General features: G+C 37.1%; 4 protein-coding genes and 7 pseudogenes across 6 annotated transcripts; 4 read left to right on the top strand and 7 right to left on the bottom strand.

The window, feature by feature from the left end:
* Positions 1-13,044: 13,044 nt before the first annotated feature.
* LOC107612883 (uncharacterized) lies at positions 13,045-18,210 on the bottom strand. The gene is made up of 11 exons (XM_088496823.1): positions 18,026-18,210; positions 17,583-17,751; positions 17,380-17,436; positions 16,396-16,454; positions 16,125-16,233; positions 15,170-15,272; positions 14,917-14,975; positions 14,646-14,754; positions 14,125-14,183; positions 13,854-13,962; positions 13,045-13,218 (listed from the first exon to the last, which is right to left on the bottom strand). Exons 7-11 carry the CDS (start codon positions 14,940-14,942, stop codon positions 13,201-13,203), a joined length of 321 nt encoding a protein of 106 aa, XP_088352949.1. The 5' UTR covers positions 14,943-14,975; positions 15,170-15,272; positions 16,125-16,233; positions 16,396-16,454; positions 17,380-17,436; positions 17,583-17,751; positions 18,026-18,210; the 3' UTR covers positions 13,045-13,200.
* A 138-nt stretch (positions 18,211-18,348) lies between these two features.
* On the bottom strand, positions 18,349-23,813 carry LOC148547290 (uncharacterized). Of its 3 annotated transcripts, XR_015896396.1 has the most exons (7): positions 23,510-23,813; positions 21,607-21,725; positions 21,332-21,436; positions 19,816-21,250; positions 19,487-19,662; positions 19,170-19,255; positions 18,349-19,054 (listed from the first exon to the last, which is right to left on the bottom strand). XR_015896396.1 is itself a non-coding variant. In XM_088496822.1 (3 exons), exon 3 carries the CDS (start codon positions 21,346-21,348, stop codon positions 19,732-19,734), a length of 1,617 nt encoding a protein of 538 aa, XP_088352948.1. In that variant the 5' UTR covers positions 21,349-21,436; positions 21,607-21,725; positions 23,510-23,813; the 3' UTR covers positions 19,653-19,731. The 3 variants fall into 3 exon arrangements, 1 of the variants encoding a protein (XP_088352948.1); XR_015896395.1 differs by having other exon boundaries at positions 19,816-21,436; XM_088496822.1 differs by lacking the exons at positions 18,349-19,054; positions 19,170-19,255 and having other exon boundaries at positions 19,653-21,436.
* A 3,255-nt stretch (positions 23,814-27,068) lies between these two features.
* LOC107610545 (uncharacterized) lies at positions 27,069-28,685 on the top strand (annotated as a pseudogene).
* A 514-nt stretch (positions 28,686-29,199) lies between these two features.
* LOC107610544 (UDP-glycosyltransferase 73C12 pseudogene) lies at positions 29,200-29,898 on the bottom strand (annotated as a pseudogene).
* Positions 29,899-30,917: 1,019 nt separating this feature from the next.
* LOC107613882 (UDP-glycosyltransferase 73C6 pseudogene) lies at positions 30,918-43,525 on the bottom strand (annotated as a pseudogene).
* Positions 33,878-34,483, top strand: LOC148547289 (uncharacterized). The gene is made up of 2 exons (XM_088497188.1): positions 33,878-33,967; positions 34,043-34,483. Exons 1-2 carry the CDS (start codon positions 33,878-33,880, stop codon positions 34,481-34,483), a joined length of 531 nt encoding a protein of 176 aa, XP_088353314.1.
* Positions 43,526-45,838: 2,313 nt separating the features above from the next.
* On the top strand, positions 45,839-50,419 carry LOC148547288 (uncharacterized; annotated as a pseudogene).
* A 444-nt stretch (positions 50,420-50,863) lies between these two features.
* LOC148547287 (uncharacterized) lies at positions 50,864-51,581 on the top strand (annotated as a pseudogene).
* Positions 51,582-53,264: 1,683 nt separating this feature from the next.
* On the bottom strand, positions 53,265-54,966 carry LOC148547286 (uncharacterized; annotated as a pseudogene).
* A 1,591-nt stretch (positions 54,967-56,557) lies between these two features.
* Positions 56,558-58,165, bottom strand: LOC107610543 (uncharacterized; annotated as a pseudogene).
* A 9,945-nt stretch (positions 58,166-68,110) lies between these two features.
* Positions 68,111-69,152, bottom strand: LOC148547285 (uncharacterized). Its single transcript, XM_088495372.1, has 3 exons — positions 68,766-69,152; positions 68,388-68,611; positions 68,111-68,336 (listed from the first exon to the last, which is right to left on the bottom strand). Exons 1-3 carry the CDS (start codon positions 69,150-69,152, stop codon positions 68,111-68,113), a joined length of 837 nt encoding a protein of 278 aa, XP_088351498.1.
* Positions 69,153-71,786: the final 2,634 nt, after the last annotated feature.

Raw genomic sequence — 71,786 nt, 5'->3', positions numbered from 1 at the left:
GATTGACATGGAGGGAGATATCCTCATTAATGAGGACAAGCCCATCACCAAGAAGAAGATGGAGCAACCAAAAGAAGCTCATCATCAAGAAATCCCTGAGATGCCTCAAGGGATGCACTTTCCTCCACAGAACTATTGGGAGCAAATCAATACCTCCCTAGGAGAACTGAGTTCCAACATGGGACAATTAAGGGTGGAACATCAAGAGCACTCCATCATCCTTCATGAAATAAGAGAAGATCAAAAAGCAATGAAGGAGGAGCAACAAAGACAAGGAAGAGACATAGAAGAGCTCAAGGACATCATTGGTTCCTCAAGAAGGAAACGTCATCATCACTAAGGTGGACTCATTCCTTGTTCTTATTCTCTGTTTTTCGTTTTCTCTATGTTAAGTGCTTATCTATGTTTGTGTCTTATTACATGATCATTAGTGTTTAGTAACTTTGTCTTAAAGTTATGAATGTCCTATGAATCCATCACCTCTCTTAAATAAAAATTGTTTTAATTCAAAAGAACAAGAAGTACATGAGTTTCGAATTTATCCTTGAACTTAGTTTAATTATATTGATGTGGTGACAATGCTTCTTGTTTTCTGAATGTATGCTTGAACAGTGCATATGTCTTTTGAAGTTGTTGTTTAAGAATGTTAAATATGTTGGCTCTTGAAAGAATGATGACTAGGAGACATGTTATTTGATAATCTGAAAAATCATAAAAATGATTCTTGAAGCAAGAAAAAGCAGCAAAGAACAAAGCTTGCAGAAAAAATGGCGAAAAAAAAAGAGAAAAAGCAAGCAGAAAAAGCCAATAGCTCTTAAAACCAAGAGGCAAGAGCAAAAAGCCAATAACCCTTAAAACCAAAAGGCAAGGGAAAAATAAAAAGGATCCCAAGGCTTTGAGCATCAATAGATAGGAGAGCCTAAAGGAATAAAATCCTGGCCTAAGCGGCTAAACCAAGCTGTCCCTAACCATGTGCTTGTGGCGTGTAGGTGTCAAGTGAAAACTTGAGACTGAGCGGTTAAAGTCAAGGTCCAAAGCAGAAAAAAAAAGAGTGTGCTTAAGAACCCTGGACACCTCTAATTGGGGACTTTAGCAAAGCTGAGTCACAATCTGAAAAGGTTCACCCAATTATGTGTCTGTGGCATTTATGTATCCGGTGGTAATACTGGAAAACAAAGTGCTTAGGGCCACGGCCAAGACTCATAAATTAGCTGTGTTCAAGAATCATCATACTGAACTAGGAGAATCAATAACACTATCTGAACTCAGAGTTCCTATAGAAGCCAATCATTCTGAACTTCAATGGATAAAGTGAGATGCCAAAACTATTCAAGAGGCAAAAAGCTACAAGTCCCGCTCATCTAATTGGAGCTATGTTTCATTGATAGTTTGGAATTTATAGTATATTCTATTCTTTTTATCCTATTTGATTTTCAGTTGCTTGGGGACAAGCAACAATTTAAGTTTGGTGTTGTGATGAGCGGATAATTTATACGCTTTTTGGCATTGTTTTTAGTATGTTTTTAGTAGAATCTAGTTACTTTTAGGGATGTTTTTATTGGTTTTTATGTTAAATTCACATTTCTAGACTTTACTATGAGTTTGTGTGTTTTTCTGTGATTTCAGGTATTTTCTGGCTGAAATTGAGGGACTTGAGCAAAAAATCAGATTCAGAGGTTGAAGAAGGACTGCTGATGCTGTTGGATTCTGACCTCCCTGCACTCAAAGTGGATTTTCTGGAGCTACAGAACTCAAAATGGCGCGCTTCTAATTGCGTTGGAAAGTAGACATCCAAGGCTTTCCAGAAATATATAATAGTCCATACTTTTCCCGAGTTTAGACGATGCAAACTGGCATTCAACACCAGCTCTCTGCCCAATTCTGGCGTCCAGCGCCAGAAACAAGTTGCAAAGTGGAGTTCAACGCCCAAACTGGCACAAAAGCTGGCGTTCAACTCCAAGAATGACCTCTGCACGTGTAACATTCAAGCTCAGCCCAAGCACACACCAAGTGGGCCCCGGAAGTGGATTTATGCATCAATTACTTACTTCTGTAAACCCTAGTGACTAGTCTAGTATATATAGGACCTTTTACTATTGTATTAGACATCTTTGGATCATCTTTTGGATTGTTTTATGATCTATTGATCACGTTTGTGAGGGGTGGCCTCTCGGCCATGCCTGAACCTTTCACTTATGTATTTTCAACGGTAGAGTTTCTACACTCCATAGATTAAGGTGTGGAGCTCTGCTGTTCCTCAAAGATTAATGCAAAGTACTACTATTTTTCTATTCAATTCGACTTATTCCGCTTCTAAGATAATCATTCGCACCCAAGAACATGATGAAGGTGATGATTATGTGACGCTCATCATCATTCTCACTTATGAACGCGTGCCTGACAACCACTTCTGTTCTACATGCAAACAAGGCAGAATGAATATCTCTTGGATATCTAATACAGGGGACCGAGTCCGAGTTATTAGCATCTTTGTAGTATAAGCTAGATTGATGGCGGCATTCATGAGAATCCGGAAAGTTTAAACCTTGTCTGTGGTATTCCGAGTAGGATTCAGTGATTGAATGACTGTGACGAGCTTCAAACTCGCAAGTGCTGGGCGTAGTGACAGACGCAAAAGGATCAATGGATCCTATTCCAGTATGATCGAGAACCTCCAGACGATTAGCCATGCAGTGACAGTGCATAGGACCATTTTCCAGAGAGGATAGGATGTAACCATTAACAACGGTGATGCCTCCAGACGATTAGCCGTGCCGTGACAGGGCATAGGACCATTTTCCCGAGAGATGATCAAAAGTAGCCATTGACAATGGTGATACATTACATAAAGCCAGCCATGGAAAGGAGTAAGACTGATTGGATGAAGACAGCAGGAAAGCAGAGGTTCAGAGGAACGTTGCATCTCTATACGCTTATTTGAAATTCTCACCAATGAATTACATAAGTGTTTCTATCCTTTGCTTTTATTTATTATTATTCGAAAACTCCATAACCTTTTGATATCCGCCTGACTGAGATTTACAAGGTGACCATAGCTTGCTTCAAACCAACAATCTCCGTGGGATCGACCCTTACTCACGTAAGGTTTATTACTTGGACGACCCAGTGCACTTGCTGGTTAGTTATGCGAAGTTGTGAAGTTACGTTTGGACCATGGTTCTGTGCACCTGTTTGACGCCATTGCCAGGGAAAGAACGAACGAACAATTTTACAAAATACAAATCTGAGTGATCATGATTTCACATACCAGCCACCGAATCGAAAAACGTTCAGGTGGTTAATAAATGATCATCAACTTTCAACCAACAAGAATACTATTCCTCCATGCAAAAGAAGTACTGAAGATAGTAACAATCATTTTCAAAGCTCTACTTAAACTATCCACACAAATAAGAACAAGCATGTATATCTTAATCAAATCAACATCTTCCAAAACAAAAGTTTTTCAAATTTCATGAATTAGGTGTTCTTTCAAAATAAGATTTGCAAACTCTTACTGAAACTTATCTTTCTTTATATATCAAGATCAACTACCATTCGTGCTGAAATCTATCCAATATGATGAGATAATTTTACAGTAGTATGGCTTATCAAAGTGAAAAAGTTGTCTCTAATTTCAATTGTCCTAAACAAAACTTATTCAATACATCAACAAGCACAAGCATGTATATCTTAATCAAGTTAATTAGAATGCCACCGAACTGAAAATCTTTCATGCACAAAACCAAAATTACAAAGACCACCGAACTAAAAAATGTTCATGCACAGAACCAAAATCACAAAGGCCACCGAACCGAAAAACGTTGATGTGGTTAATAAGTGATGATCAACTTTCAATCAAAAGAATAGTATTCTTCCATGAAAAAGAAGTACTGAAGATAGTAACAATCATTTTCAAAGCTCTAGTTAAACTATCCACACAAATAAGAACAAGCATGTATATCTTAATCAAATCAACATCTTCCAAGAGAAAAGTTTTTCAAATTTCATGAATTAGGTGTTCTTTCAAAATGACATTTGCAAACTCTTACTGAAACTTGATATCTTTCTTTATATATCAAGGTCAACCACCATTCGTGCTGAAATCTATCCAATATAATGAGATAATTTTACAGTAGTATGGGTTATCAAAGTGAAAGAGTTGTCTCTAATTTCAATTGTCCTAAACAAAACTTATTCAATACATCAACAAGCACAAGTATGTATATCTTAGTCAAGTTAATTAGAATGTCACCGAACTGAAAATCTTTCATGCAGAGAACCAAAATCACAAAGGCACCAAATTGAAAAACGTTCATGCACAAAACCAAAATCACAAAGGCCACCGAACCGAAAAACGTTCATGTGGTTAAAAATGATGATCAACTTTCAATCAACAAGAATAGTATTCTTCCATGCAAAAGAAGTACTGAAGATAGTAACAAAGCTCTAGTTAAACTATCCACACCAATAAGAACAAGCACGTATATCTTAAAGCCCTAGTTACACTATCCACTGAATTGAACGAAAATAACAACAAATTTCATTCCGGGCCCTAATTATACTGTAAAAATCATTCACAATAGTTCAATCTACTAAACGAAGCAAATCAAACTAGTAAAACTAAAATGCAAGTAGGCGAAACGCGACATTGCAAGATTTTGAATGAACAGTAGTTTTCTCATACGTTTGGTAGTCTTTATTGCAGTTTTCGTTGTTTCTGGTTCTTGCTTGCGAAATCTTCTTCCAATTCCTTTGTAGTAGTGGTTTTCGCAAAGAACGTGATTGAAGTTTTAGTGATGTTCAGAGAGATTCGAAGCGAATGAGTGTTTTGGTGCATTGGTTTCGTGTTGAAGATGTAACGTTTTTTCATAATGAAGCGCGAAATTATATAAACTTTCAAAGCAAAATTAATAAAAAATCACAAAAGGCCTTTTTCCAAAGCAAAATTATATAAACTTTCAAAAAATATATAAATAGAGTTGGGAGACCATGAATATTTAAGTCCAGAGCAGCACAAACAGTAGCACAATAACAAAACCCAACAAATTTATTCAGGAGAAAATTCAGGTTAATCAAGAACCACTACACATATAAAATAGAAACACCATTTTGGTATCATTTTATTCATGATAGAAACATGAAGAAGTTACCTGAATAACAAAATATTTAAAATTATCTAAACAAAGTGACAAATAAGAATGCCTTAAGTGAAATTATAGATAGGATAAAAAAATTCTATTTGATCTTTTTTCCCCACAACCAAACACATCAACAAAAAATGAGGTATATATAAGGAATTTGTGATAAGTAGGAGGGATGAAAGCTTACCCTTGTGCAGTTTCTGATACTCCTAAGGCTTCCCCAATCAAAATGTCACCTTTCATTGTCTTTGAGAATAATAAAGAGTAGCATGCGGCTGATCCATGAAATTGTAGGACCTTGCTCTTGTTAATGATGCCAAAATCAGCCTACATACATATATAGACATTAGAATATATTAAATGGTCATAGAATGAAGAATAATAACTGCATTTGGGTATCGGAACTATGAAAAAGATTGCTCTCCATAGATTCAAAATTGTTTTTGCTTTTGAGTATTCACAAAAGCCTGAGCAAAACTGATCAGAACATGTTAATAACATGATGATTAATTCAACTTAGGCATAGTTTGGTTCATAGCTTAAGTTTGCAAACAAATAAACAATAATTGATAGCATGCGCTAAGCTGAAAGCAACTTATTAGTTATGAGCATTGAGCATATGATCAAGTCATGACCATGTAGATCATGCTGAAACTCAATATGCATACTTCAAATCATTAGCATAAACCAAACAAAAGGTGCAATCATAAAAATCAATCAATTGCACAATTCACAAAAGCAAAATAAAAAACTAAAAAAATGAAAATAAAACTAACAAATTCAACACCTCTTTTATGTTCATAAGGAACTGACTTTATCATCCTCTGTCCATACTATCCTTAACCGCCATGACTACAGCAGGAGCACTGCCTCCAGCAACGCTGCTAGCAACCTCAGCATCCTTATCATCGGGATACAGTATAATGAAACTGAATATATACAAATGATTTTTTCCTACTCTTTTCTATGGGTTCCTCCTCCGTTAATAATATTCAATATTCTCATAACCAAAGCTCTTTTACTCTGATTCAATCACAATTTCATTTTCACTATATATATGTTAATTCAGAGCCTTACATAGTATTATAGTAGATGAAACACTCATATCTAAGAGAAGATTAATTTATTAAAGACTGATATCACAGCAAACAGGCCTTGAATCCCTTTTCCAATTCATGAGAAAAACCATGAGGATTAATGTTAGAAGAAAATAAAATAGGCAACTATAAAACCATTTGAAAATAACAATACCTATCTGGGATGTAACTCAAATCATCATAAACCCATTTAAAAAATTTAAGTGTTCATTATTTCATTCCCCTACATAGTGCTAAAAGTAAATCAAGAGATAAGAATAGTTGTAATCACAATCCAACACTATAATCAAGAGACAGGAATTGAGAATAGTAACTTTTTCCAACATAGAGAACCCAGATGAAGACGGCATCAGAGATGGCATCGAGAAAAAGCATTCCAACATTCTTGAAGTGGTCAAAACAGTTCAAAATAAAAATCAAAGGCATAAATGTGATACGTAAATTCTAAAATCCACTGGTGTGAAGATGAAATACTTAACTCTTTAGGGTTTTCTATCCGGCAGTAACCATGGCGAATAGCAGGCAGTTGTGGCAGCAGAGGAGCTCCCTCCCCCCCCCCGGTTCTCTGCTTCGGGTCTCCCTCTACTACTTTTCTTCTTCCATTTTTTTCCTCTCCCCTCTTTCCAATGAATTTCTTCATCGGTGGATCCAGCAGCTATTCTTTTTGGAAAAATTCCCGCTGAGTTTCAAATTTCAAAATTCAATTTTTACATTGCTGTTTTGATGTTTTGATAAGCTACACGTGTCATACAATGAAAGCTAGCCCTTGTCAAGCACCGGATGCGCCATTTGTTGAATAAAGAACCTCCTACTACTCTCCTATTATATATTAACTAGAGTAAGACCCACGTGATGCGCGGGACGGTAAATTAATAAAAATATAAAATATATTTTAATAAATATTATATTATTTAAATATTAATTAAAATATACACAAATTGATATTACATTTGATATATTTTTTAATGAAATATTTTATAATACAATAGTTGTTCTACAAAAGTTTTTTGTATTTATTTTAATTAATAGACTTAGTTTTTTTATATAATATTTATCCTTTTTTTTCATTTTTAGTTATTGTTAAAGTTGTTTCTTTTTTTCTTTCTATCATATATTCTTGTTAAGATATGTTCTTTTTGAATTGTTGACATATATGCATTTTCTATTGTCTTTTTTTGTTTATCTTTTTCTTGGATTCGTTTACTTTTCTTTCTCCTTAATCTTTTAATTGGTATATCATTTAGATATCATGATATTAGTGTTGGTGAAGTTAGTTCCTATAATCAATAAATAATATAAATGAATATTTTGAGTAAATAATTTTTTTATAGTATTATTTATTTTATTTGTTGCAATAGAGGTTGAATTTTAACATTTTTTGTTGACAAATATCTTGGGAATAATATATTATTTTTTAAAACTAAAATTATTTACTTTGACTTCAAATATAATTGGTATAAATTTTTTAATTGAGATGGTGCTTCAGTGTCGTTACTGTTTTAGAATGAAATTAGATTTAAGACAATTGAGTTTAATAATTTTTTGCTTCTCTATCAAATAACACAAAAATTGTAGCACTTTGATCTAAAATTTTTAATTTAATTTTGAATCTACATTTAATTAATATTTTATATTTTCTTTGAATAATAATATGTAATAAATCAATTAATTATATAAGAGTTATAGTGTTAATTTTTTAAAATATTTGACTAAAAGTTAATTGGTTAATTTTTAAATTTTGTCAAGTAATCAAAATTAATGAGATGACATCATTAGAAAAAAATATTACTTAAATTTAATGTAAAAAAAATTTGTATTAACTTTTACATAATAATAAAGATAAATTCTTATTCTGCCGTAAAACTTTAAAAAAAATGGTAAGTATTTTTAGTAAAATATTAATTTATTAATATACTTTTTTAATATGTCATCAAGCATATTACAATTTCAAGAATAAAACTAAGTCGCACTTATTAGCATGACAAATATTAATAAAACGTGAAATCAAGAAATATATGAAATTTAACAATGTTAACCTTTTTTTTTATAGATGATTCCATCAATCACAGTGATTTTATTAGGGACGAAGTCATAGACTTAACATATTGGGTTAAATAACTAACACTTAAAAAAGAAATTTATAAAAAAGAAGCTATCCTTCTCCCTTAGCTTGTCCATCAAACAAAAACAACAAATAAAAACTCAACAATGATATCAATAAAAAAGGATATAAAAAAAAACATAAAAAACTAATCTTACTAAATTAATATCATCTCTTACATTCACATTCGTGCCACTCTCACCCCAAAATGTAGCAAAGTTTTTTTCTAATTTATTCTTTCTGTAACAAAATTTTACTATTTAATCGTTTAACTTCATCCTTTTTCTCTAACCAAACAACCACTGCTGACTTAACCGAACTGGTTATTTCCCTTTTAATTTTTTTTTTGTCGTCCAATTTTTCTCGTTTACTATTTATCAAAAATATTTTACTAAGTCGTAAATCCAAAGTGGGAACATATTATCAACCAAAAACATATTATTCCTTCTTCTTTGAAATATAACTGGGAACCACCTCCAATGAATGTCTGTAAAGTGAACTGCGATGCAAGCGTTTTTTAAAATGAGCAATTAGCTGGCTTTGGATGTATTATTAGAGACAGCATGGGAATTTGGATAAAAGGTTGTTCTGCCAGTATACCTCTTTCTAGTGTTCTCTGTTGTGAGCTTCATGCTATTTGGAGAGGGCTTGTTATGGCTTGGGATTGCGAGTGCAAAGAGGTCATATGTGAAACTGATAATCTTGATGCGTTTCTTCTTGTTTCGCGAGGCACAACCAGCATGATTAGGAATGACTCTGATCTGCTTGACAAAATCAAAGAGATGCTCCAGCGCAATTGGACAGCTACTTTAGTGCTCATCCAGCGAACAGCAAATAGAGCGGCTGATTTAATGACTAAGACTGCTGTTTTAAACAAGCAGGTGTATTTAGAGTGGTTACTACCTCCTAATAATGTAGACATTATTATTAGAGAGGAGTACTACTCTTTTTCTTAGGTCTTTTTTCTTTGTGTTATGTTCAGTCACCAAAAAAAAATCCAAAGCGTATAAAAAAATATAAATAATATTAAAAATCAACATAAATAAGCAAGGAAAAAATATGTTAATATAAATTCTTATGTTAATATGAATTCCTTTTTCTAGAATGGTGATTATATTTAGTGGAGCAAGTATCATTTCACCCATCAGATAATTCAAAAAAAAGATGTCACGGCCCAAAATGAACCATGACCGACGCTCAGAAAACAGTTTCCTAACAAGCCTATCAGACTCAAAGATAAATTAAATAAAAAGGTTACAAAGATTTTGAATAATTTACAAGTTCTAAAATAAATAGTTATACATTTTTAACAAAAATTAAAATAATTAAGAGTAGTTGAATCCTGCCTGTGACATATGGAGCATACAACGTCTAGGAACTCAACAAGGGACAGATACCCATTGCAGATCATAATTCTTGAATAGAAGGGATCACATATTTAAGTATTTATTCCTGAAAATTATTTTTAGAAAAACGGAATGAGTTTTGCAACTCAGTGACTAGACAATACATTTATAATCCACATGAGACCATATAAACATTATTATTAAAGTAATTTTTAATTAGAAAATAGTAATTAATCATAATAAGTGAATCAATAAGGGAGTTCTCATACAGAAATCAAATCAAAAGTCCACACTTGGGCGGCTCCACCTCAATGGGTAGCCCTTTCCTCTCGTGTGTCCTAACAGAATAACAGATCTAACGTGTGGCCTACACGTTAGGCTAGCAACACCCCAGCTTGCTGGGGTCTGAGTTAGATGCATCTAAGTTAACGTCATAACCGTCGTTAACTACGGTTTTCTAATACGAGCCTCCCAAACCAATTCAAAACATATAAATTCAAAGATAATAAATCTTCGATCTTTCAAATATATACGGTATTGAATCAAATCAAATAATATTTTCTCATAAAAAAATATTTTCTAATCATAACTTCTTCGATCATAAGTAATTTCAAACACATTTCACAATTTCAAAGTCAGTAAGTACTAATAAATACTTCAATGCTTCAAAAGTATATATTCGAGTAAAATCAAATGTTCCAAAATAATATAAAACTTCATCAAACATATATATAGTCTCATGTAAAATTTCTAAGATATGAGCTTTATAAAAATATTTTTTTTCAACTATAATAAATCAATTATTCTAATCAAATCAAAGTTCTTCAACAATAGTTTTATAAATATAAATAGAAACTCAAAATAGCATGAATCAAAAAGAAAATTAACTGTTATAAATGTAAAGTCTACTCACAACTTAGTCCTAAGGGACCGAAGAGACCAAACCCGGAGTGTCGAATTAAAATGTGAGAAAGGTTGGAATAGAATAGAACAAAAGGACGTAGAATTTGGACCGAGTCAGTGGCAGCAACTTCAATTCAAACAGCAGCAACGACTACGTTACAGATGTAATCTCGGCAACAGCAGCAGCATCGCTACCACTTCTAGCCCGTAACAAACAATAGCAAAAGCAAATTAATCAAGAAAAAAGGGCACGAAAATGGAGCGAGATAGCAAGGTAGATAAAAGCGGAACAGGAATAGAAAGAGATGTCAAGTACAAGCAGAATGGGGTTTGTTTTACCAATGTAAAGGTATAGTAGTGGTGACTCTTGGCAGCAACAATTCTGATGACTCCGGCGGCAACATTCATGGCCCTAGAGACTCCGACAACCAATGAAAAGCTAAAACAGAAGCAGAGCAGGACAATTCCTTCTCCGGTGACCTTTTCCACCTGCAACGGAGGCAGTGGAAGAACAGAAGGCAGGGTCTATGTCGTGGTGGTGGAAGGCAGCAGCATTTCGGCGATGAGCTCCAGCAGAGCTCCCCTTTCTCTTTCCCGTTCGCGCCCCTCCTCTGCCCTGTTTGGCGACGACGATGACCTCAACCGGGACGGCGACAGTCTCGATCAACGGCAGCGGCGGCTACGGACACCGCGACAACGACAGGACTCCCTCCTTCTTCTCCGTCGCGCGCTTTTCTCTTTCTCCATGGAAGGTCTGCGATCTCAGTCTCATCTCTCTCGTGCGTCTCTTCCTTTTTCTCTGCGCTAGTGACGGCGGCGTCCAGCCTCACCGGTGTCACCTCCTTCTCCCCCTCTTCTTCCTTTCTTCTCCCTCTCTATTTTCCCTCGCTCTTTTTCTTTCTTTCATTCTCAGCAGGGGGTGTGTGTTAGGAGAGGGCTAGGGTTTAGAAAAGGGGTAAAGGATAGTTTAGGTATTTTGATAAAATTAGAGGGTAAATGTAAAATGTTTAAAAAACTTGAGGTGTTACAAAAGACTACTCAACAGATATAGCAAAATAACTTTCATGATAGATTTTATTAATGCAGTAAAATCACCACATGCATTTATAAATTCATAATCGAAATAAGAGTTTCTTGTCAATTATTTTATCACTTCAGTAATTAGTTACTACATTACAATATAAGCATTTTAAGCATTTTAAAACAGTTAAATTTTTTGCTTTAGAAGCATATTTGCTGCTATTTGCGGCCCATTTGATTTTGCATAAATATCATACAATGGCTAAATTTATGGTATTTTTTTTTAGAAAAACTCAACTTTAAAGAAAAGAAAGAAAAGCCATGGTATATTTTACCATTTATCAATTTCAAATACAATTGTATACCATTCGTGCAGTACATGTAACTCAATATTAAATAGTTAAAAACACAATGCATTTCACCATATTTATCACTAAGTTGCTTTCAAATTCAGCTGTATTTCATATTCATATTCTCAGTTATAAAAAATAAAAGTATACAATTTGAACATGATCTTCCTTTTTGAAATCAGGATTTAAACAACAAAAGTTGAGGGCAATTTTTCATTCAAAAATCAGAGCTCGTCTATAAATTTAAGACATTAATATACTAAGATATATAGCTAGTTAGAACATGCACTTAGCGCTAAAATTAATATATTAATACAACATAAATACTTGTTTAGAGAGAAGTCCCAAACTTTTGAGTTAAATTTAAGTTAATTAGAAAGTATTTGGGTGATTGGGTTTCCTTTATTATATTTTAAAATTATTTGGACATATTGAAACACTATATCAAACACACATTGACATACTCCCATCATTTTTTTCCTCCTAAAATGGTATATTCATCATGTGATATCTAATAGTTATGCTTGAAATTCCTAGAATGCTTAATTTACTTCATTTCATTCGTTGTCATACATTTTATCATTTTGTACAACCTCAAGAAGATCATAGGTACTCCAAAATATAAGTGAACATTTTTGCACGAAGTAAGAGGAACATACCCAAATTTTAACATATGTGATGATAGGATGCTGATATTGAAAGGCAAACACTTATGCAAGATAACGCTATAAATAAGGCATAAAACATACAAATTTTTATTATTGGTATTGAGGAACTAATCAAAACAATAAAACATTTCATTATTGGTATTGATGGAACTAATCACAACAATAAAACAGCAAATCGCATCATCTATATAAAAAGAGAAACTTTAAGCATGAAAATTGAATTAGTTGGTTGACAGAGAAACCATCTTTCTTTGGCCAAATAAAATGAACACCTTAAAAACAATGAAAGAAGAAAAAGAAAAAATACCACAACATTTCATTTGATTTTTAATAATAGTTAAAACAAACAAACAGCATTACCCTGCACAAAACTTTTCTTACATTCCTATATTACGTTTCTTGAGCTTATGGATTAACTAAAATATGATCTTATTTTTTTCTGTTTTTTTTTTTTTCAATCATCAATTGCATTGCAGCAGTAATAAATGGCACGCCGACTAAGAATCTAGATACATATTCAAAACGATGCCATAAATGTTTGGTACAGGGTACTCTTCTTCTTTTTGTTGATTCACACGAGTTCACAAAGCTGCAACAATGATGACACAATTGCAACATCACTTTAGTAAAACATTTTCTAAAAAGTGATTCGCAAAAGAGATAGTAGTATGACTATTAAAGCAAACATAAACAAACAAAATCACTTGTAATTAAAGTGCGAAGAACAAAAACTTGATCTAAATGAGTAACAATATAATATATGCATGTATGTTTACATAGATATATAAATGTAGATGCATGTCTGTTGTTGCAGCCTCTTGTATCTTGCATTCTCTTCTAGCAGGTAATCCACTTTAACCAACATACCACAATATGAAATCCACACAGAAATTTCAAGAACTAAATTATCATAAATTCATCATGATGTTACTCAAATAACTAAAAGGAGGAGAATTATCATCATACTGCAAAAGGAGGGAGACTCCACATACAAAAGAACTAAGAAAAGTGAAAATTAGAAAAATATCTTAAGTTAAAAAAACAAATAAATAAATTAAATAAATTTCTGATTTGACATATAAAGCTAAAACATTGAAAAGAAATTATTAATCAAAATAAGGAAAGAATTAAAAAAAAAGTGAAATTAATCCATAGCAAGATTTTAAACTCCCGGCAGACCACCAAATACTTTGATCATTTTGAAATATTTAAATTCAAACTTACCTGAGGAAAGAATGCTGTCTCGAGAGCCCAAGTGTAACGGGTATAGTGCCTTGCATGTCTCCCACTTGAAACCCCCATGTCTCCTTCACTATCTGAAGTTCTGAACACACTGACAAAAGAAACAAAATTACAAACAGTTGGTGAGCAAAATGCAAAAAGGAAAAAGCTGCCAACTTTGAGGGTATCCGACATCATAAAAATAAGAATTGAAACCAAATTTATAAAAATTAGAGAGAAATGAAAGATGGGTATTGATAAAATGTGAGTGTACCAATTGCTTGAGTTGGAGAGCAGCATGAACAACGCCCTTACCTCATCATCATTATGAACCTGAAACATCCTTGGAATTATTATTTTCAAAACTTCGGCAAACAAAAATACAAAATTAAGTTAGGACAAAGTTCCTCAGAAGGGTATTTAACCAATTCTCTTTATGCAAATATTTCATATACTTTTGGAGGAATTTTCACTTATAACAGAAAGCACAGTCCCTTTCTTCTTCCCCCCTCTCATCATTAACTTACTCGGAATTTTTCCTTGTCAGCCCTCAACTCCTATTTTCCCATTTCGTAAAATAAGCTGAAAGATTTGTAAAGAGTCCCCTTCAACAATGAAAGTGAATTTGTCCTGGTGATTGTGCATTTGTGATAAAGCTAAAACATTGAAAAGAAATTATTAATCAAAATAAGGAAAGAATTAAAAAAAAGTGAAATTAATCCATAGCAAGATTTTAAACTCCCGGCAGACCACCAAATACTTTGATCATTTTGAAATATTTAAATTCAAACTTACCTGAGGAAAGAATGCTGTCTCGAGAACCCAAGTGTAACGGGTATAGTGCCTTGCATGTCTCCCACTTGAAACCCCCATGTCTCCTTCACTATCTGAAGTTCTGAACACACTGACAAAAGAAACAAAATTACAAACAGTTGGTGAGCAAAATGCAAAAAGGAAAAAGCTGCCAACTTTGAGGGTATCCGACATCATAAAAATAAGAATTGAAACCAAATTTATAAAAATTAGAGAGAAATGAAAGATGGGTATTGATAAAATGTGAGTGTACCAATTGCTTGAGTTGGAGAGCAGCATGAACAACGCCCTTACCTCATCATCATTATGAACCTGAAACATCCTTGGAATTATTATTTTCAAAACTTCGGCAAACAAAAATACAAAATTAAGTTAGGACAAAGTTCCTCAGAAGGGTATTTAACCAATTCTCTTTATGCAAATATTTCATATACTCTTGGAGGAATTTTCACTTATAACAGAAAGCACAGTCCCTTTCTTCTTCCCCCCTCTCATCATTAACTTACTCGGAATTTTTCCTTGTCAGCCCTTAACTCCTATTTTCCCATTTCGTAAAATAAGCTGAAAGATTTGTAAGGAGTCCCCTTCAACAATGAAAGTGAATTTGTCCTGGTGATTGTGCATTTGTGATAATGGAATGTATCACAAAGCAATACAAAACGTAAAATTCAAGTATGAGAAGTAGTAATCGTCTCAACGAAACCAATTAGAAATTGAACTTAAGTTTAAAACATATTCTTAGCAAAATTTAATTGGGGTTTATCAAATCACTAAAAGGGAAGATAAGGAAAATAATGAGAACATACAAAAAAAAAGAGAGGGGCAGAAAGACTAATAAAAGAATCACAGAAACAGAAAAGCAACGAATCAACAGTGTTAAAAAGTGATTCGCAAAAGAGATAGTAAGATGACTATTAAAGCAAACATAAACAAACAAAATCACTTGTAATTAAAGTGCGAAGAACAAAAACTTGATCTAAATGAGTAACAATATAATATATGCATGTATGTTTACATAGATATATAAATATAGATGCATGTCTGTTGTTGCAGCCTCTTGTATCTTGCATTCTCTTCTAGCAGGTAATCCACTTTAACCAACATACCCCAATATGAAATCCACACAGAAATTTCAAGGACTAAATTATCATAAATTCATCATAATGTTACTCAAATAACTAAAAGGGGGAGAATTATCATCATACTGCAAAAGGAGGGAGACTCCACATACAAAAGAACTAAGTGAAAATTAGAAAAATATCTTAAGGTAAAAAAAAACAAATAAATAAATTAAATAAATTTCTGATTTGACATATAAAGCTAAAACATTGAAAAGAAATTATTAATCAAAATAAGGAAAGAATTAAAAAAAAAAGTGAAATTAATCCATAGCAAGATTTTAAACTCACGGCAGACCACCAAATACTTTGATCATTTACAAATATTTAAATTCAAACTTACCTGAGGAAAGAATGCTGTCTTGAGAGCCCAAGTGTAACGGGTATAGTGCCTTGCATGTCTCCCACTTGAAACCCCCATGTCTCCTTCACTATCTGAAGTTCTGAACACACTGACAAAAGAAACATAATTACAAACAGTTGGTGAGCAAAATGCAAAAAGGAAAAAGCTGCCAACTTTGAGGGTATCCGACATCATAAAAATAAGAATTGAAACCAAATTTATAAAAATTAGAGAGAAATGAAAGATGGGTATTGATAAAATGTGAGTGTACCAATTGCTTGGGTTGGAGAGCAGCATGAACAATGCCCTTACCTCATCATCATTATGAACCTGAAACATCCTTGAAATTATTATTTTCAAAACTTTGGCAAACAAAAATACAAAATTAAGTTAGGACAAAGTTCCTCAGAAGGGTATTTAACCAATTCTCTTTATGCAAATATTTCATATACTCTTGGAGGAATTTTCACTTATAACATAAAGCACAGCCCCTTTCTTCTTCCCCCTCTCATCATTAACTTACTCGGAATTTTTCCTTGTCATCCCTCAACTCCTATTCTCCCATTTCGTAAAATAAGCTGAAAGATTTGTAAAAAGAGTCCCCTTCACAATGAAAGTGAATTTGTCCTGGTGATTGTGCATTTGTAATAATGGAATGTATCACAAAGCAATACAAAACGTATTAAATTCAAGTATGAGTAGTAGTAATCATCTCAACGAAACCAATTAGAAATTGAACTTAAGTTTAAAACATATTCTTAACAAAATTTAATTGGGGTTTATCAAAACACTAAAAGGGAAGATAAGGAAAATAATGAGAACATAAAAAAAAAAAAGAGAGAGGCAGAAAGACTAATAAAAGAATCACAGAAACAGGAAAACAGCGAATCAACACTGTGTTTCAAATTCCATAGGAGCTAGTCATTTTAAATGATTTTGTGTTTGAATAGAGCTAGTCCTTTTAAATGATTTTGCTCCATTTCATTGTTTGAATTTGAACAACACCATTTCACTCAAGTTAAATAATTTCATTTATTTCCTTATCCGTTAAAGCAAACAAATCCTAGTCTAATATTACATTCTGAACAATTTAATTCATCTTATAAAACCTGCAAATAATAATAATAATAAATAAATAAATAATTTTTTTTCTAAAACCAATATTTTACATAGTGCCTTCTATATTCCCCCCCCCCCCCTTTAATTTTTCTTACAAAAGCAGAAGAGTGTAACAAAGCTCTTAGTTACTACTTACCAATATTGGAAAGTATGCTCAAAATGACTCAGCTCGCACTGCTTCGGAAAGGTAAACCTGACTTGAACCAAAGAAATGCACAACACAGTTTCACATTTCAACACAAAATTCACATTACAATCCACTAAAACCGTGGAAAAAACTAAAAAACAAAAGGGGTAAAAGGAGAAAGTGATGAATGTGTCGTATAGAAGAAGACTCACCATCATTTCCTGTTAGCAGGAGACTAACGTCGATCTCAGATCTGTTCCTGACTTTTTCCACCGTCCACATCGGTTGGCTTTTCAGTATGACCCTCGTCGCTGTAAATCCCTCTTAGTCGGTGGTTGCAACCTCTTCTGGGATAGTATCTTGCTCCGGAATCACTCTGACCTACAAATTGGGAAGAGTCTAATGATAATTTCCATCTCTAATCAAATGAGATCAAAGAAGAGAGAAAGGGGAACCAAAAACAAAAAGAGATGAGTGAAAAAGGGCAAGGGTTTCAGGGGAAGAGAGAGTGATTATGAGAGTGATGGTGAGGAAAGTTAAAAAAGAGAAAGATTCAAAAGGATTGAAATTCGAAATATTTTTAAAGATCCGCGCTCAAAATTGCTGAAACTTCTTCCCTTCATCCTATTAACCAAAAATTAGAACAATTACCTACAAGATAATTACTCGGCAATCCCATGTTTATACCACGAAACCAATCACAAAGCAGCATTTGAACTCGAAAGAGTGATTTGGGGATTGCTGAAGCCACCTCTGCCTTCGATCCAGTAGACAAAAAGGGACCTTGCAACAGTTCAAAACATTGCAGGAGAGAATTCCAGAAATAAGTAGTTCCCTCACCTTTTCAGCTTCAAATGGGTTAAAAGAAAGATACAAAAAGGACAGAGGTTGTAAATAACAATGTATATGTAGGACAGAATTGTAATAACATAAGAAACACGTGTCTCACCAACGAAGCTTGTGGATGTAGTTTTACTATTTTGCTAGCCATCTTTATAATTATAAATTGATAAAGTGTGGTGAACAACAAAGCAGACACACATACCAAGAAAGGAATGTTAGTTATAGATGTCACACAAGTAAACGAATTAAACCCACCCAAATTCAATGGACTAAATCTAGTTACGATATCAACCAAAACAAAAATGGATTCCATAACATCACAACTCCATTTCGTTGGGTTCCTTTTAGAGGCACAAGGTCACATGATCCGAGTGATGGACATTGCAAAAAATACTGCTTCAGCAGAATGTTGTTGTCATGGTAATCACAACCCCACAAAATGCACCAAGAATCACATAAACCCCAAACCTTTGCTCGTTACAATGATTCTGGTTATCAGATTCAATTAATTCAGCATCAATTTCCACATCAAGAGGCTGGTTTGCTAGAAGGGTGTGAGAATTTTTATATGTTACCTTCACTTGGCAATGCCGTTAATTTGTTGAACGCAACAAGCATTTTTGTGGGAACCGGTGGAGAAGGTTTTCGAAGAGTTGGTGCCGCTGCCGAGCTACATAGTTTCTGATACATGTTTGCCACATACAATCCACATTGCCAACAAAATCAGCATTCCTGGGATTTCTTTTGCCGAAGTAAGTTGTTTCTGTCTCTTGTGTACTCAGTTTGCGCACCAATGATGTGAGGGAAAGCATAAAGGATGAATCAGAGTACTTTGTTATGCCTGGTACATCAGACAAAATTGAAGTAACCAAACCACTGGCATTATCACCAAACAATGAGAAATGGAACAAGTTTAATGAAGAAAAAAAAAACTAACTACTCAATTGTGGACTCACCAGGTAAAGTCTCCATCACTGCCTCCTCAACAAAAATGTTGTGGTCGAAAGAACTATATGCCGCCACTTTTCCAATCCCTAGGTATCTGCAAGTTTATCTTTTAACAGTAAGAATGCTTTTTTGTATGTTGAAAATAATCTAATTAAAATGCCTATGTAGGTTACTTCAGAAACCAACTTAGAAATCAAAACATTTTCCAACTTAGAACTAACTACGCAATTGAAAAAGCTAGTCCAATACCTAAGGCCCAAAGAAAAAGCATTTTCAAACCATGTAGGTCACTTCAGAAATCAACTTGGAAATTAAAACAACTGACCTTATTGCTTGCCATGCATCTAATGATCATTTCCAGAAAAATTTGTGCCTCATCGTTTTTCTTTTCTGTAGAAGTGACAGCACTAGAGGTTTTAATTGTCTTCCCATTGTAAAATCAAGGGCTTCCCTATTCTGATGATCCACTTTTACAAAGATGATCGATTATGTTTTTGACATCTGCATGATTTTCTCTGATGAAAAAATGATTGAAAAATCTTCTGTGCATTCTTTTACTCTTCCAGAGTTCTATAAACCATGTACAAGTATTTTGTATGTGTACAAATTAGGACAAATATCATCATCAATAATTTGGTTTAATAGTATAACTACCTTGCCAAGTTGCTGTCTGTCGCATAACGCGTGTAACAATATATTGTAAGTTTCAATATTTGGATCCAAATTCTTGAACATATCTTGTAAAAGATTCATGGCTCCATCTAATCTTTTATTCTTGCAATAACCACTAATCAAGATATTGTAACTCCAAACATTTGGAACAAAACGTCTTTCAAAGATGAGACTTTTAAATAATCTAATTGCCTCATCAAGATGCTGGTTTTTGCACACGAAATCTAAAATGATATTATAAGTGGTTACATTAGGGAATGGTTGACCACAATAATGCATTTCATTAACAATCTCCCTTGCAGACGAGATTCTACCAGCTTTGCACAAGCCATCAACTAGAGTATTGTAAGTTACAATGTTTGGAACTATGTTCTTACGAAACATATCTTTCATCAAATTTCTGGCCTCATCCACTCTGTTAATCTTGCAATAACCTTTAATCAAGATGTTATAACTCCAAACATCAGGCACAACACCCCTTTCAATTACCATATCAAATAAGTTTCTTGCCTCATCAACTTTATTGTTCAAACAATATCCATTCATCAAAATTGTGTAAGTAATAATGTTTGGTTGTTGGCCCCTAAGAATCATCACATCGCACAAATCGTGGGCTTGTAATAGCATCTCTTCTTTGCATAATGCATCAATTATTATGTTAAAGGTATACACATCTAGGCTGATGTCTTTAACAAAAATCACATTCAGCAATAATCCAGCTTCTTTCCATTGGCCCGCATGACAAAAACCATATATTAATGAAGTGTAAGTAACAATATCAGGGGAAATTCCTCGACCAAGCATATTAAAATATAAATCCAGTGCATCATTCAAAAGTCCATCTTTGCACAAACCATCAACAACAATATTGTACATTACAAGATTCGGCTTAACAAACTGACCCTCCATTTTCCAAAGCCTTTGAAGAGCAACTCTTGTTTCTCCAGACTTGCACAATCCATTGATTAAGGTTCCGTACATAACTTCATCAAACCAAAATCCTTTTGCAACTATTTTACCATAAATGTAGAGTGCATCCAAAATCTTACCATTAAGACACAACCCCTTCATTAGTGTAGTAAAAGTTACAGCACTTGGCTTAAAACCCCACTTAACAAACTTGCTCATTACCGAGAGTGCAAAACCCATCTGACCTGCATGGCCATAACAATTGATCATGATGTTCAAAGTAACACTAAATGGTAGGATGCCCTTTGACTCCATATGGGTATAAAGATGAATAGCCGTGGCATAATACTTCATCTTTACAATCGTTCCCAAGATTTTGGTCAATTCCACAATCGATGGCTGCGGATGCATATCAACCTTGCAATTAAATAAAGCTACAGCATCTTCAACATTATCAAATTTGTAAGCGTCTCGTGATGGAAGCGGCTGTGAATGAAGAAGACATAGCCTTGTACGGTGGGCATATGGCATAAAAGCAAGTAAGTTCGATGATGGCAGAAGAAAGCGATGGAGTTTAAGGATTGCATACCTCGTTGCATACAACATATCCTCTTAACATAAAAACTGATGATACTTCACAAAACACAATTCTCCACTCTATGATTATCAGTATTGCCTGAAACCGTTTAGCTACCTTAAGAATGAAGAAGACGACTTTAGATATTTAATACAATACAACTTTCATATTTGTATTAAGAATGTTTTAGCGCAACAACTACAATTCATTGATCTCAATAGAAATTAAAAGCTAAGTAGTTGCCACAAACAAGTAAATAAATATCAAAGAAAACTCAAAATTAGCACCTTAAAGCGAGAACAGCAGAAGCAGAGGCAAAGTGGCGGACGCAGCAATGGTGAAATCGAAAGCGGAAGCAGAAGCAGAACACGGAAAAGAGAGAACTGAGAAGAGTTGCAAAATCGAACTGGAGAGGCATGTTATTGTTAGGGTTCTGTTTCACAATTGGTTTTTTTTTCATTTTAAATATTTTATAATCATGCTAGTCACTCAAATTAATTACTAATATAAAATATATACTAAAATATAAAATATATATTAAAAATAAGTTAAATCACTTATATTTTTATAAAAAATTGTATGATAACTGATTTTAGTATATAAATAATATTTTAGTATAATATATTTTTCTAAATATTACATGACATTTTCAAATCTCTTCTATTTCAAAATTTTTAATAATTCAACCCAATGTTCTGAAAACCGGTTCGAACCGGGAACTATTAGCAAACACGGTTCGGACCAAGGTTAGAAAAACCGGACCGATCATCAAACCGCTCTAGCTACTAGTTTACTGGTTCTTTGATCCAACCGGTTCAACTGGAAAAACCGTTTCAGAATAAAATAATAAATAAATTATAAATAAACATCATAAATTATCCCTAAATTAATTCAAAACAGCAGCATAACAAATAATCACGCCTAAATTAATTCAAAACAGCAGCTTAACAAATCACTAATCACAAATCACTTATCACAAATTCAAAATTCAAAACACTCGGTGCCATAAGTCCATAACAAAACAGCAGCATAAGTGCATAACAACAACAGCAGCTTAACAAGTCACTAATCAATAATCACAAATTCCAAACTCAAATCAATAGCATTACAAAAGACTCAAGCAATCACAAATCAAAAATTCAACCTCAAATCCTTGAAACAGAGTAACACAGGCTCAACTTTTCACTAACCTCAAATAAGTAAATTAGTAATCACAAATTCCAAACTCAAATCAGTAGCATTACAAAAGACCCAAGAAATCACAAATCACAAATTCAACCTCAAATCCCTGAAACAGAGTAACACAGACTCAACTTTCCACTAACCTCAAATCAGTAACCAATAATCATCAACAAGACCATATCTGAATTCCGCCTACAGCATTCCGCAGTAAACAAACCAAAACATTAACCAATAATCACAAAACACTAAACCTTCACCCAGCAATTACAAACAAACAAAGCCAGCAATTACAAACATTAGCAAATTATAAAACATTCCAAAACACTAAACCTTCACCCAGCAAAACCAGCAATTACAAAACAAAGCCATCGGTAAATTTGAACAAAAAAATTAAGAGCCATCAGCAACTAGTAATTACAAAACAGAGCCATCAGTAAATTTGGACAAAAATTTCAGACTAAATCAGTAAATTTGAAACAAAAGAGTTGGAAGAAGATGCTAAAAAAATAAGTCAGCATCATCAGGAGGTGCAGTTACTACAGGAGGAGATTAAAGAACACTTTGAGGCTGGCTCTCATACAACTCTCACTGTGACAGAAATGGCAGAGAAGATTGAGGAGCTGGTCAACAAAGTGGTCAGCTTAGAATCCGCTGTTTCCTCACAGTCAGCTCTTGTAGCGAGATGGAAAGCACAAACTGATGAACTTAATGCTCTTTTTAAAGTTCTTGAATGTGATAACAGTAAAACAAGTTAATGCTTTTATTAAAGTTTTTGACAAAAATTTCAGACTAAATCCAGCAATTACAAAACAGTAAAACACTAAATCAGACTAACAGAGCCAGCCATCCGTAAATTTGAAAAAAAAAAAATTTACAGTCATCAGCAACCAGCAAATACAAGACAGATCCATCAGCAACAAGCAATTACAGAAGATTACAAGAAAAATGGAACCACCACGATTGAACAACAATTTCAGAACTTCAAAAGAAGAAGCGGAGGCTACTAACCTTCGACGGACGGCAACCGGCGAGACGAGGCGATAGGCGAGACGACGGCAAGTGGCGACCCGACGGCAAGTGGCGACCCGACGGCGAGCTACTCCAAGCCACGAACAGAGAAGCCAACGAAGATGAAGACAGACGTGCTGAGCTATCTGGGTTCTGCAAAACGGGGAAGAGGAAGAAGCGACGGCGCTGAGGAGCTTGGGACGGCGGCGGAAATGAGCGGCTAGGGTTTTGCACTTTCAATTTGCTTCATGTAGGTTTTGCACTTTCAATTTGCTTCAGGTCTCGCTCTCAGGGAGTGCACGTTGGGGGAAAAGCGGGGTCTGTAATCTGTATTTCAATTTTTTTTTTTTTTTCAAATAAACAAAACAATGTTGTTTTATCCGAACCGGCCTGTTACCGGTTCGGTTCAACCGGCTGGTTCTGGGCCAATTCAGTAATTTTCAAGCAATTCTCTCTCTAGTGGTTATAGACAGTGGACCGGATTGTTTTTATCATCGGTTTCTGATTAAACCGATTTTCTTCCCAGAACCTTGATTGAATTATTAAAAATTTTGAAATAGAAGAGATTTGAAAATGTCATGTAATATTTAGAAAAATATATTATACTAAAATATTATTTATATACTAAAATCAGTTATCATATAATTTTATATAAAAGTATAAGTGATTTAACTTATCTTTTATATATTTTTTATATTTTAGTATATATTTTATATTAATAATTAATTTGAGTAACTAGCATGATTATAAAATATTTAAAATGAAAAAAAAAAACAATTGTAAAACAAAATCCTAACAATAACATGCCTCTCCAATTCGATTCTGCAACTCTTCTCAGTTTTCTATTTTCCGTGTTCTACTTCCGCTTCCGCTTTCAGTTTCACCATTGTTGCGTTCGCCACTTTGTCTCTACTTCTGCTGTTCTCACTTTAAGGTGCTAATTTTGCGTATTCTTTTATTTTTATTTATTTGTTTGTGGCAACTACTTAGCTTTTAATTTCTATTCAGATCAATGAATTATAGTTGTTGCTAAGGGTGTTCATGGTTCAGTTTTTTCATAAACTGAACTAAAACTGTACTAAATCATTTTAAATGGTTTAGAAACTGAACCAAACTACTTTGTCATATAAGAAACTGGTTTTAAACCAGTTTACAATACAGTACACCAGTTTAAACCAGTTCATAAAAATAAAATCAGTTTTAATTGAAAAAACCAGTATAAACTGGTTTATAGGCTAAAACTAATTTTAATTTTTAACATATAAAAAATTAGTTTTTACATTTTCTCTCTCTCCCCCTCTCTCTCCCACTCTCTCTCTCTCCTCCTCTCCCCCTCTCCCTCTCTCTCTCTCTCTCCCTATTCTCTCTCTCTCCCTCTCTCTTTCTCCTTCCCTTCTCCCTCTCTCCTCTCTCCTCTCTCTCTCTCTTCTTCTCTCCCTCCTTTCTCTCTTTCCTTCTCTCCCCCTCCTCTCTCTATCTCCCTTCTCTCCCTCTCTCTCCTTCCCCTCTTCCTCTCTCTCTTCTTCTCTCCCTCACTCCCCCTATTTTCTCTCTCTCCCTCCTTTCTCTCTTTTCCTTTTCTCTCTCTCCTCCTTCCCCTGTTTCTCCCCTCCCCTCTCTTTGTCTTCCTCTCTCTCTCCTTCTCTCCCTCTCTCTCCCCCTCCTCTCTCCCTCTCTCTCTCTCTCCCTTTTCTCCCTCTCTATCCCTTTCTCTTATTCTCTCTCTCCCCCCTCTCTCTCCTTTCCTCTCCCACTCCTATCTCTCTTTCTCTCCCTATCTCCTTCTCTCTCTCTCTCCCTCCCTCTCTCTCTTAACATATATAAAATTAGATTTTACGTTCTCTTTCTTTCTCTCTCTCTCTCCTTCTCTCCCTCTCTCTCCTCGTCCTCTCTCTCCCCCTCCCTCTCTCTCTCTCTCCCTTTCTCTCTTTTCTTCCCATCTTCCTCTCTCCTCCTCTTTTCTCTCTCTCTCTCTCCTTCTCTCCCTTTCTTTCTCTCCTTCCCCTCTCTCTCTTCCTCTTCTCTCTCTCCCCTTCTTTCTGCCCCTCCCCTCTCTTTTTCTTCCTCTCTCTCTCCCTTTTCCTTTTTTCTCTCTCCTTATCTCTCTCTCTCCCCCCTCCCCCTCTTTCTCCCCCTCCCTTTTCTTTCTCTCTCCCTTTTCTCCCTCTCTATCCCTTTCTCTCATTCTCTCTCTCCCCTATCCCTCTTCCTCTCTCCCTCTCTCTCCTCTCCTCTCCTCCTCCTCTCGCCCTCTCTCTCACTTTCTCTCCCTCTCTCTCTTCCTCTCTCTCTCTCTCCTTGCGCTCTTTCTCCCCCTCCCTTCTCTTTTTTCCTCTCTCTCTTCCTCCCCTCTCTCTCTTTTTCCTATCTCTCCTCCTCCCCTTTTTTCTCTTGTCTCTCTCTTTTTCTCTCTTATTTTGGAAAAAAGAGGGAGAGAGAGAGAAGAGGGATATAGAGTGAGAGAAGGCTGAGAGAGAAAGAGAAAAGAGAGAAATAAAGGGGAGAAAGAGGAGAAAGAGAGAGAGGATGGAGAAGAAAGAGAGAGAAAATGAAAGAGAAAGAAGGGAAGGGGAGAGAGAGGAACAGGAGAGAGAAAAAGAGAAAAGTGAAAAAGGAGAGAGAGAGAGAGAGGAAGAGAGAAGGGAGGGAGAGAGAGAGAGGAGAGAGAGAAACAAAAGGGGAGAGAGAGAAAGAGAAGGGGGAAGGAAGGGGGAGCGAGGGAGAGGGGAGAAAAAGGAAAGAGAGCGAGAGGAAAAGGAGAGACAGAGGAAGAAAGAGGGGAAGGAGAGAAAGAGCGAGAGGATGGAGAGGAGAGAGAGAAAGAAAAAGGGAGAGAGAGATGAAGGAAGAGGGAGAGAGGGAGAGGGGGAAAAGGAGAGAGAGAGAGAGAGAGAGAGAGAGAGAGAGAGAAAGAGAGAGAGAGAGAGGAAGAAAGATGGGAGGGGGAGAGAGAGAGAGAGAAAGAAAGGGGAAGAGAGAGGAAAAGGAGGGAGGGAGAGAGAGAGGAGGAGGAGAGAGAGAGGAAGAGAAACAGGAAGGGAGAGGGAGAGAGAGAGAGAGAGAGAGAGAGAGAGAGAGAGAGAGAGAGAAAAAGAGAGAGAAGGGAGAGAAGGAAGAAAGGGGAAAGAGAGAGAAGGGAGAGAGGAGGGGGAGAAAGAGGAGAGAGAGAGAAAGGGGAGAGAGAGAGAGAGAAAGAGTATGTAAAAACTAATTTTGGAGTTTAAATAAAACAAGTTTTAATTTGGTTTAAAACTAAACTAAACCATAAAAACTGGTTTTTAATAAACTGGTTTTCATAAAAACTATGGTTTCAGTTCAGTTTTTTATTTAAAAAATTAGTTTATTTAAAATAGTTTCAGTTCAGTTTCAATTCAGTTCAGTGAAACCAGTTTTTTGCACTAAAACATTCTTAATACGAATAGGAAAGTTGTATTATATTAAATATCTAAAGTCGTCTTCTTCATTCTTAAGGTAGCTAAACGGTTTCAGGCAATACTGATAATCATAGAGTGGAGAATTGTGTTTCGTGAAGTATCATCAGTTTTTATGTTAAGAGGACATGTTGTTTGCAACGCAGTATGCATCCCTAAACTCCATCGCTTTCTTCTGCCATCATCGAACTTACTTACTTTTATGCCATATGCCCACCGTACAAGGCTATGTCTTCTTCATTCACAGCCGCTTCCATCACGAGACGCTTACAAATTTGATAATCTTGAAGATGTTGTAGCTTTATTTAATTGCAAGGTTGATATGCATCCGCAGCCATCGATTGTGGAATTAACCAAAATCTTGGGAACGATTGTAAAGATGAAGTATTATGCCACGACTATTCATCTTTATACCTAGATGGAGTCAAAGGGCATTCTACCATTTAGTGTTACTTTGAACATCTTGATCAATTGTTATGGCCATGCAGGTCAGATGGGTTTTGCACTCTTGGTAATAAGCAAGTTTGTATAGGGTTTTAAGCCAAGTGCGGTAACTTTTACTACACTAATGAAGGGGTTGTATCTTAATGGTAAGATTTTGGATGCACTCTACATTTATGGTAAAATAGTTGCAAAAGGATTTTGGTTTGATGAAGTTATGTATGAAACCTTAATCAATGGGCTGTGTAAGTCTGGAGAAACAAGAGTTGCTCTCCAAAGGCTTTGGAAAATGGAGGGTCAGTTTGTTAAGGCGAATCTTGTAATGTACAATATTGTTGTTGATGGTTTGTGCAAAGGTGGACTTTTGAATGATGCATTGGATTTATATTTTAATATGCTTGGTCGAGGAATTTCCCCTGATATTGTTACTTACACTTCAATAATATATGGTTTTTGTCATGTGAGCCAATGGAAAGAAGCTGGATTATTGCTGAATGAGATTTTTATTAAAGACATCAGCCTAGATGTGTATACCTTTAACATAATAATTGATGCATTATGCAAAGAAGAGATGCTATTACAAGCCCACGATTTGTGCGATGTGATGATTCTAAGGGCCAGCAACCAAACATTATTACTTACACAATTTTGATAAATGGATATTGTTTGAACAATAAAGTTGATGAGGCAAGAAACTTATTTGATATGGTAATTGAAAGGGGGGGGTTGTGCTTGATGTTTGGAGTTATAACATCTTGATTAAAGGTTATTGCAAGATTAACAGAGTGGATGAGGCCATGAATTTGAGGAAAGATATGTTTCTTAAGAACATAGTTCCAAACATTGTAACTTACAATTCTCTAGTTGATAGCTTGTGCAAAGCTGGTAGAATCTCGTCTGCAAGGGAGATTGTTAATGAAATGCATTATTGCGGTCAACCATTCCCTGATGTAAACACTTATAATATCCTTTTAGATTTCGTGTGCAAAAACCAGCATCTTGATGAGGCAATTGCATTATTTAAAAGTCTCATCTATGAAAGAAGTTTTGTTCCAAATGTTTGGAGTTACAATATCTTGATTAGTGGTTATTACAAGAATAAAAGATTTGATGAAGCCATAAAGCTTTTCCTATATATGTGTTCCAAGAATTTGGATCCAAATATTGAAACTTACAATATATTGTTACACGCATTATACGACAGGCAGCAACTTGGCAAGGCAATTATACTATTAAACCAAATTGTTGATGATGATATTTGTCTTAATTTGTACACATACAAAATACTTATATATGGTTTATAGAACTCTGGAAGAGTAGAAGAATGCACAGAAGATTTTTCAATCATTTTTTCAATAGAGGAAATCATGCATATGTCAAAAACATAATCGATCATCTTTGTAAAGGTGGATTATCAGAATAGGGAAGCCCTTGATTTTACAATGGGAAGACAACTAAAACCTCTCTAATGTTGTCACTTATAGATAAAAGAAAAAGAATGAGGCACAAACTTTTCTAGAAATGATCATTAGATGCATGGCAAGGAATAAGGTCAGTTGTTTTAATTTCCAAGTTGATTTCTGAAGTGACCTACATGGTTCGAAAATGCTTTTTCTTTGGGCCTTAGGTATTGGACTAGCTGTTTCAATTGATTAGTTAGTTCTAAGTTGGAAAATGTTTTCAATTTCTAAGTTGATTTCTGAAGTTACCTACATAAGCCTTTTAATTAGATTATTTTCAACATACAAAAAAGCATTCTTACTATTAAAAGATAAACTTGCAGATACCTAAGAATTGGAAAAGTGGCATATAGTTCTTTCAACCACAACATTTTTGTTGAGGCGGCAGTGATGGAGACTTTACCTGTTGAGTCACAATTGAGTAGTTAGTTCTTTTTTCTTCACTAAACTTGTTCCATTTCTCATTGTTTGGTGATAATGCCAGTTGTTTGGTTACTTCAATTTTGTCTGATGTACCAAGCACAAAAAAGTCCTCTGATTCATCCTTTATGATTTCCCTCACATCATTGGGGCGCAAACTGAGTACACAAGAGGCAGAAACAACTTACTCCGGTAAAAAAATCCCAGGAATGCTGAATTTGTTGGCAATGTGGATTGTATATGGCAAACACGTATCAGAAACTATACAGCTCGGCAGCGGCACCAACTCTTCGAAAAGCTTCTCCACCAGTTCCCACAAAAATGCTTGTCGCATTCAACAAATTAATGGCATTGCCAAGTGAAGGTAACATATCAAAATTCTCACACCCTTCTGGCAAACCAGCCTCTTGATGTGGAAATTGATGATAAATTAATCGAATCTGATAACCGGATTCATTTTAACGAGCAAAGGTTTGGGGTTTATGTGATTCTTGCTGCATTTTGTGGGGTTGTGACTACCGTGACAACAACACTCTGCTGAAGCAGTATTTTTTGCAATGTCCATCACTGGAATCATGTGGCCCGGTGCCACTAATAGGAACACAACGAAATGGAGATGTGGTGTTATAGAATCCATTTTTGTTTTGGTGGATATCCTAACTGGGTTTAGTTCACTGAATTTGGGTGGGTTTAATTCGTTTACTTATGTGACATTTATAACTAACATTCCTTTCTTGGTATGTGTGTCTGCTTTATTATTCACCACACTTTATTTATATTATTTATATTATTTATAAACAAATTTGCCCGGGATAAACACAATCTCTTAAACATTTTTCAATTGCTTGTCGAAATAAGTGGCAGCAGCGAGTTTATTATTTGTATTCCAATGAGCTGATTGAGGAAAGAATTAGACCTATCAACCTTTTCAAGAGTTATATCTTGATGAGGATTAAGGCATATCTACTGCAAAAAAAAAAAAAAAAAAAGAGTAGAGATAACACACTTTTTTATAACATCAGTATATTTCTGCATAAGCTTATTCAGCTTTTGTCGTCCCTTCTTCAACTTTCTAATTGATGAATAACTCATACTGTCATCCTTTCTTTCCCAAAATAAGGCTTGTATGTATTATGTAATGTGAGCTTTCATTTTCATCCTTTGTAATGTGTCCAACCATTTGGATTAAGACAATCACATTGGAAAAGAAGACGAGGGCGGATTGAGTTGTCTTCACGTCCTAAAGTACTTTGTCTGCTCCACCGCCTCTCGATTCATCACCACTTCAATTATAGTTGAGTGCTCTATGATGATTTTATTACCTAATTTTGATAATCTTCAGATCAAAGATCAAATCAAATACTATTTAGGATTTGAGCTTAATATAATTAGTTGAGATTATAGGATTTATCGTTTTAACTACATACATAAATTATTTTACACATTAATTATTTTTAAATTACATATAAAAATGGATTAATATTTAATAAGCAAGATCATTCTTGGATTCCAAGTGCAAACCACATATTATACATTGAAGAACCCTATAGTCAAATATTTGGATATTCCAAACACACAAAGCAAAAATTAAGCATACTAAAAACTCTCACACATTTGCAATTACATTGTTTGCCATTAGTTTGGAAAATCATATTATCATATACCTCCCATTTTTTTATTTAAAATTTCTTGGATAAATACAGTCAAGTTACTATGAGAAGATCCACCTTCTTCTACAGATCTTTTAGCTATTTCCGCTAACTTTCTTATCATTTCTCTTTTTTCTTCACATTCACCATTATTCTCATCCATTAACTCCTCTATTACTATTTTAATATCCTCTTTCTTAGCCAGTTCACCAACCTCCTCTTCCTTCCCCCAAGTAGTAGGACTTTTCACACCAACCATCACTCCAACTTTTAGTACTTTGACAACTAGTTTTTCATTCAAAAACTGGTCTGCGAATAACGGCCACGTCAGCATCGGCATGCCGGTGCATATAGCTTTCAAAGTAGAGTTCCAGCCACAGTGTGTCAGGAACCCTCCACTTGAAGGATGTGACAGTATTAGTAGATGAGGAGCCCAACCTCGAATTATAAGACTCTTACCTTTGATTCTTTCTTCAAAACCATCTTCCTTAATCCACTTTTCTAGCGCCTCTAATTGATTCCCTTCTCTAATTACCCAAATGAAGGGTCTTATAGATTCTTCTAAGGCTAAACAAATCTTAATCAATTGAATTGTAGTTACATTACTTAAGCTTCCAAGGCATGCATAAATCACACTCTTTGGCTTTTGAGAATCAAGCCAATTTTGATGCTTCCACTCTTCAACTGAAACATTATTTCCTCTTTGAACCTTCTTCAACTGATCCTTGTTGATCAGTGACACCGGACCAACACACCACACTTTATCTTTTTTAACCGTCTTGTACATTCTTTCATACTCAAGCTCCAATTCTTGAAACGAATTCATGATTACTCCAAAAGAACCACTTTCAGCTGCATAAATCTCTTCACTAAACCTGCTCCAATTCTCGTCCACCTGTGTCGGTACCTGCGATTTAGTGACTTCAATTTCATCCGGTAAATCCGGTATAACGAAGTACTCTATTTCATCCTCAACACTATTCCTCACATTACTTGTATGCAAAGTGTTTCGTCCAGAGTATGCTTCCGAAGTATGGTCGGCGTCACGACAGTGAGAGGATTCGGAAGCGTTCTCCTGCGAACCTTTGACCTCGGCGTAGACCCTGCAAAAAGGACTCCGACGCTCAAGTCAATTACGAGAATAACAAACTTAAAAGCAATAACGTTAAGAAAATGAAACTGGGAAGTGATGAGTAGGTGGTGATTGCCCTGTATATCCTGTTTTGGCGAGTTAAGCTCGTCTGGTTAAATAGGTTGGACCTCGAGTAATGCTCGGTGCTGTTGTTAGTAGGATTTGATTTCGAAATTCTGTTACACAAGGATCTCGGTATGATTTGAATTAATGGGTTTATTCTCGGTTGTATGGTTTGTTTGTCGAAGATATTGGAAGATTTGGCCGAGGATATCGGTGAGGTACACAGCCCCCAAGCTCGGCATGAGGAACATGTTGAGCTTTTCTATATCTTCGGCCTGTTTGTTTTTGGAGTTTTAATGTGGATGTATTGCCTGGGTAGCCCCAAGCTTAACGTGTTTCTCTTGCTAAGCTGCTTTGGGCCTAGATAATTGGGCTTTGCGCAAACTATGTTTTGTTTTTGTGTGTTGTTGGTGTTTGTGTTTTTTTTTTTCGTAGGCGGGAAGTGGGGAGACGCCAGTTGTGATTAATGGGGAAGTGGGAGGGTTACGTGGAGTAATGTGTCGAAGTAACTCCTTGTCCCCTTATCCGTTAGGCTTCTGCGAGTTTGGTTTTTGTTTTTGAGTAGCAAGATGAGTAAGAAAGGTAACTTTCTTTCATTTTTCATTTGTCTTTTTCGTTACTGTTTGTAGTTAGTTTGCATGGGTAAGAAGGGAGTTGATGTGGATGAAAATGACCCTTATGGCTGGGTTGATAGCGACGTTAAGTCACGGGCTTCAGTGTTTAGTAGTTTTGATATGCTGTCGCAATTGAACAATGCGAGGTAGGTCACGGGTGGAGACAGTTTGAGGGTTAGGTTCTTGCCTTGCGAGAAAAGTGATAGGGTGTGTGAGAAAAGGGGTGACTGGGCGTACTTTTACATGTATACTTGCTTGTTGACGGAATTGGGTGTTCGCTTTCCCTTTACTGATTTTGAATGTGGTGTGTTATCTCTGTTAAATTATGCTCCCACGCAGCTTCACCTTAATTCGTGGGCTTTTGTTCGTGCCTTTGAGTGTCTTGTGGAGTATCTGGATTGTTATCCTTCCCTTGGGGTGTTCTTTTCGCTATTTCAAGCGAAGGGTGTTTGGAAGGGTGGCTGGGTGAACTTAAGTAGTCACCCTGGACGAGCTATCTTCAGCCTGTACAAGTCCTCTTTTAAGGATTTCAAAGAGTTTTTTGTGAAGGTTCAGATTTGTGAGGAGTGTTATCCTTTTTATCTTGATGCTATGATGGAAGAGAGGTTTCCGATTTTCTGGTCTCCTGATCCTCGACAGGTTTTAGAGTGCGAGGATAGGGTGAAGAGTGAGGATTATCTTATCGGTTTTCTTATGTCTACTATGTCGTCCTCCGAGCTTTTGTCTATTCAGGCCTTGCTGAGGCTCGAGGGGAATAGGGAGGCTTTAGATGAATATCTAGGTATGCCTTTTGTTGGTTTTCTCGTGTTAATATTTTCAGGAGTTATCTGATTTTGTTGGTTGTTTTTGCTAGGTGAAAAGGCTTCAACTTTAACTACTGCTAATTTGAAGGCTTTCGTTTCTAAGGCTAAGAAGAAGGAAAAAGAAGAATCTTCAACAAATGTGGGAAAAGAGGGTGGGGGTTCTGTTGGTCAGGAGATTCCTCTTAAGAGGAAAAGAGGTGGGGGACCTTCAAAGGTGGTGGATCTGACTGGGGTGAAGGAGGATAATGTTGTCTTTACGGCATAGGAGATTGAGTCTGCCTACTAGAGTCAACTTGTCCTTCATGGTTATAGGGATGGGCCGAGTAACTCTATATGGTCGGCTTCGTTTTCGTTCATGGCAGTAGCTGATGAGTTTGCCCAGGTTGATGCTGATGTGAAGACGATTCATGATGCTGGGAAGATAGGAGTCGCACGTTATCTGCAGGTTTGCTTTACTTGTGGTGTTAGTTCTTTTGTTTTACTTGATTTGAGTATTGATTGACGACCTTTGTTATTTTAGGTCATGGGTGCTCGTTTGCTATCGATTGGGCGCACCTCTGAATTGGACGCTATCTTAGATGCAGATAATGTGGCTGCTGTGAAGAAGCTTAAGGAATCATTGCAGGAGAGGGATTCAAAGATTGAGAAATTAAGGGCTGAGGTAAAGAATGTGAAGAAGGCTTCTGAAACTGAAGTTGTTAAGTTGAAGGGTGACTTGGAGGCAAATGTTGCCGAGCTGGTGGGATTGAAGGCAAGAGTTGCCGAGCTTGAAGAGGAAGTTTTGACTGCCTTTACTCTTGGCTTTGATCGGGCTGTAGCTCAGATTGGTGTTGTCGCTCTGGATGCTGATGTGAGTTTGCTTGATGTAACAAAAATTGTAAGCAATGGTCGCCTCATGGATGATGGTACCCTGCCTGAGAATCAGGGTGAAAGTGAATCAGTGGAGAAGGGAGCAGATTAGAGGACTGCTTTGGTAATTTATTTTGTTTAATTGGACTTAGATATTTTGTACCCATATAGGGAGTTTGATGTTTTGATTGTAGATGTGCGCACATTATCTCAGTATTTGACACTATTGGTGTAGTGGTTATGATAATTAGATATTCTGGCTAGAAGTGTATATTTGATTATTTCTGTTGAGTACATGACTGATATGGGGTGGGGGACCTCATTAAAACCTCTCCAAGAAAAACCCTTGTTTTTTGGAAAAACCTTGTGCGTAGGAAAAAGAGTGTCTCCCCATGTCCATATCTTCTTATGATAAGTAGGATCTAAGAGATGATACATTCCATATTCCAGGGATGTCATTTCCTTGTAATGTTTAAAGTTTGTATGCTCCGTTGCCGAGGACTTTTGTTATTCTGTAAGGACCTTCCCATGTTGCGGCGAGCTTTTCGTGTGCTTGTGGTTTCCTTGCCTCCTCTGTTCGTCTTAAGACGAGGTCCTCCTCTGCGAAAGACCTGGATTTGACCATTTTGTTGTATTTCCTTCTTATTATGTTTTGCATTGCCTTGTGTCTTATCTCGGCCTTGTATCTGTCTTCCTCTATTGTATCCAGTTCTATTTGTCTGACGTCATCATTGTTTGGTGCCGAGGTTTCTTTTGCTCTTGCTGATGTTAGGGCGATTTCGACTGGGATCATTGCGTCGGCGCCGTAAACGAGTCGGTAGGGGGTCTCCTTGGTGGTTGTTTGTTTCGTTGTGTTGTAACTCCACAGTATTTCTGGGATCAACTCTGCCCACTCTCCTTTAGCTTCGCCGAGTTTTTTCTTGAGTGCCATAAGAATTACCTTGTTAGCTGCCTCGGCGAGTCCGTTTGTTTGCGGGTGTTCCACTGATGAAAAATGATGCTTAATTTTGAAACCCTGCAAAAATTCTACCAGGCTTTGATCGGTAAACTGCTGACCATTGTCAGTTATAATGGCATGTGGTATGCCGAAACGACAAATGATGTTTTTCCAAAGAAAAGCTCGGACTTTTTCAGCCCCTATTTTTGCTAGAGGTGTGGCTTCTATCCATTTCGAAAAATAATCAATTGCTACAAGTAAATATTTTACCTATCCGGGAGCTTTGGGGAATGGGCCGAGAATATCAAGCCCCCATTTATAAAACGGCCAGCTTACCTCCGAGGTATGTAGGTTCTCGGCTAGGTTGTGTATTGATGGTGCGTGCTTTTGGCAGCTGTCGCATCTTCTTACCTTTTCAATGCAATCACTCTTCATTGTTGGCCAATAGTAGCCCGCTCTGGCGACCTTAGATGCCAGGCTTATTCCTCCAATGTGGTTACCGCATACTCCTTCGTGGGTTTCATCCATGGCAATCTTAGCTTCATCTGTGCTTAGACATCTTAGTAGTGGTTGGGAGAAGCCTCTCTTGTATAAATCGGTTCCTATCAATGTGAAAGATGTTGCTCGCCTTTTAAATGCTCGTTCATCCTTGATGGTTGTTGGTATGGTTCCAGTTTGTAGGTATTGCTTGTATGGTGTTCGCCAGTCTTGTTCCTGTGAGATAGAAAATATTCTTTTGCCAAAGCTCGGTTCAGCGAGGGTTAGCTGAGATATAACAGAATCATGCATACTCTTCCTAGTTGTTGCTAGTTTTGATAAAGCATCTGCTCGGGTGTTTTGTTCTCGAGCTATATGTGTGATTTGTATGGAAGTGAAGTGAGGTATGAGTTCTCTTACCAGTGTGTGATATTTTTCTAACAATTGGTCCTTTACCTGAAAATTCCCGGTCACCTGCTGTACCACCAGCTATGAGTCGCAATATACCTGTAGGTGTGTTATGTTTAGGGATTGTGCAAGTCGAAGGCTGGCGAGTAGGGCTTCGTACCCGGCTTGGTTGTTACTTGTTTGAAATGAGAATTTGATTGACTGTTTTTCTTGGAGGTCGGATTTGTCTGTTAAGTATACTCCTGCCCCCGATCCTTCTGAGTTTGAAGCCCCATCTACGTAGAGCTCCCATGTGTGTTCATGATCTGCTTGGTCTGTTAACTCGGCTACAAAATCTGCCAAGAATTGTGCCCTTACTGTCGTCCTCGGCTCGTATGTTATGTCAAATTCAGATAATTCTATCGACCATTTGGTGAGTCTTCCTGAGACCTCGGGTCGGGTAAGAATCTGTCGCAAGGGCTGATTTGTTCTAACGATGACTTTATTGCTTTGGAAGTAATGCCTTAATCTTCTTGCTGTAAGTATCAGTGCATACGCTAGTTTCTCCATCGGTGGATATCTGAGTTCGGCATTTTGCAATGTTTTACTAACGAAGTAGACTGGTTCCTGCTTATCCTTTATCTCCATGGCGAGTACTGAACTGATAGCCTTTGGAGATACTGACAAGTATAACAGTAGTGGCTTTTCGGGGTTCAGCTTCTGTAAGATCGGCGGGGACGAGATTATGGCCTTCAATTTCTGAAAAGCTGTTTCACACTCCGTATTCCAGTTAAACTTTGTTTGCCTTTTTAGTATGTTGAAAAAATGCTGAGAATGTGTTGATACACTTGGTAGGAATCGAGAAAATGCGGCCAGCCTTCCATTTAGTCTCTGGACCTCCTTTACTGTTTGGGGATGTCTCATGTTAATGATCGCTTCACATTTTTCGGGATTTGCCTCGATGCCTCTTGATGTCAGCATGAAGCCTAAGAACTTTCCCCCCTTAACTCCAAAGGCGCACTTCTCCGGGTTGAGTCGCATGTTGTGTTTCCTTAACTGACCGAACACTTTTTCTAGGTCGGCATCATGGGTGTGCTCTTGTTGACTTTACGACCATGTCGTCAACATATACCTCCAGATTTTTCCCTATTTGTTTGTTGAAGACTTTGTCCATGAAGCGTTGGTAGGTAGCCCCTGCATTCTTAAGGCCAAAAGGCATAACAGTATAACAGTAATTTTCCAGTTCAGTTATGAAAGCTGTCTTATCCTTATCTTTTGGATGCATTAATATCTGATTGTAGCCAAAATATGCGTCTAAAAAACTTAAAACATTATATCCTGATGCATTATCTACCAATTTATCTATGCATGGGAGTGGATAGGCATTCTTGGGGTATGCTTTGTTCAAGTTAGTGAAATCTACGCACATTCGCCACTTACCTGAGGCCTTTCTTACCATAACCACGTTTGATAGCCACTAGGGGTGTTCAAAACCGATCCGGACCGAACTAAATTGACGGACCGAACCGAAAAAACCGAAAACCGAAATAATAAAAAATCGAAAACACCGAAAAAAATTTGTTTTGCTGTTTTTTGTGCGGTTCGGTTCGGTTTTCGGTTTTGACTTTGAAAACCCTAACCGAACCGAACCGAACCGGTTAGGAAAAAACCCTAAACATTACTAACCCTACCCCCCACCAGACCCCCACCCCCCAAACGTAACTGTGCGCTAGTGTGTGAGCGTCTAACCCTAACCCCCAAATTCCCATCGCTCTCTCTTCTCCAAATCTCCACACCTGCTGACCTGCGCACCCGTGCCTGCGGCACCCACCACCGCGAAGACTTCGGCCCGTCGCACATCAGGCCAAGATGAAGCCTTCCTCTTCGCGAAGACGCGGACAGAGCAGAGAAACAGTCCAACACGAAGCCTTGCTCCCGTCGCACATCAGGCAAGCACGCCACCACCCACTGACTCGACACGGCAGCAAAGCACCACGCCGTCGCTGTTGAGACACCACCACCCAGCAGCGTTTCTGGGTTCTGGCCACGAACGATCATCAGTTCAACCCAGCACCTCCCAGTCTCCCACTCAGCCTTCCTCCCAAGTCAATATGGAGCTTGAGCCACCGATTCAGGTAATGTTTACCATTTGTTGTTTACTGGTAATTCTGTTCATATATTGGAAATGTCCTGCTTTTATAGCCTTTTATCATTTATATCTGCTATTTGGATTTTCTCATTAGTGTTGATTTGTTGCTACTTGCTGTTGATCTGTTGATTTGTTGCTAAGTTTTGTTGATTTATAGCCTTTTTTTCCACGTTAATACTTACAGACAAATGCATTGTTGATTTGTTGCTAGTTGCTACTTGCTGTTGCTGGCTTGCTTTTAATGGTTCATTTTATTGTTGTTTAATGGTTCAATATATTGGAAATGTCTTGCTTACTGCCTTGGTGGTTGCTGTTTAGTGGTTCATTTTATTGTTGTTTAATGGTTCATTATATTGGAAATGTCCTGCTTGCTGCCTTGCTGGTTGCTGATTAATGGTTCATTTTATTGCTGTTTAGTGGTTCATTTTGTTGTTGTTTATTGGTTCATTATATTGGAAATGTCATGCTTGCTGCCTTGCTGGTTGCTGTTTAGTGGTTCATTTTATTGTTGGTTTTGTTGCTGCCTTGCTGCCTTGCTGGTTGCTGTTTAAGTGTTTATTGTTCATTTTATTGTTCATATTATTGTTTAGTTTATTGTTGGTAATTTGGTATTACTGGTTATTGAATTATTGTTCAATGTATTGAGATCAGTGTATTGTTCAGTTTATTGTTGATAATTTGGTATTGCTGGATTGCTGGTTATAGATTTATTTTTCAGTTTATTGCTGGATGCTGGTTATTGATTTATTGTTGAATGTTGATAACTTGGTAATTGCTAATGCTAAGAGTAGCTGGAGGTGTTCTTCAATGTTTCAACATTGAAGTTGATAAAATATGCAGTGGGAAACTGGAAATTTTTTTCATATTCTAAGTTAAGAAACCTGTGGATTTTTAAAATAAAGAAAATTTCATGGTGAATATGTTTGTTTCATTTTTCTGTTCTAATTTGATGGAAAGTAGTTCCACTTGCTCAATACTACTACCTGTCTCAAAATTATTGTTATTTCGACCAAATTGGTACATCCTGAAATCCAATGCTAAACCGTCCAAACTATATGGCTTGATTATGCATGATTAGGTAGAAGCTAAGTTGGGGATATGTATCCCACATATTGAGTATTTGAAGTTTGTTATGTATCAATTTGAGCATAATTTTAATATACAGAACATGGATGCTTTATATTGTTTTCCTAACTCGCATTCTTTCACTGCAGATCTTCAATCTGCTTATTTGGGTTAAAGATCTCTGTTATTCTCAATCATGGCAACTAGTAAGCAATCATATATGCCTTCCCTGCTTTTAGTCTTCCTTACTTGAACTCGTTTTTGCTTTTTTGAGATAAGATATTGAATGTATATTATTTCCTTACAGGAGTGTATTTGCCAAAGCTATGTGAGAAGCACAAGACAAACCCTCACCGTGCCATGGATGAGCTAATGAGCTCAGGAGAAGCAGCCCCAAGACCTATTTCTAATCTCTTTTAAGAAATTTTATCAGCATCTGTCCCTTCTCCATAGTGATCATCATCATCCTTTTTCAATCTTCTCTTCAAGAGATGGTACAAATTTTAATGGGTTGGGTTCGGATTTAAACACTGCTGTTGGTATAGAGTTTAGCATTAAGTATGTAACTAGTTATATATGTGTTATCCAAATTTGTGAAATTTTGGAAATATTGTTGGTCCTCTTTTTAAGAGAGATGATATAAACTTCGATACAATAAGAAAAGTGTTATTTCGGTTTGTCGATTTCAATGTTATGACTTTGCATAATAGTATGGTAGAATTTTTTTTTATTTGATTGAAAAAACCGAACAAACTGAACCAAACCAAACCGATTTTAATTGGTTTGGTTTGGTTCGGATGACCTTGACAAAAAAATCGAACCAAACCGAACCGCACTTTAATTAGACGATCGGATCGGATGGCTTTTCTCTTAAAAACCGAACCAAACCGCACCGCGAACACCCCTAATAGCCACGTTGTGAATCGGAGCTCTTCTATGAATCCTTCTCAGAGGAGCTTCTGGGTTTCCTCGAGACATGCTGCGCGCTTCTCGTCTCCCATGTTTCGTTTCTTTTGGGAGACAGGTTGTGCCCTTGGATAAATTTGCAATTTGTGGCATATGAGGTTCGGGTCAATGTCAGGCATATCTGTTGGTGTCCAGGCAAAGAGATCGGCATTTCGCCGAAGTAGGCTTGTTATCTTTTGTTTTGTTCCTGAAAGGAGAGAAGAGCTGATGTGAGTGTAGTGGTTAACATTGTTATCCAATTGTACCTTTTCAAGCTCGTCTATTGGTGCTGGCTTGTCATGGAGATCTCCTCGTGGATCGAGCTCGGCAATGCCTGATATGTTAGCGACGTTGTATGTGCTTTGGGTTGGCCTAGGTCTTTGCCAGATATCTGTTCTGATTTTCAAGCTTTCATTGTAACACCTGCGAGCTTCAATGTGGTCGGAATGTATGGTGGCTATTTGGTCCTCTTGTACCTGGAATTTGACACATAAATGAAGCGTGGAAACAATGGCACCAAAAGAATTTAGAAAAGGTCTACCCAAAATAATATTGTATGGGCTAATGCAATCGACTACGAGGAACTGCACGTCCTTGGTTTTGCTCATGGGATGTTCGCCTAAGGTCGTCTTTAGCCAAATGCTACCGAGAATTGACACGCGCTCCCCTGAAAATCCGATCAGCTCCCCCGTAGAGGGTAGCAGGGTTCGTTCGCTGAGCTTCATCTTTTTGAAAGTTGAATAAAAAAGGACGTCGGCACTACTGCCGGGGTCGAGGAGGGCTTTCTTCACTAGGAGGTCCCCTGCTTGAATGGAGATCATTACGGGGTCGTTCAGATTATCTGAGTTGGTTTGACAGTCTGACTGTTTGAAATATATGTTAGGTATTCTCGGTTTGGCTGTCGATACATCGGCCGTTCGCTGGAGTGTTAGCATATCCCTGTATCGTCGCTTTCGCGCTGAACTGGTTTCACCTCCGCTTGCGAATCCCCAGAGATGCAATTGATGATTCCCCTGGTCGGTGGGGGTTGGGCTCTGGCTTTATCCAAGGTGTGCGAAGCTCGCTCTTGGCGTCGATCGCTAGGGTCGTCGGAGGTCCCCCTTGTTTTGCTACTGATGTACTTGTCTAGGTGCCCTTGTCTTGCTAGTCTTTCCAAGAGGTCCTTTGCGACTACACATTCATCAGTGGTGTGGCCGAACTTCTGATGAAAGGCGCAGCGTTTGGATTTGTCCACATAACGTTGGTCTTGGTATGAGCCGGCTCTGCTCGGTGGCTTTATCAGTTTGTTATGTAGTATCTCCTTGATGATGTCTTCTCTCCTGGCATTGAATCTGGTGTACGAGTCATATTTAGGTGTTAGCCTGAAGGGCTTCTTAGTGTCTTTGGCAGTTGGCCTATCCTCGTCCCTTTTGTTCGGCTGCCTTTCACTCCTCCGATTTTCTCGTAATTCTTCTATTTCGATTTGCCCAGTCGCTTTTTCTCGAAACTCCTCCAATGTCTTTGGCTTTGCTACTGCTATTGCTTCTTGGAATTTCCCTGGGCGCAAACCACTCTTTATGGCGTGCAGTTGGACTTCTGGATTAAGGTTAGGGATCTCCATAGCCGCCGTCGTGAAGCGAGTCATATAGTCCTTCAGGCTCTCGTGCGTTCCTTGTTTGATAGTACTGAGATAGTTTGAGTCTCGTACGTAAATCTTGGAGGCCGTGAACTGATTAATAAAGAGCTTGGAAAAGTCGTCGAAACTCGTTATTGAACCTGCAGGCAAATTAGAAAACCATAACAGCGCAGCACCATCCAAAAAAGTAGGAAAAGAACGGCATAATATGAGATCGGAGTCACTATTGAGGAACATCATAGACTCAAATTTAGTAACATGAATCTTAGGATCTCCGATCCCTTTATAAGGTACCAGCGTCATAGGGAGCGTAAAATTTTGAGGCATCTTAAAGCTCATAATTTCTTCAGAAAAGGGGTTAGCTCGCCGCCTCCCGGTCTTCGGGGTTTTCTCCTCCGTTTTGGCATTGGACTCTGATTGGTGTTCGTCTTGCTGATCAGTGTTTACTTCTTTGTTGATATTTTTCCTTTCACCTTTATTCTGCAAGGTGGCTAATAGCTCAGCCATTCGCTGATTTTCTGCGAGTAATGTCGCGTTTGCTGCCACAAGGTCGGGACCGGCATGCTGATGGGTGCCCGATTGATCCGTCATGCTTCAGTTCCTGAAAAAATAAGAAAGAGCACAAGGTGTATGGGGTTACACTTGAAAATGAAGAAAAAATCGGGCCCCACGGTGGGCGCCAATTGTTCCGTCCAGAGTATGCTTCCGAAGTATGGTCGGCGTCACAACAGTGAGAGGATTCGGAAGCGTTCTCCTGCGAACCTTTGACCTCGGCGTGGACCCTGCAAAAAGGACTCCGACGCTCAAGTCAATTACGAGAATAACAAACTTAAAAGTAATAACGTTAAGAAAATGAAACTGGGAAGTGATGAGTAGGTGGTGATTGCCCTGTATATCCTGTTTTGGCGAGTTAAGCTCGTCTGGTTAAATAGGTTGGACCTCGAGTAATGCTCGGTGCTGTTGTTAGTAGGATTTGATTTCGAAATTCTGTTACACAAGGATCTCGGTATGATTTGAATTAATGGGTTTATTCTCGGTTGTATGGTTTGTTTGCCGAAGATATTGGAAGATTTGGCCGAGAATATCGGTGAGGTACACAAAGCATCATAACACATTAAACAGAAGCAACTAACTCCAGCAAAAGAAACCCTTGGAATCTTGAATTTCTTAGCGACGTGGATCGTGTACGGTAGATTCATATTGGAGACTATGCAGCATGCCGGCGGCGACAACTCTTCGAAGATCTTTTCCACCGGTTCCCTTAGAAGACTTGCTGCGTTGAAAAAATTGAAAGCATTGCCAAGTGAATGAAGCATGTCAAGATTCTCACATCCTTCTGGCAAGCCGGTTTCTTGATATGGAAACTGAAGCTGGATTTGTCGAATCTGGTAACCGGAATGAATGTAGCGAGCGAAGGTTGATGTGAATCTTGCTGCGTTTTGCGGGGTTGTGATAATCGTGACAATAATATTGTTATTGTGCTGAAGTAATAACTTTGCTAAGTCCATCATCGGAATCAAGTGGCCTTGTGCCATTAATGGAAACAGAACAAATGGAGCTGTGGTGTTTGGGGAGCCATTTTTGTTTCCTTGAAAATGGATAATTTAGGTTTAGTGTATTGAATAATTTTACTTGGACTCTAGCTTTATAAACTACATTTCGGTTTTGATGACGTAAATGTCTACATAGGCAATCTAAAAAATATTATATATTTTTTATTTTTAATAAAATTATTTGATAAAATATAAAATAAAATATCCTTTATATTATTAAAAAATTAAAAAATAGTATAATCATCAATTCATATATAAATATATTATCTGCACACTAAAATAAGTTATTATTATGATGTACTTGTATATAGGGATAGATTCAGAAATATTATCATAGCGTCAATAACATATATAATATTAAAAAATTATGCAAAAAATTATATAATGTAAAATATATTATAAAAAATATAACGATAGAGAATATATTTTAAAGTATAAAAAATATGTGTGTATTTTTTACTAACGAAGGGGTGGATTCTTTTTGTGGCAAATTTTTCAGTAATTTTCTTTTCAATATAATTAAAAGACAATTAACAAAAATTTTATCTTTCATTTTGTTTCTAAGTTATTTCACAATATTTATAACTGAAAAAATCTCTCAGTTGTAGCAGGTGAATCAGAGAGAATTACTATCAAATGAATCAAGAAGGACGGTCACACAAAGAAAAAGAATCTATTTTATCGGATTTGAAAAATTTTATTTAATTAAAAATATTAGTAATAATATCTTTTTCAGATTTTTTTAATATTGTTATTTACTTTTTAGATATTACAAATCATTAATATTTGAATTAGACTGGACTTTTATTTATACTAAACTAAATTCTAAATAAATTTTTTAAAAAATTAAATCATACTTAATAACTTATTACTATTAATTTAAAAAAAAAAAAGCTAGTGGGGTCGTTGCCTCCACTCTCCCCCTATGTCCGTCCCTACTTTTATATAAATAAAATAATGTTATATAACTAGCAAATATTATTATTTTTTGCTAGTACTTAGTCAATAATAATTTGAACTCATATTTACAGGATTTTGCACACAAAAAACATATAGTTTGCATTTATATTTATCAAAATTTTATACATATAAATCAATACAATTTGTATCTATATTTTTTAGAGTTTACACACATAAATTAATAAAATTTATTTATTAAATATAATTTAATATTTGTACTTGCTAAATAATAACAAAAATATTAAAAAATTACTAATTTTAATTTTTTTATATAAATATATATAATTTAATTTATTTTTAATATATATTTTAATATATTCTATTTTAATGACTTAATGTATGTCCATAATTGATTCATATATTATTGTGTTGTGTCTCCGAAAATCTCTTTACAATCAACATCATGTGTCTTTGGATCCGATGAAATTATGTACGTATGTATATCTGAATGCACAAAGTGCAAGAGATTTCCCATTGGATTTGACAACCTGTCCAATTACTTATTTGAACGTTTCAGTCTGTCTCCATGAGTCCATGTATATCCATCCCTCCTATCCTGAGAAATTCATTATCGTTGTTGAATTTAACCAGTTGGGTTAGGGAGTGGGTATTGAGTGGCTCTTAGAGTCAGGTTTGGGTTATTGGGCTTAGCCCAAAGTCCAAAAAAAAAAAAACCAGTTGGGGGAAGACGGCCGGCCACACATATATAAGTTGTTTGTTAAAATTTTTATTTTTTATAAGTAAATATAAAAATAGATGAATAGACAAGTTAATTCTTGGTTCTTGGATTCCAAACATACAAAGAAAAAAAATTAAACATACTAAAATAAAAGGTAAAAAACTATTACATTAGCCACGCATAGAGATTAAACTCACATCTCAATTTTTTTTAAAAGAAAGGAAAAAAATATGATACTATATTCAAATAATCAAATGGTTGAGTTTAGAAAATAATTAATTTTTAATTATGATAATAAATACTTAGTTAAGTTTAAAAAATCTAGAGTATTTATTCAAATTGGTCCCCAACGAATTTTGAAGTGGACGTTTTAGTCTCCAACAAAATTTAATTACACAATTAGTTCCCAATGTTTATAGACGTCCGTCACTTTAGTCCTTCTATTAGTTTACTCCGTAAAATCCTAACGATGGAGTCCAACATGTCACGTTAAGGTGAGTCAGACATTAAGTGACCCGTTAGATTGAAGACAAATTGATCCCTAAAAAGACAACAACAAAAACATTATTGTATGATGCCTTAAAACCTGAAACAATGGTCTGGAGGTCATCACCATCTTCGTTACTCTGAAAACGTGAAACCATGGCAAGTGGAGGGAATTGAACAAGCTCTTATCGTCGATGAGCTAGAGGTGGCGGAGATGGTAGCACTAGCAGTGCTTCAAGTGGCGATAAATATGGAATTGCAAGAGGAGAGAATCCAAGATGCCACTGCGGAGCCTATGCCATTGTTGCGGAGTCTGGAAAGAGAAGAATCCAAGAAGACCTTTCTTTGGGTGTTCTTATTACAGGGTAAGAAATATAGGGTATGCTTACCTTCTTATGGATTGCAAAATTTTGTTCATGGATTTACTCTGATTTTTTGCATTTTACCCTTTAATATAGGAAAATATTTCACACTGTGAATTCTTTATATGGTTTGACAAGATTTTTTCCTATGAAATACAAGGTAGCCAGTATAATGTTGTACTGGAAGAGAGGGTGAAAAAGTTGACAGATTTGGCAGATGAATTGGAGAAGAAGACTAAAAATGCAAGTAAAAGGAGGGAGCATAGCAGTCAATGCAGAAGTGTATTTGTTTTATACTAGGTTTTTTTTATTTGTCTTTTTGTAGGAAGGATGTATGTAAAAAAGGAATAGAATTAGGTTCTTATAATGGAAAGATATCTTGTAGTTGGATAAGTGATCAAAGTGTAATTGCTAATATGTAGTATGTCAGAATTGTTTAATGAAACTTCCTTTGTCCAATATTATAATCATGTGCATTCACAAAATAATGCTCCAAGAACCTGATTTAATAAAAATCAAAGCACTCATAATTATCAAAATAGTGAATAACCATAATTTCACATAATTGAAACCAAGCATCAACGTTTTCGAATATTCCAACCAAAAACTTACTTTTAGCCAGTTTATATCTGCTTCTAGCATCAAAGATACATTCCAAAAGTCTATCTTAAAGTTGCATAGCTGCACTACATAACCACAATAGGTTACCAAATGGTCTAAAAAAACTAAACAAAATAACTACGGTCAGCATAAGATCACATAGCAGTATCATTTCTTCTTTTGAAGCTTGAGTCCTGGTGTAGGCATGAACTTGAATATTTTGGCAGCAGTTTCAAAGTTTGTAGCAGCAATTGCTTCTGAAGAGACTCTTGGTATCTGATTCAGATGGAGTGACCTAAGTGCAGGTGCAGATGGCCTGTAGATCGAGGAGTTAGAGTAGATGGGGGTGAAGGTCTTGGAGCTGGAACAAGTGTCGCATGAGGTGTTGGAGTAGTGACTGGAGCTGCATGAGGTCTCAAAATTTGTTGTTCGAGTCTTGGAGGCCTAAAACTTGTTGTTGCTGCAACTTGGTTAGATGAGTTAGTAATGTGCTCTTGACGCCACATGAATTGACAAGACAAGTAAATACATAAATGGCATATAATTCATCAAATTTAATCCAATTTAGAATAGTACCTGTGGTTGTAGTTGAGGGGCAGGGTTACTTGTACTTCCTCCTTTGACCGTAGTGCAGTGGTGGATCTACTTCCACTACCCTTTTTCTTACCCTTATTCTTTGGTGGGGGTTTAGGCTTTAGTGGTCCTTTGCATGTGTTTTGCATTGTGACCAACTTCACCACATTTTTGACAAGTAAGCTTGAATGTTCTTCATCCCTTTGTTCCATCACGCACGTCCTCAACTGGGTCCGCCTTCCTTTTTTTCTTCGTGGGGTGGCCTGTAGGCCTTCTAATACTAGGTGGCTCTGGAGATAGTAGTCCAGTCTTTACTTAATACTCTTCTGAGTTGACAGGTTTGATGACATGCTCATATGTTGCTCTAAATGCATCCATCTTTAGCCAATGGTGCACATATGGTTCTGGCCTGTCACACCTCTCTTGAATAGCTGCCAATGCATGAACACATGGTATTCCTACAGATGATTAAGTGGCATTGACATACGTGCAGCAGAATGCATATCTTAAATACATATAAGTCAAATACAATATTTAATTACTACCTGTCAGTTGCCACACATTGCAAGTACAAGTTTGCCTTTTAAGATGCACACCAACCTTCTTTGAATGTGTCTATACCTCAAACACATTACGATCATTGTCACCAGTCCATCGAACTGTCTAGAACTTAGTATCCTTCATAAGGTTGCCCAAACACAGCAGAGGCGTTGAGGTGACATGATGAATAGCGTTTGAAAGACAGTTGCATAAGGCACCCTGCTGATGGCCAAGCATGGAAGAACTTGGACAATCAGTACCCAAACTTTTCAAAAGAACTTCGCAACTTGAGGCTTGGTTTGGCAAGTGACAGTTTTAATCCTTTTCGAACTATGAACGTGTCACATAGCACATGACCAGTTGTTTTAATGGTGTACAACTTTTCTCCTTGGATGTCCATGAAGTCAGAATATTGCATGCTCTCTTTGCTCATACCTGGACCTTGTTCACCAGAAAATAATATTGATGTTTTTTTGCGACCATTGATCGAAGAGCTGAAGGAGCTATGAATGTCAGGGATAGATACATATGATTCTTTTAAAAATGAAACTTTTCAAATGCATATTTCACTTCTTTGGACAATCAATGATTTCCCAGCGTATGCGATGTTGTCCGGTTGGAGTACCAAAGGAAAGTTGGCTTGCCCTTGTTGTAACCATGACACTTCTTTTTGTTATTTGAAACATAGCCAAAAGACAGTTTACATGGACCATAAGAGGTTTTTGCTAGGTGATCATGCTTGGAGGTCTAACAAGAGATCTTTTAATGGAAAAATAGAATTTAGGGATCCACCACAAATGTTAATAGGTGAAGAGGTTCTAGATATGCTAAAGTCAGTAGATAATGCTTTTGGGAAGACGCAAAGCAAAAGTAAAGGCCAATGAAAAAAAAGATCAATCTTTTTTTAGTTACCATATTAGCAGTATTATGTGATCAGGCACAACCTTGATGTAATGCATATAAAAAAAACATAGTCGACAGTATAGTTGGCGCCTTATTGGATATTCTTGGAAAGACAAATGATCATGCAAAGGCTCGTAATAATCTTAAGGATATGGACATTCGAAAGAATCTTCACCCAATAAATACGAAGGATGGCAAAAGAACTAAACTTGCTAGAGCATGCTTCTCCATGACAAAAGGGGAGAAATCCATTTGTTGTGGTGTTTTGAAGAAAACAAAATTGCCTAATGGAACTGCTTCAAACATTTCTTGTTGTGTACAACAAGAAGAGAGAAAACTTTACGGTTACAAGACTCATGATGCTCACTTCATATTACATTACCTGTTGCAAATACCAATCAAGAGCATTCTTCCAGATCATGTTGTTGTTCCTCTAGTTCACTTATGTTCCATTTTTCATTGGCTATGTCAAAAGAAAATCTCTTTAGAAGAGATTAATGGTTTAGAGTCAGAGATTATAGCGACTTTGTGCCAGTTAAAGAGGATTTTTCCCCTATCTTTTTTTATATAATGGTTCATTTGCCTATTCATTTAGCTAATGAAGTAAGGTTAGGTGGTCCCATCCAGTTTTGATGGATGTATCCGATTGAGAGATACATGTGCACACTAAAAAAGTATGTTTGTAATAGAAGTCGTCTAGAAGGATCAATTGTAGAGGGTTATTTGGCTGAAGAGTGTTTAACTTTTTGTTCAAGATTTGCATGAGGGAGTGAAAACAAGATTCAATAGAGTATCTCAGAATAATAATGAAGGCACTTCAACCAAAGATCCTGATTCAAATTTGTTCATAAACAAGGGAAGTCCATTGGGTGGAAAAAAAGGACAACTAATTATTTTGGATGAGAAGTCACTCCTTCAAGCAAATGCATATGTGTTGAACAATTGCGTTAATGTAGAGCCTTACATGAGGTAACTTTTCACTTTTCATTTGTTCTATTCCTTAGACTAATTTTGGTAGCATTACATAATAATACACATCCCTTGTAGAGAACATGGTGAGCAACAACAGCAAAACAAGCGGAAGTGAAAATGGAATGTTGTTAAAGATAAGAATGAAGACTTTATAGAATGGTTTACAAGACGTGTTGTGAAGGATGATGTTCCCGGTTGGATACGCCAGTTGTCTAAGGCTCCAAATAAAGTTGCAAAATCATTTTTTGCTTATGTCGTCAATGGGTACAGATTTAAACTAAGCGGTGAGAAGTGATGCGAAAAATACAAAATAGTGGTGTCACTGTGGTGGCTGAAACTACAAGCTTTGCTAGTGTTAAGAACAAAAAACCAATCAAGGCCAATATAAGATATTATGGTAGAATCATGGATATTGTTGAGTTATACTATTATAGCCAATTTAAAATTGTGTTATTTAAGTGTGAGTGGTTTATGGCTGAGAAAGATAATTATGGTTTGACATATGTTCATTTCAACAAAAGATGCTACCAAGATGAACCATTTGTGTTGGCAAGCCAAGCACACCAGTGCTTTTATGTGAAAGATCTATATATTTTCCAAAAGCATTATGTGATGAAAACGGTTGCAAGAGACTTGTTTAACATTGGTGTCTAATTACAATTTGACCCTAACATAAGAGAGCCACATGAATATGCGATAATCCAATACCCTTAAGTGATATTGGTGAGGTAGACTTGGTTAGACAGGGTGTGGGACCTACTATTGTTGATGTGACACCGAAGAAGATCAAACCTAAAGAAAAAGAAATAGAGTCGGATGAATTTGACAATGATGCTGAAATTTAGTGACTACAAGGTCTTGGATTATGTTGATGCTTTATTTGTCCTCTTTTTTTGCAATTGAATTATGTTGATGCTTTACTTGTCGTCCTTTTTTGCAATTGCCCTCTCTTGTTGTAATTGAAATATGTTGATCCTTTATTTTCCTCTCTTTTTGCAATTGAATTATGTTGATGCTTTATTTTGACCTCTTTTGTTGTAATTGAAATATGTTGATCCTTTATTTTCTCTCATTTTGCAATTGAAATTATGTTGATGCTTTATTTTGACCTCTCTTGTTGTAATTGAATTATGTTGATACTCTCTTTGATCTCTTTTTTTGCAATTGAATTATGTCGATGCTTTATTTGACCTGTCTTTTTTTGATACAGGATGTACAATGAAGGAAATTCCAAAAGAAAAAAGTTAAGGACCCTATCACAAATAGAGTTACAAAGAAATCCCTTAAAGATGAGGAGTCTAGTAAAGAATTCAGAAAAATTCAATTCACGAGTACTTATGCATTGCTAAAACAATTTCAAATCAAAAGGGGACATGTATTAGCTACATGTGGGGATAGTAGCAAAGATAAGATAAAACAAGGGAAAGGGGAAGATGTCAACAAAGAAGGTGACAAGAGTTGACGATGAAGGTCAAAGAAAAATGCCAACCAAGAAGATAACAAACAACAAAGACAAGGTGATCAATGAAGGTGAGGGTCAAATCAAGATGCCAACAAAGAAATTCAACGAAGAAAATCATCTAGTCAAGATAAAAGCCAATGAACATGAGGGTCAAAGTGGGAAGAAGCTGACTAGGAAGAAGGGGGCCAATGAAGAAATCAAAGGTGGAAGATGATAAGGCCAAGATGAATACCAATGACGGTGATGGCCAAAGCAAGAAGCCGACTGATAAGATGCCAACGAAGAAATCGAATGAAGAAGATGCCAACGAAAAAGAAGAACACAAGATCAAGTCTCTTATCCCAGCTATGACTTTAGATGAATTCTTCAAAAAATATGGGATATCATTGGATGAAAATGATAAAGAATATGAATATGATTATAATGATCACAATCTAAGTGTTGGTGATAGTTGTGGTAATAAAATCATCATAGAGCACTCAACTATAATTGAAGTGGTGATGAATCGAGAGGCGGTGGGGCAGACAAAGTACTTTAGGACGTGAAGACAACTCAATCCACCCTCGTCTTCTTTTCCAATGTGGTTGTCTTAATCCAAATGGTTGGACACATAACAAAGGTTGAAAATGAAAGCTCACATTACATAATACATACAAGCCTAACTTTGGAAAAGAAGGGATGATAGTAAGAGTTATTCATCAATTGGAAAGTTGAAGAAGGGACGGCAAAAGCTGAATAAGCTTATGCAGAAGTATACTAATATTCTGAAAAAGTATGTTGTCTCTATTTTTTTTACAGTAGATATGCCTTAATCCTCATCAAGATATAACTCTTGAAAACGTTGATAGGTCCAATTCTTTCCTCAATCAGCTCATTGGAATACAAATAATAAACTCGCTACTGCCACTTATTTCGACAAGCAATTGAAAAAGTTTAAGAGATTGTGTTTATCCCGGGAAAATTTGTTTATAAATAATATAAATAATATAAATAAAGTGTGGTGAATAATAAAGCAAACACACATACCAAGAAAGGAATATTAGTTATAAATGTCACACAAGTAAACGAATTAAACCCACCCAAATTCAGTGGACTAAACCCAGTTATGATATCCACCAAAACAAAAATGGATTCAATAACACCATAGCTCCATTTTGTTGTGTTCCTTTTAGTGGCACCGGGCCATATGATCCCAGTGATGGACATTGCAAAAATACTGCTTCAGCATAGCATTGTTGTCACGATAGTCACAACCCCACAAAAAGCAGCAAGAATCACATAAACCCCAAACCTTTGCTCATTAGAATGATTCTGGTTATCAGATTCGATTAATTTAGCATCAATTTCCACATCAAGAGATTTGCCAGAAGGGTGTGAGAATTTTGATATGTTACCTTCACTTGGCAATGCCGTTAATTTGTTGAACGCGACAAGCATTTTTGTGGGAACCGGTGGAGAAGCTTTTTGAAGAGTTGGTGCCGCTGTAGAGCTGCATAGTTTCTGATACGTGTTTGCCATATACAATCTACATTGCCGACAAATTCAGCATTTCTGGGATTTCTTTTACCGGAGTAAGTTGTTTCTGCCTCTTGTGTACTGAGTTTGCGCACCATTGATGTGAGAGAAAGCATAAAGGATGAATCAGAGGACTTTGTTGTGCCTGGTACATCAGAGAAAATTGAAGTAACCAAACCACTGGCATTATCACCAAACAATGAGAAATGGAACAAACTACTCAATTGTGGACTCACCAGGTAAAGTCTCCATCACTGCCGCCTCAACAAAAATGCTGTGGTCGAAAGAACTATATGCCACTTTTCCAATCCCTAGGTATCTACAAGTTTATCTTTTAACAGTAAGAATGCTTTTGGTATGTTGAAAATATTCTAATTAAAATGCTTATATAGGTAACTTCAGAAATCAACTTGGAAATTGAAAACATTTTCTAACTTAGAACTAACTACTCAAGTGAAACAGCAAGTCCAATACCTAAGGCCCAAAGAAAAAGCATTTTCGAACCATGTAGGTCACTTCAGAAATCAACTTGGAAATTAAAACAACTGACCTTATTCCTTGCCATGCATCTAATGATCATTTCCAGAAAAGTTTGTGCCTCATCATTTTTCTTTTCTCTAGAAGTGACAGCATTAGAGAGGTTTTAGTTGTCTTCCCATTGTAAAATCAAGGGCTTCCTTATTCTGATAATCCACTTTTACAAAAATGATCGATTATGTTTTTGACATCAGCATGATTTCCTCTAATGAAAAAATGATTGAAAAATCTTCTGTGCATTCTTCTACTCTTCCAGAGTTCAATAAACCATGTATAAGTATTTTGTATGTGTACAAATTAGGACAAATATCATCATCAACAATTTGGTTTAATAGTATAATTGCCTTGCCAAGTTGCTGCCTGTCGCATAACGCATGTAACAATATATTGTAAGTTTCAATATTTGGGTCCAAATTCTTGGAACAGATATATTGGAAAGGTTTCATGGCTTCATCAAATCTTTTATTCTTGCAATAACCACTAATCAAGATATTGTAACTCCAAACATTTGGAACAAAATTTCTTTCAAAGATGAGACTTTTAAATAATGCAATTGCCTCATCAAGATGCTGGTTTTTTCACACGAAATCTAAAAGGATATTATAAGTGTTTACATCGGGGAATGGTTGACCGTAATAATGCATTTCATTAACAATCTCCCATGTAGACAAGATTCTACCAGCTTTGCACAAGCCATCAACTAGAGAATTGTAAGTTACAATGTTTGGAACTATGTTCTTAAGAAACTATCTTTCCTCAAATTCATGGCCTCATCCACTCTGTTAATCTTGCAATAACCTTTAATCAAGATGTTATAACTCTAAACATCAGGCACAACACCCCTTTCAATTACCATATCAAATAAGTTTCTTGCCTCGTAAACTTTTTTGTTCAAATAATATCCATTCATCAAAATTGTGTAAGTAGTAATGTTTGGTTGCTGACCCCTTAGAATTATCACGTCGCACAAATCGTGGGCTTGTAATAGCATCTCTTCTTTGCATAATGCATCAATTATTATGTTAATGGTATACACATCTAGGTCGGTGTCTTTAACAAAAATCTCATTCAGCAATAATCCAGCTTCTTTCCATTGGCCGACATGACAAAAATCATATATTAATGAAGTGTAAGTGACAATATCAAAGGAAATTTCTCGACCAAGCATATTAAAATACAAATCTAGTGCATCATTCAAAAGTCCATCTTTGCACAACCATCAACAACAATATTGTACATTACAAGATTCAGCCTAACAAACTGACCCTCCATTTTCCAAAACCTTTGGAGAGCAACTCTTGTTTTTCCAGACTTACACAGCCCATTGATTAAGGTTCCGTACCTAACTTCATCAAACCCTAATCCTTTTGCAACTATTTTACCATTAATGTAAAGTGCATCCAAAATCTTACCACTAAGACACAACCCCTTCTTTAGTGTAGTAAAAGTTATAGCACTTGACTTAAAACCCCACTTAACAAACTTGCTCATTACCGAGAGTGCAAAACCTATTTGACCTGCATGGCCATAACAATTTATTAAGATGTTCAAAGTCACACTAAATAGTAGGATGCCCTTTGACTCCATCTGGGTATAAAGATGAATAGTCGTGGCATAATACTTCATCTTTACAATCGTTCCCAAAATTTTGGTTAATTCCACAATCGATGGCTGCGGATGCATATCAACCTTGCTATTAAATAAAGCTATAACATTTTTAATATTATCAAATTTTTAAGCATCTCGTGATGGGAGCGGCTGTGAATGAAGAAGACATAGGCTTGTACGGTGGGCATATGGCATAAAAGCAAGTAAGTTCGATGTTAGCAAAAGAAAGCGATGGAGTTTAGGGATTGCATACCGCGTTGCATACAACATGTCCTCTTAACATAAAAACTGATAATACTTCACGAAAGACAATTTTTCACTCTATGATTATCAATATTGCCTGAAACCGTTTAGCTATCTTAAGAATAAAGAAGACGACTTTAGATATTTAATACAATACAACTTTCCTATTTGTATTAAGAATATTTTAGCACAACAACTACAATTCATTTATCTCAATAGAAATTAAAAGCTAAGTAGTTGCCACAAACAAATAAATAAAAATAAAAGAAGAAAACTCAAAATTAGCACTTTAAAGCGAGAACAACAAAATCAGAGGCAAAGTGGCAAACACAACAATGGTGGAATCAAAAGCGGAAGCGGAAGCAGAACACGGAAAAGAGAGAACTGAGAAGAGTTGCAGAATCGAAGTGGAGAGAGGCATGTTATTGTTAGGGTTCTGCTTCACAATTGTTTTTTTTTCATTTTAAATATTTTATAATCATGCTACATGTTAGCTGTACATTTAAAGTAGGAGTTAAACCCTAAAATATTCCCTGTGGCTTCGTGCACTAAAATCGCCCGTAAAATTCTAATTGCACCAATTATGTCCCTGAGATTGACAAGAATGCACCACAATAGTCCCTGACCTATTTTGCATTAACGACGTGATGTCGTGACTTGATGACGTGGACTGTTAGTGACACGTGTCACTCCATGATTTAGCCACGTGTAATGGTATAATGATGTATTGACCAGTGACACGTGGCATGCTGATGTAGACGGTTGTGTCACGTGTGTCATAATGCTATTTGGCCATGTGTCTATTTGTGCCACGTATCGCCACAATATTCGTCCACGTGTCACTCGCTGTGTGATCATTGTAGATGCACCAAATTAGTTCCTCACTTTGCATTAAGTGACTCATTTTAGTCTCTGAAATTGAATGTCCGGTGACAACCATCCATATTAGCATGCCATGTGTCACCAGTCAACACATCATTATATCATTACATGTGATCAAACCATGGAGTGACACATGTCACTAACAACCCACGTGTCACCGATCAACATATCATCATATCATTACACGCGTGTATATCTTGTTTACAGTGTAAACGAGATAAGAGTTGGGCATGGCTATAAATATATGTCGTTGAAAGCAAGGTTTTGGTCCCGAATTTAAACTTTTTGACCACTTTCTCCTCTCTTTTATCCCTTTCTATCTATATTATCGAGAAATACGACAATGGCGCGCACAGAAGGTAATGATCGGAACATCAACCGGCTGAATGAGACTTGACGTTATGCCGGGGCACAGGACTCTGAGGTTAGTTTTGTTATCTTAACTTTTATGTCACTTCAGAAATCAACTTGGAAATTAAAACAACTGACCTTATTCCTTGCCAAGCATCTAATGATCATTTGCAGAAAAGTTTGTGCCTCATCCTTTTTCTTTTCTCTAGAAGTGACAGCATTAGAGAGGTTTTAGTTGTCTTCCCATTGTAAAATCAAGGGTTTTTCTATTCTGATAATCCACTTTTACAAAGATGATCGATTATGTTTTTGACATCTACATGATTTCCTCTAATGAAAAAATGTTTGAAAAATCTTTTGTGCATTCTTCTATTCTTGCAGAGTTCTATAAACCATGTATAAGTATTTTGTATGTGTACAAATTAGGACAAATATCATCATCAACAACTTGGTTTAATAGTATAATTGCCATGCCAAGTTGCTGCCTGTCGCATAACGCGTGTAACAATATATTGTAAGTTTCAATATTTGGATCCAAATTCTTGGAACACATATATTGGAAAGGTTTCACGGCTTCATCAAATCTTTTGTTCTTGCAATAACCACTAATTAAGATAGTGTGAACAAAATTTCTTTCGAAGATGAGACTTTTAAATAATGCAATTGTCTCATCAAGATGCTGGTTGTTGCACACGAAATCTAAAAGGATATTATAAGTGTTTAAATCAGGGAATGGTTGACCACAGTAATGCATTTCATTAACAATCTCCCACGCAGACGAGATTCTACCAACTTTGCACAAGCCATCAACTAGAGAATTGTAAGTTACAATGTTTAGAACTATGTTCTTAAGAAACATATTTTTCCTCAAATTCATGGCCTCATCCACTCTGTTAATCTTGCAATAACCTTTAATCAAGATGTTATAACTCCAAACATCTGGCACAATACCCCTTTCAATTACCATATCAAATAAGTTTCTTGCCTCATTAACTTTATTGTTCAAACAATATCCATTCATCAAAATTGTGTAAGTAATAATGTTTGGTTGCTGACCCCTTAGAATCATCACATCGCACAAATCATAGGCTTGTAATAGCATCTGTTCTTTCCATAATGCATCGATTATTATGTTAAAGGTATACACATCTAGGCTGGTGTCTTTAACAAAAATCTCATTCAGCAATAATCCAGCTTCTTTCCATTGGCCCACATGACAAAAACTATATATTAATGAAGTATAAGTGACAATATCAGGGGGAATTCCTTGACCAAGTATATTAAAATACAAATCCAGTGCATCATTCAAAAGTCCATCTTTGCACAAATCATCAACAACAATATTGTACATTACAAGATTCGGTCTAACAAACTGACCCTCCATTTTCCAAAGCTTTTGGAGAGCAACTCTTATTTCTCCAGACTTACACAACCCATTGATTAAAGTTCCATACATAACTTCATCAAACCATAATCCTTTTGCAAATATTTTACCATTAATGTAGAGTGCATCCAAAATCTTACCATTAAGGCACAACCCCTTCTTTAGAGTAGTAAAAGTTACAACACTTGGCTTAAAACCCCACTTAACAAACTTGCTCATTATCGAGAGTACAAAACCATCTGACCTGCATGGCCATAACAACTAATTAAGATGTTCAAAGTATCACTAAATGGTAGGATGTCCTTTGACTCCAACTGGGTATAAAGATGAATAGCCGTAGCATAATACTTCATATTTATAATCGTTCCCAAGATTTTGGTCAATTCCACAATCGATGGCTGCAGATGCATATCAACCTTGCAATTAAATAAAGCTACAGCATCTTCAACATTATCAAATTTGTAAGTGTCTCGTGATGGAAGCGGCTGTGAATGAAGAAGACATAGCCTTGTACGGTGGGCATATGGCATAACAGCAAGTAAGTTTGATGATGGCAGAAGAAAGAAAGCAATGGAGTTTAGGGATTGCATACCTCGTTGCATATAACATGTCCTCTTAACATAAAAACTCATGATACTTCACGAAACACAATTTTTCACTCTATGATTATCAATATTTCCTGAAACCGTTTAGCTACCTTAAGCATGAAGAAGACGACTTTAGATATTTAATACAATACAACTTTCCTATTTGTATTAAGAATGTTTTAGCACAACAACTACAATTCATTAATCTCAATAGAAATTAAAAACTAAGAAGTTGCCATAAACAAAAAAATAAAAATAAAAGAAGAAAACTCAAAATTAGCATCTTAAAGCGAGAATAGCAGAAGCAGAGGAAAAGTGGCGAACGCAGCAATGGTGAAATCGAAACCAGAAGTGGAAGCAGAACACGGAAAAGAGAGAACTGAGAAGAGTTGCAGAATCGAAGTGGAAAGGCATGTTATTGTTAGGGTTCTGTTTCACAATTGTTTTTTTTTTCAATTTAAATATTTTATAATCGTGCTACGTATAGCTGTACATTAAAAGTAGGAGTTAAACCCCAAAATATTTCCTGTGGCTTCGTGCACTAAAATCGCCCGTAAAATTCTAATTGCACCAATTATGTCCCTGAGATTGACAAAAATGCACTGCATTAATCTTTGACTTATTTTGCATTAACAACATGATGACATGACTTGATGACGTGGACTGTTAGTGACACGTGTTACTCTATGATTTGGCCACGTGTAATGGTATGATGATATGTTGACCGGTGATACGTGGCATGCTGATGTAGACGGTTGTGTCACGTGTCATAATGCTATTTGGCCATGTGTCCATTTGTGCCACGTATCGTAACAGTATTCGTCCACGTGTCATTCGCTATGTCATAATTGTAGATGAACCAAATTAGTCCCTCACTTTGCGTTAAGTGACTCATTTTAGTCCCTGAAATTGAATGTCTGGTGGCAACCATCCATATCAGCATGCCATGTGTCACCGGTCAACACATCATCATATCATTACATGTGATCAAACCATGGAGTGACACATGTCACTAACAACCCACGTGTCACCGGTCAACACATCATCATATCATTACACGCGCGCATATCTCGTTTACAGTGTAAACGAGGTACGTGTAAAGTTATCTCGTTTACACTGTAAACGAGATAAGAGTTGGGGACGACTATAAATATATGTCGTTGACAGCAAGGTTTTGGTCCCCAATTTAAACTTCTTGACCACTTTCTCCTCTCTTTTACCCCTTTCTATCTATATTATCGAGTAATACGACGATGGCGCACGCAGAAGGTAGTGATCGGGACACCAACCGCCTGAATGAGACTTGACATTATGCGGGGGCACAGGACTCTGAGGTTAGTCTTGTTATCTTAACTTTTATGTAATCCCATATATATATATATATATATATATAGCCATGGTTAGGGTATTTGTCAAGAACTAGAATACAGTTTGTATTACTAGAAATAGGTCACTGATTGAAGTTTGAAACTCCAGTTTATTTTTTCTGTATTAGGTTGTTACTAAATAATTATTAATTTAGTTAGTAACTAGCCAAGTTTGATAATTAGATTATGAAGTTAAGTCAGACTTTGTTGGTTACATTGTTAATAACTTTATTGAATGTGTTAAATTCACGTAACGGAATGAGGAAATGTGTATTAGTTAAGAAAGTACATAGTCACAAAGTATGTTGTGTCGACATAAATCCAGTTAGTACATAGGTGTAAGATTCTATTAGGGTTATGTGTAGAATAGTGAAGACAGTTTGCTATGTTGATGGACCTATCCAATTATTTATTTTTTAATAATTGTGAATATATATTATTTTGTCAGAGGCCTCGCCTTCTCCTCCCCCGACAAGTGAGCCATACCCTTCTTCCACCATACGCCATCGTCTTGTATCTAAGGGAGGTTGTATTCAGCGACCCGGTACATCTCAGGGATTTCACATTCGACAACTCCCTGATTACGACATTTGTGGAGGGATGGCGTCCGAAGACCCACACATTCCATCTCCCGTGGGGTGAGGCCAATATCACCATGTAGGACGTGGCGTACTGATGAGCGGATAATTTATACGCTTTTTGGCATTGTTTTTAGTATGTTTTTAGTAGAATCTAGTCACTTTTAGGGATGTTTTCATTGTTTTTTATGTTAAATTCACATTTCTGGACTTTACTATGAGTTTGTGTGTTTTTCTGTGATTTCAGATATTTTCTGGCTGAAATTGAGGGACTCGAGCAAAAATCAAATTCAGAGGTTGAAGAATGACTGCTGATGCTGTTGGATTCTGACCTCCCTGAACTCAAACTGGATTTTCTGGAGCTACAGAACTCAAAATGGCGCGCTTCCAATTGCGTTGGAAAGTAGACATCCAGGGCTTTCCAGCAATATATAATAGTCCATACTTTGCTCGAGAATAGATGACGTAAACTGGTGTTCAACGCCAGTTCTCTGCCCAAATCTGGCGTCCAGCGCCAGAAAAGGATCCAAAACCAGAGTTCAACGCCAGAAAAGGATCCAAAACTGGCGTTGAACGCTCAAAAGAGCCTCTGCACGTGGAAAGCTTTAGCTCAGCCCAAGCACACACCAAGTGGGCCCCGGAAGTGGATTTATGCATCAATTACTTACTTCTGTAAACCCTAGTGACCAGTCTAGTATATATAGGACCTTTTACTATTGTATTAGAGATCTCTCATGACATTTCAGATCTGAATTTTGTACTCTTTGATGGCATGAGTCTCTAAACTCCATTGTTGGGGGTGAGGAGCTCTGCTGTGTCTCGATGGATTAATGCAAGTATTTCTGTTTTCCATTCAAACACGCTTGTTCCTATCTAAGATGTTCATTTGCGCTTAATTGTGATGAAGGTGATGATCTGTGACACTCATCACCTTCCTCAACCCATGAACGTGTGCCTGACAACCACCTCCGTTCTATATCCGATTGAATGAATATCTCTTAGATTTCTTAATTAGAATCTTCGTGGTATAAGCTAGATCGATGGCGGCATTCATGAGGATCCGAAAAGTCTAAACCTTGTCTGTGGTATTCCGAGTAGGATCCGATGATCGAATGACTGTGACGTGCTTCAAACTCACGAGTGCTGGGCGTTAGTGACAGACGCAAAAGAATCAAGGGATTCTATTCTATTCCAGTAGGAGCGGGAACCAACCAGTGATTAGCCGTGCTGTGACAGAGCATGTGAGCATATTCTTCACTGAGAGGATGGGATGTAGCCATTGACGACGGTGATCCCCTACATACAGCTTGCCATAGGAGGACGTGCGTGCGTGAAGCAGAAGACAGAGGGAAGCAAAGATTCAGAAGACAAAGCATCTCCAAAACTCCAACATATTCTCCATTACTGCATAACAAGTAACCTTTAATCCATGCTCTCTTGTTTATTCGCGATTCAACTGATCAATATAATTGACTTTCTAACTAAGATTTACAAGATAACCATAGATTGCTTCAAACCAACAATCTCCGTGGGATTCGACCCTTACTCACGTAAGGTATTACTTGGACGACCCAGTGCACTTGCTGGTTAGTGGTACTAGTTGTGAAAAGTGTGATTCATAATTAGTGCACCACGTACCACCTTGGGCTACGTGCACACGGAGACCCAGTTGGGGGTGCTTCCGTGACTTCTACAGGTGGTACCGCACGGAGACGTGTGAGTTGGTGGAGCGACTACTCGGTGCCAGGCCTCTGGTGGTTCACAGCAGGCGGCGCAGAGGAAGGAGTCGTTCTCGCTGAAGCTTGTATGACTGTGAGACTGTGTCCGCCAGATGGCACCAACAGCGACCTAGAGACCCTTCGACAGTATGCTAAGTGTTACATTATGTTACTGATCAGAGGCTACCTGATGACGGATAAGTCGAACAACTTGGTCCATCTGCGTTAGCTGTCGCTGCTTCAGGACTTTGGGCGGTACTGGGAGTTGTCTTGGGGCTCGGTTGTGCTAGCCTAAACGTACCGGTCACTATGCTCGGTAGCACACCGAGGCGTCATGGATGTCGCTGCCTACACTACGCTCTTGATGTGCTAGTGATGAGCGGATATTTTATACGCTTTTTTATGTTATTTTATTAGTATTTTCAGCATATTTTGTTAAGTTTTATTCTGTTTTTGTATGTTTTAATGCAAAATTTACTTTTTGGATACTACATTGAGCTTTTGTGTTTTCTTATGATTTTAGGTAATTTTTGGGTGAATTTGGCAAGTTTTGGCAAAGTCTAATTTAGAGGCAAAGAAAGGACAACAGATGATGTCAGATCCTGACCTCTGTGCATTCAAATGAGCATTTCTGGACCTACAGAAGTCCAAATGAAGCGTTTTCAATGGCGTTGAAAAGTTAACTTCCATAGCTTTCCAGCTATATATAATGGTCTATACTTTGCTTTGGAAATGAAGGCCCAAAATAGGCGTTGAACACCCAAACTACCCCCTTTCTGGCGTTCAACACCCCAAGAGGACAGAACCCAGTGTTGAACGCCCTAAACTGGCGTTCAACGCCACAAAGGGAGCAAGGTAGTGCACTCACACCCCCTAGTGGGCGTTCAACACCCACTCACTCAAGTTGGACACCAAGCTCAACCCAAACACTCACCAAGTGGGCCTAGAAGTGGATTTTCGCACCTTTTTGCTTAGTTTCTTTCATTATTGTAATTTCTAATTATTATTAGTTTCTTTTTAAGTCTAGTCATTAGTATAAATAAGGGAAGATCACCATTGTTTAGAGATCTTATTTTCCCACTAGATTCAAACTTCATATTATTTCTCTGTACAGTATGAGCAACTAAACCTCCTAGGTTAAGGTTAGGAGCTCTGCTGATTTCTATGGATTAATGCAATTACTTTCTACTTCAATCTATGTTTGATTCTATTCTATGATGCATTGTCGTTCTTCATCTTTATGAATCTCGATTCTACATGAGTTGCTTACGAGTCCTGACCCGGATAGTAATGAGCTACAACTTGAGAATGCATCACGGGTTCTAACAAGTTATCTGGGCTAATTGGGGTATGTGACATAAAACCTCGTTAGCCATGGGTAATTGAGGTTCCTGTGGTTCTAAGGGCTAGAACCATAAGAGCGTCAGTCTCTGATCCAGAAGATCCGACCTTATCTGTGGCGTTTTGAGTAGGATCATCAAGAGATTGGATTGCGCGCGCTTCACCCTCTTCCAAATTGATCTAGTCCGTTCGGATGTTTGGTTTGGACCTGAGGAGATTAATGACCACGACTAATGGCTTAATCACTTACAGCCTTGCCATTGAAGGAATCATTCATCATTGGAGTAGTTAGTATGATGTGTTAATCCAGAAGAAGATCTGCAGGATAATCACAGCCATGGTTATTGCTTGTTTATGCGCCTACAACAACCAACAACTATCTTTTTATTCGCCTGACTAAGATCTGCAGGATAATCACAGCTTGCTCAATCCGGCAATCCTCGTGGAATTCGACCCTCACTCACCTGAGGTATTACTTGGATGAGCCGGTGCACTTACTGGTTTAGTTGTGCGAGTCACAAATTCGCGCACCACCTAGATATACCAGAGATTTCCTCAATGATGTCCACCAGAGTGAGGGATTTTCATGTATCCTATGGCTGCGAGGTAACAACTGTTTATGTCTTTACTGTGTTATCAATTTGTAACCTTTTTTGATATTCTGCATAATGAGAACTGTTGTTATTCTATTAATTGGTGTCAGGTTGATAGGATCGCAGTAGCAGAGCAGAGACCAGCATGAGAGGAGGGTTCTACACTGGAGAGTGGCGATAGACCAGTTACGATTCAACGAGGTTAGCACCACGGTTGATACAACCTCTTTTTTAATTTAGTCCTTTACGTAGATTTTGGTTTTTATGCAAATTATAAGTTAGTACGAACAACTTCTACAACCGTTCATACGTGATGCGTATGATGGTAGAAATTGGCAAGTACCGTGTACCCTTGAGAATTGCATTGATGCACTCCGACAGATTTGTTGTCATATAACCAAACCGCCGACCACTGTTGCAGTGTTGTAGCCATATCTCTGGGTTGAAACAGCCTGCCCAGTCCGCCATCCCAGGCGACAACCCTCTCAAGGCATCCATGTACCACTCGTACCAACCTTACTTAGACTATAAGCGGCATTTATAAGGTATCGCTTGCTCTCGGCTGACTTAAAACGAGTCATGAAGTTCGCTGCCATGTGTCTAATACAGTAAGCATGGAATGCCCTTGGAAGATGCCAACCACTATCATCGGCATTGATTGCAGCCTTGATGGCCTGCGATTTATCAGAGATAACCAACATGCCTTATTGTAGGGTAACATGGCATCTTAGATTAGTAAGGAAGAACGACCATGACTCTATACTCACAGACTCCACAATGGCAAAAGCATTAGGCAGGATATTGCTGTTGCCGTCTTGTGCCACTGCAATAAGCAACACCCTACCGTATCTGCCATACAGATGCATGCCATCGACGAAAAGAAACGGCTTGCAATGCTTGAAAGCCTCAACACAGGACGGAAAAGTCTAAAATACTTTGTCGAACATGCTACAGTTGCGGACCAGAAGATGCCCATCATAGTACGGCACGGCCTGTAACTCACACATAGTTCCCGGGAAACAACTCTGCAGGGCCTGAAGCAGTTATGGCACCTTGTTATCTGACTCCTCCCAGTCCCCGTAGATCTGATAAATTGCCTTTTGCTTTGCCATCCACACCTTTCTGTAGGAGGGTTTGAAGTGACAGCTCTGTCGGACCGCACCTTGTAGGATAGGGATGCTGATGGATGGGTTGGACTGTATCAACGGCAGGATGACCTTGCAGATGAGACTGCTATCTAACTGTCGATGGTTCTGGGACATGGTGGGTGCCAAACAAGTGTGCGCTCCACCAACCCTACGGACCTCCCTAACGAAATAAAACAGCCATGGTTGGAAACTACTTAATATATAGAAACCATAAATGAGTAGGTACGCCTCAATTAAACTTGAACTCACCGGTATCCGAGGTTCCGTCGAAGGGCAACACGGAGCCTCTATGGACACCCATTTGCAGCTTGACGGCAATGCACGTGGTACTTTAATCGGTCTGATTCTATCACTTGGTACTCAGCACTCCTGCGAATACTGTAGTTCTTCACACCTTGCATCACTGCATCTCGGCATTTGAATTTGTGACCGATCCAAAACTCTACCCCACCGTCTAGGTTGTAAAAATTAGTTCGTAATTACAATTTGCTTTCTCATATGTAAAAATTAAAGAATAATGTTAAGCATCAATTATGGGCACAAAAAAATCTTGGAAAGTAGGAGTATTTTGATGAAATGAATAATAGAAAGAAAGAATTTCCTCAAAGTTGATGAGGAGAAACAGTGGGTTCTATATTTGAAAATAAAGCATGCATTTGTGTTGCAGAGTTTCAGTTATGACCAGACCAGTCACACAATTAATATTTCAACTGTTAAGAACATGATTTTCCATGGTCAACAATCAATGTTGTCCCATGGTAAAAACTTAGAACTAAAATGGACCAAAAAAAGAAAAAAAATAATTAAAACTTTTAATTTGATTACTACTGATTTTTTTCTTTCAATATATGTCTTTAAAGTTTTAAAATTGTCAGGTTAGTCTGTATATATATGAAGTGAGATTATAGTTCAATTTAGTGTTTGAATAATCAATTATATTATTTAAGAATTAAGTTAATATGTGTCTCAAAAATACATATTATAATTATTAATTAAAAAAATCTTTTATATAAAAGTTATAAATTTTAAATTTTAATACATTCATGTATTTACTAAATATTAAAAAAATCTACTAATAGAATAATAATAGCTTAATATCCTGAACTAAGAACACGTTAATTAAATTCGCTACTCAATTCTAATATCACCAAAAACTATAACTCAAAAATATTGTGTAAAGTTAATCAATGATATGATATATTATGTGATGGTTAGTTTGTTTGTGTATTCAAAAATTAAAACTGAAACAGTAGATTATATATAAGAACCAAGAAGAGTAAGCAAGTGTATATACATAAACTTAATTTTTATTGACGGTATAAAAGAGAAGGAAAACACGTATTTAAACTAAATAAGAAAAAACTTACACAATTCTACCAAAAACAAAAACACAACGTGAATCACCCAAAAACAACATTTTATGTAATTCGAATGAATCCAATTCAAATTACACAAAGCAATAGTAATTCGAATTAACCTAAGTCGAACTACGTGTGACTTTAATAATTTGAATCATACTGATTCGAATTATATATGCTTGAGCTCTATATGATAATTCGAATAACATTCATTTGAATTACACACAAACAAGTACCCCCACTGGTTCAAATCAACATGTATTGAACTCGCACACTGCTTTGAAACTCCTAGTAATTCGAAATAACCTGATTCGAATTATCCCCGATTTGGCTGCCCCTAGTAATTCGAAACAACCTTATTCGAATTACAAAGGCTTAGCCTATAAATAGAGTTCAAGTCAACCTCATTCGAACCACTATCCCAAACCCTTGCCTCTACCAAATCCCAGAGAAAACTCATTCCGTATGATTGCAACAAAGTGTTCAACAGAATATTCAGTTGATGGGGGATGACCCAGACCAACTCTATCGTTTAGATGGCGTCGCCCATATAGCTGGTGTCATCATTGAAGAGGTGAGTGCCATTTTTTCCTTTTAAAACAGGAATTAGTATGTTATATTTTTTACATTTTTACCTTTTGTATATTATAATGATAGTAATTATATACCGTTGTTAAGTGGTTATAATAGTGGTTTATTAGTGAACACAAATAAATAAAAAAGTATGAGTAGTAAGGAGGGTGAAAGTTATCTAAAGTAAGTTTTTTCTTTTTCACATGAGTAGTAATCATTGAAGTAATTTTTTTAGCGTAATATTATACTCTCTCTGAGAAAATTTTTTATGGTAATTAAGTATACCCTTTTTAGGAAGTTTTTAAAAAATTTTCTCGTTAGGCCCACTTTGATGTATTTGAGGTTATTTTCCATTTTAACGTGTAACATGATTTGGTAGAATACAAGTTGTATGTTCTGCTCTACGATATGCATTAGTGAATGATGTTGTGTAAATATGTTCCGAGCCAAGTGACAATCTAATACATTCTTTATGCAGCCCCACCGATGTACCTCGAGCATGCGACGGCAGCAGGGTATGCGCCTAGACGAGAAGTACGTTCTGTACTTGCAGATGATCGGCTTATACCATCTAGCGAGGCTAAATGAGAGATGGTTTAGGCTGGATGAGCCCCTAGTTAGTGCATTTGTGGAGCGTTAGCGTCCGGAGACGCACACATTTCATATGCCATTCGGGGAGTGCACGATTACACTGCAGGACGTGTCGTACTAGTTAGGGCTGCCGATCGATGGGCATTATGTTAGTGGGTGCTTGACAGATTTTCAGACGTACATCGAGGGTGGTCACCCAGCTTGGGTATGGTTCGAGGAGCTGCTGGGTGAGTTGCCTCCTGCGAACTGCATCTAGAAGTTCGCAGTGAACTGCAGCTGGTTCCAGGATACGTTCGGCGAGCTTCCTAAGGGGGTCGACGAGCCCACGGTTAGGAGGTATGCCCGGTATGACTGTGGGTCCATCATACGGTGGCCAAAAATCCTCAGGGATGGGAGGGGTGAATCACATCCGATACACATTGAACACCGAGCTAAGATGATACACCTGATGCACATAGGGATGCCAAGTGTGCCGTGAATAAGCACAACATGCTAAGGCATGACAGCAAGGATAATGAAGTGCCTGAAAATATCCACAATCACATGTCTGAGCTGTGAGCGACACTCTGTAACTACCAAGTGAGAATGATCAAGTAGGCGTGGTCTCGGCGACAGTGAACTCAGAATTATCTCTGTCATACAAAGTCACTGTGAAGCACCTCGACGTCTTCAGATTTGCCTCTATATCCTTCACCAGGTGTTAGCTGAACTGTTGTCTGGTTCCCAGCTGGGCCTCGGCCTCGGCCTCTCTCCCCTTGCGAACAAATAGTTCGGCCAACCTCCCGTAAGTGGCCTTCACTAGTGAACACACCGGAAGGTTCCTGACTCCCTTCAATATGGAGTTGACACACTCAGAAATATTCGTCGTCATATGGTCGTATCTCCTACCATCATCCCGATGTTGTGTCCACATTGCATACTCAATCCTGTTAGCCCAGTCACACATGGCAGGGTCATCACTTCATAGAATATCAAACCAGTAATCGAATTCCACCTCAGTCTTCGCATATGCTGCATTCACAAGAAGCCTCCGTGCATCCTTGCCCTTAAAAGTGAGGGCAAAATTTTTAGCCACATGTCGAATACAAAATACACGATATGCAGCAGGTGGCAGCCAACCTCCGTCCGGAGCCTCAAGTGCGGCCTTGATACCGTTGTGCCTATCTGATATCACCAAAATATCCGGCTGTGGGGTCACGTGCTGGCAAAGATGGGATAGAAAAAAAGACCAGGACTCAGCATTCTCACCCTCCACGAGTGCAAATGCAACAGGCAGGATGTTGGAGTTCCCGTCTTGTGCAATCGCAACGATCAACGTACCCCCTACTGTACAGGTACGTCCTGTCAATACTGACCAATAGCTTGCAATGACGGAATGCCTCTATACACGGTGGGACTGTCCAGAAAAACCGGTGAAAATAGGCTTGCGATTCATCCACTTGCCCACCCACTCGAACAGGACTCGTCCTCAACATTGCAACACTACCAGGCATCGTCAGCTGCACACCTAAGACCCATCGCGGCAGCTCGTTGTATGACTCATTCCAGTCTCCGTAAATCTTTGCCACGACCTTCTGCTTAGCCAACCAAACCCTCCTATAAGTCGGCCTAAACCCGAAATGTGCCTCTGTCACATTCAGCAGTACCTTGATACAGACGGATGCATTAGCTTTAACCATTGGCATGATGTAGGCCGAGATCACATGATAATCAAGACTCCTGTGATCGCTTGAGATCGACATGGCCAAACAAGTATGAGGGTCGTTGTACCGTTTTACCTCCTAAATACCTCTGCGCTGGCGAAAACTGATCCTAATCAACCATGTGCACCTGTTGCCAAATTCAGTACACTTCCCAAGGTACTTGCGATAATTGGACTCCACCACTTTGTATTGTACCCCCCGTCGGTTGCTATATGTCTTCACGCTTAACACAGCCTCCTCTTTATCCTGAAACTGCTGACCAACCTGAAACTCTGATAGACCTCCAGAACCTTGCATATCTCTGGCACCAAATCCAATAGGTTCCCCAAGAACCCCCTCCTGTCTCATGGCATTCAAGTCCAAAGATGAAAAGTGTGGGGGGTACTGCTGAGTCCCTGAGATGGAACCACCGGCAGCCCCAGCTAGATTACTTGCTGCTATGTCATCACCACTATCATCAGCAATAAAGTCCGGCTCCACATCATCAGCGTCATCATCATCCGGCAATGCATCGTTCATCCCAGCTGGTGCCCCACACTATAATGAAATCGGCGCCCTATCAATGATACCAACTTCTCTGCCACCACTGCGGTTGAGATCAATGACGAACGACGGGGAGGCCACATGCTCGTCCTGGGGTGCAATCACAGGCACGGATGAAGATGCACCAACAGGTCTCGAACTAGAATAGGCTGCCGTTACTGGAGTTTGGGTATTCCGGTTCGAACCACCTGAGCTAGAGACCATATCAACCAGCTTTGCCAACAGCTCAGGTGTCCTGACCTCGGGAAACTGCCGACGACAATGGAACAGGACCTCCAAATCCTCGTCACTCCCTATGACAAACGAATCGTATTTTACGTCATCTCGCAGCACTGAGATCGGAAGGCGATAGAATAACTTCTCAACCCGTTTCATGCCTTGCAACCCAAGTTTCTGTATTATTGAATTTAGGAAATCAGCGAAGCTCGTTGTAGATTTCAGAAAAATACTGAGGGGATCCTTATCAGTAAACTTAACACCAGAACATATTTTTTTCTTAATTGACTCTCTATAATGCACCAAACATAAACAACTCTCCTCATTAACCATTGTTTTCGCTCTAATGGAAGGAATTCACGTTCACACCATATTTATACACATTGGCCCTTAATAATTCGAAACAACCAATTTCGAATTATATATATGTAGTTCGAAGCAACCTCATTCGAACTACTATGTCTGGCTTCCTTGCTTAATTCGAATCAGTATGATTCGAACTATTATAATACAAGATGCATATCATGTTGATTCGAACTACCTACGACTAAATCCATGCATAATTCGAATTTACGCTTCCCTATTCATTCGAAGTGTGTTAATACGAATTACTAGTGTTTTCATAGTTCGAATTAGCTTAACTCGAATTACATGAAAATATGCTTTTGGGTGATCCATGTCAGTTTTTTACTTTCGGTAGATTCGTGTAAATTTTTCTTCCATTTAGTTTAATATAATTTTTTATCTGTAAAAGAGTATTGTACTGACAAAATTAATATAATTAATTTTTTAATTTGTTATTTAAAAAATTATTTAAATGTATAAATCTGATTAGATAATTATCAAAATATAAAATTTTCTATATGAAAAATAAAATTAAATAAATTATACATAGAGAGAGGGGGGAAGATAAAACCATTCTAATTAACCCAATAATTATTTCACCAGCTTCAATAAAGGCAATTCCTATTTCCTAATATATAGGAAGAAAGAAATCAGGACGTTTGTAAATTATATTAGGTATTTTTCCTTCAACCCTATCAAGTTTCATGGGCAAGAAAAATTAAGTAAAAATAATAATTAAGTCTGAAAATTTCCAAAAGAAATTAAACTCTTCAGTCTTTAGTCACCAAAAAAAACTCTTCAGTCTTAACTATATATATTTTCAACAAATTAAATTAAACACACAATATATAGAATTCTTTAACTTCCCAAAAAAAAAAAAATATGAGCCATCAGTAAAGAATGCTTAAATTCTGTGAATATAGAATTCACCTGCCAACATGTCATTTTGTTCCTCTCATTTTTTCTTTAGCGCCCAGCCCACCCAAAATAAAATTCAGTAAAGTACCTTGCGGCCTTCCCATAGCCTTTTGATGCTGCTACCAGGCAAATTCAATCCAACAAGACTGTCATAATGTTCAAAGTTCAATGGCAAAGAAGAGAAACGATAGCCATGCCAGTAAAGATTATGAATTTCGGCTTGCTTCACGAGGAATTCTCTTGTTGGAGAGATAGCAATAATCATTAAGAGTAGTTAAAAAAGGATCATTACCTGAGAGGTGTGAGTCCACAGACCAGATGTTATTTTCTTCTGCATTATTAGCCTCCTTCGTATTGTGTTTTACCTCTTCCATCAAGTGGCAAAATCAAGAACAAAATCAAGAGGTCTTCTTGGCTCAAGGAATTAAGTCAGGACTCATCAAATATCAAAGATTCTAGACAGGAGGAATGTACGAATTTTCTTCTGCTGTGGGAAAGGTTGGTTATCATCATGCAACCGCTCAAATCAAGAATTAGGATGGATGAGTTGCCGTTGACAATATAAGGTACATGAACAAAATGTTTGCAGCCTCTCAATCTCAAGTTCTTAAGTGCACGGGGCGGATCCAAGGATTTGGTTAAGCACACCAC

The sequence above is a fragment of the Arachis ipaensis genome, chromosome B8 (genome assembly GCF_059453495.1).
Source record: "Arachis ipaensis isolate K30076 ecotype BB chromosome B8, ASM5945349v1, whole genome shotgun sequence".
NCBI lineage: Eukaryota > Viridiplantae > Streptophyta > Magnoliopsida > Fabales > Fabaceae > Arachis > Arachis ipaensis.
The sequence above is the reverse complement of the archived record's forward strand: the minus strand, read 5'-3'. Positions and strand labels throughout refer to the sequence as shown.

Bases quoted from the DNA above. Each gene is read 5' to 3' on its own strand.
- LOC107612883 (XM_088496823.1), bottom strand. From the start codon at position 14,942: ATGCTGCTCTCCAACTCAAGCAATTG. The intron at 14,755-14,916 runs GTACACTCACAT...TTCTTTTGTCAG, and splicing joins CTCTCCAACTCAAGCAATTG to TGTGTTCAGAACTTCAGATA. The intron at 13,963-14,124 runs GTACACTCACAT...TTCTTTTGTCAG, and splicing joins CTCTCCAACTCAAGCAATTG to TGTGTTCAGAACTTCAGATA.
- LOC148547290 (XM_088496822.1), bottom strand. From the start codon at position 21,348: ATGTTGTATGCAACGAGGTATGCAATCCTTAAACTCCATCGCTTTCTT.
- LOC148547289 (XM_088497188.1), top strand. From the start codon at position 33,878: ATGGCAGTAGCTGATGAGTTTGCCCAGGTTGATGCTGATGTGAAGACG. The intron at 33,968-34,042 runs GTTTGCTTTACT...TTGTTATTTTAG, and splicing joins GAGTCGCACGTTATCTGCAG to GTCATGGGTGCTCGTTTGCT.
- LOC148547285 (XM_088495372.1), bottom strand. From the start codon at position 69,152: ATGTCGATCTCAAGCGATCACAGGAGTCTTGATTATCATGTGATCTCG. The intron at 68,612-68,765 runs GTCAGTATTGAC...CATCTTTGCCAG, and splicing joins TCCGTCATTGCAAGCTATTG to CACGTGACCCCACAGCCGGA. The intron at 68,337-68,387 runs GTTTGATATTCT...CTGGGCTAACAG, and splicing joins GAGGTGGAATTCGATTACTG to GATTGAGTATGCAATGTGGA.